This window comes from Nicotiana sylvestris, chromosome 8 (genome assembly GCF_000393655.2).
Source record: "Nicotiana sylvestris chromosome 8, ASM39365v2, whole genome shotgun sequence".
NCBI lineage: Eukaryota > Viridiplantae > Streptophyta > Magnoliopsida > Solanales > Solanaceae > Nicotiana > Nicotiana sylvestris.
In genome coordinates, this window is record NC_091064.1 from 189,935,214 (window position 1) to 190,007,302 (window position 72,089).

The 72,089-nt window shown below is 38.4% G+C and overlaps 3 protein-coding genes and 1 long non-coding RNA gene across 7 annotated transcripts in view; 1 reads left to right on the plus strand and 3 right to left on the minus strand.

The window, feature by feature from the left end:
- LOC138876152 (uncharacterized) overlaps positions 1-1,054 on the minus strand; it is a 1,455-nt gene extending 401 nt beyond the window's left edge. The window contains exons 1-2 of the mRNA XM_070155053.1: positions 754-1,054; positions 277-639 (exon numbers count right to left, since the gene is read on the minus strand). Of these exons, the coding sequence (XP_070011154.1) occupies positions 277-639; positions 754-1,054 (664 nt within the window). The remainder of the gene's footprint in view (positions 1-276; positions 640-753) is intronic.
- Positions 1,055-8,171: 7,117 nt separating this feature from the next.
- LOC104218965 (uncharacterized) lies at positions 8,172-13,438 on the plus strand. Of its 4 annotated transcripts, none has more exons than XR_011401630.1 (5): positions 8,172-8,337; positions 8,883-9,175; positions 9,284-9,367; positions 9,449-12,524; positions 12,625-13,438. It is a non-coding gene; the product is annotated as an uncharacterized lncRNA (long non-coding RNA). The 4 variants fall into 4 exon arrangements; XR_011401632.1 differs by having other exon boundaries at positions 12,628-13,438; XR_011401631.1 differs by having other exon boundaries at positions 8,184-8,337; positions 9,449-9,511; positions 12,352-13,438.
- Positions 13,439-19,950: 6,512 nt separating this feature from the next.
- On the minus strand, positions 19,951-26,951 carry LOC104230649 (uncharacterized). The gene is made up of 3 exons (XM_009783513.2): positions 26,333-26,951; positions 25,992-26,092; positions 19,951-20,740 (listed from the first exon to the last, which is right to left on the minus strand). The coding sequence occupies exons 1-3, from the start codon at positions 26,812-26,814 to the stop codon at positions 20,076-20,078; spliced, it is 1,248 nt and encodes a 415-aa protein (XP_009781815.1). The 5' UTR covers positions 26,815-26,951; the 3' UTR covers positions 19,951-20,075.
- A 34,173-nt stretch (positions 26,952-61,124) lies between these two features.
- Positions 61,125-64,006, minus strand: LOC104230650 (uncharacterized). Its single transcript, XM_070155054.1, has 3 exons — positions 63,829-64,006; positions 62,083-62,488; positions 61,125-61,575 (listed from the first exon to the last, which is right to left on the minus strand). The coding sequence occupies exons 1-3, from the start codon at positions 64,004-64,006 to the stop codon at positions 61,125-61,127; spliced, it is 1,035 nt and encodes a 344-aa protein (XP_070011155.1).
- Positions 64,007-72,089: the final 8,083 nt, after the last annotated feature.

Here is a 72,089-nt window from a genome sequence, read left to right on the forward strand (position 1 = left end):
TCATGTCGATCTTAGAGAACAACCTAGCACCCTACAACTGGTAGAACAAATCATCAATGCACGGCAACAGGTACTTGTTCTTGATGGTAGCCTTGTTCAACTGGCGATAATCAATGCTCATCCGCATGGTCCCATCCTTCTTCTTTACAAACAACACCGGTGCACCCCAAGGTGACACACTTGGTCTAACAAACCCCTTTTCTAACAACTCCTCAAGCAGCTCCTTCAACTCTTTTGTAGCCATACGGTACGGTGGAATAGATATAGGCTGGGTACCTGGAGCCAAATCAATACAGAGATCAATATCACAATCCGGTGGCATGCCAGGAAGATCAGAAGGAAACACATTGACGCACTCCCGAACTACTGTAACTGAATCAATCGTTAGAGACTCTACGGTGGTGTCCCGAACATAATCTAAATAAGCCAAACAGCACGTCTCAACCATATGTCGATCCTTCAGAAAAGAGATAACCCGACTAGATGTATTTACTAAGGAACCCTTCCACTCTAACCTTGGCAACTCTGGCATTGCTAATGTAACAATCTTGGCATGGCAATCTAGAACAACGTGATATGGGGATAACCAATCCATGCCTAGGATGACCTCAAAGTCGGTCATATCAAGCAACAAGAGATCTGCTCTAGTGTCAAAACCACAGAATGTGACCACACAGGACTGGTAGATCCGATCCACAACCATAGAATCGCCCACAGGAGTGGACACATAAATAGGAGTACCTAAGGACTCACGAGGAATATCCAGGAAATGAGCAAACAGAGATGACACATATGAATAGGTAGACCCTGGATCAAATAGTACAGAAGCACCCCTTCCGCAGACGGAAATAATACCTGTGATAATGGCATCTGAGGCCAATGCATCTGGCCTGGCCGGAATGGCATAGAATCTGGATGGAGCGTCGTCTGGCTGGCCTCCCCCTGACTGAGCAGTAGCTGGATGACCTCTCCCTGTCTGGCCTCCACCTCTAGGACGGCCTCTACCAGTCTGTCCCTCGCCTGTGGGAGGTTGGGCAACCAGTGCTGTAATCATGGGCTAATAACCCTGTTGTACTGCCTTGCCCCGAAGTCTGGGACAAAATATCTACATGTGACCTGGATCCCCACACTCATAACAACCCCGCGGTACCATAGACTACTGTCTTGAAGCCTTAGCCTGCTGACCTGAATACCCACTAGAAGAACCCTGAATGGCTGGTGGGTGACATTAACTCTCTAGCATAGCACTTAAGTAAGGCCTCACTGGAACACCTTGAGGAGGTGGTGGTGCTGCTCCTAAATATGGGGGCCTGCTGGGCTGACCCCTCCCGAAGTGACCTCTGCCCCTAGCTGGGGCACCTCTGAACTCTCCAAAAAATCGGGCCTTCTTGTCCTGTTGAATCTGCTCTCTACCCCTCTGGCGATAGCCCTCAACCCTGCGAGCAATCTTTACCACTAGCTGATACTCAGTACCCATATCCACCTCTCGGGAAATACTAGCTCGAATACGTGTAACCTTGCAACAAATCTCTGCATTCTCTCTACGTTTGTAGGGAGTATCATGAGTGCATGGCAAGACAACTCAAAGAATCTCGCCTCATAGTCGGTCACAGACATTTGACCCTACTCGAGTTGCTCGAACTAGCACCGCAACTCTTCCCTCTAAGAGGGCGGGATATACCTATCTAGGAAAAGCTGTGTGAACTGACCCCAAGTAATGGGAGAAGAACCCGCTGGCCTTCCAAGAACATAAGACTGCCACCATCTACGGTTCCTGCCCTCTAGTTGGAATGTAGTGAATCAACCCATGAGACTTCAATATCCTCATATTGTGTAGTCTGTCCTTGCACCTATCAATGAAGTCTTTGAGCATCCTCATGATGCGCACCTCCAAAGATGGGAGGGTGTATCCTAGTCCATCTGTCCAGTAGCTTCTGCGGATCGTCGTCCGCAGCAGGTCTGGGCTTGGGTACCACTGCAGCAACTGGCTAAGCCTCATCTATTGGTTATGCACCTGGAGTCTGATACACTACCATTGTATGATTAGGAGCTTGGGCGGTAAGGGTCTGTGCTCCCCCTCCCGCCTGAGATGTCGTTGGGTCCGCTGGAAATAAATCAACATGAGTCATGGTGTCCATGAACCGCAACATACGGCCCTTGACCTCCTAGAAACCCGATGTTGTCATGAAGTTTGTTGGGGTAGGCTCAGTTGTGGGCACCTCGCCATGCTCCTCTATGATAGAATCCCCCACAGGATCCGCCGGTGGTGCAACTGGGGTAGCTCTGGGACGCCCTCGTCCCCTTCCTCAGGCCGGTGCCCTCCCCCGACCTCTGTCTCGGCCTCTAGCAACGGAGGGAGCAGCTCCTCCTAGGTCTGGAACATCTATTGTGTGCGTCCCCACCATATGTGAGAGAATAGGAGAAAGGTATTTAATATACCATCAACTGCACGATAGGAGGTGAATAAAGAGTAGTTTACACTCTAAAGCCTCTCGAAAATAGATATAAACGTCTCCGTACTGATCCTCAAGACTCTATTAGGTTTTCCCATGACTTGTGAGACCTAAGTGAACATAGTGCTCAGATACTATGTAGTCATGACCCAATTTCATTACAGGTCGTGATGACGCCCAACACCGTTGTCAGGCAAGTCAACCAGAAAATATTAGTGAGTTCACATTTTACTTTACCAAAACAATTCCAGCATTTTCTAAATTTGAATTTAAAACAAATGATAATTAGCAACGTAAAATGATAATTATACAACCCAAAAGAATAGTCTACCAATGTGTGTGCCAAGACCTGGTGTCACAAGTATATGAGCATCTAGTACAATATACAAAGGAATACATATACCCTACTGTCTGAAATGGAATAGATAGTCAAAAACAAAAGAGAGACTCCATCATGTTATTGATCGGCATAGGAAGGGAGCAGCCCGCCATGGAATCTCGGCCAACTATCAAGAATGCGCACAAGACGGGTAGCCAGATGCACCTGACTCAGAAACTGTACAATTAAGTACAAAAGTGTAGTATAAGTACATAAACAATATGTACCCAGTAAGTATCTAGTCTAACCTCGAAGAAGTAGTGATGAGGGATCGACTTGACACTTACTTGGGTCAATAATATGATAATATGAGGTTCAATATTTCAGTTCACAATGTACATAGATAGAAACAAGTTCAAATAAGAAATAATACTGAAAACCTTCTCATCAATTAATAAGTTTAGGCAGTTCCTTCTTTTAAAGCGTGTAGTCTTACAAATAATAAATCATATGGATTATAAGAGGTCCCGGTTCCATTATCGCATAATTTTTCCGAGGACGTTCGGCCCAATCCAACATAAAAGTAAACTGTGCACTGCCGAGGGTCGAATAGCCCGAACCATATATATATATATATATATATATATATATATATATATATATATATATATATATATATATATATATATATATATACACACACAATTACCAATCCGTCGAGGCAAACGGCCCGCTCCCATAAGAGTAGTAGAAACAATCACCCCGCTCGCGGAATATATTTGCGACGCGGTTAAGTATAAACACAACTTAAATGCTTCTTTAATTCTTTTCAAATTAATTATTTACTTGGAACCCTTGAAATCATAACCTTCTCATCGAGGTTTCAATCAATGCAACTCCACAATTTATAATCGTATAACAATACCCACAAAGCATGGTGTAAGCCTAGAACTATCCGGACATAACATGAATAGTAGCCACGTACTGACTCTCGTTACTTCGTGCGTATGTGGCCCCCCACAATCAAATCACGAATTTATTAAGTTCACCTATGGGGAGATTTCCCTCTTGCAATGTTTGAAAAGAGACTTACCTCACTTCACGGCCTACTTTCCGGTCCAAGCTTAAGCCCAAACCCTCAATTTGGTGACAAACACTCTAAAACTATCCAAATAGCATAGAAACTAATCAATATAGGCTTAAAAGTTCATATCCCAACCATAGGGTGATTCCTCAATCCAAATTACAAGATTCCTAAAATTTGACCCCCGGGCCCACGTGCCCAGATTCCAGAAATTTTAGAAGAAAGTTGTTACCCATAGCCTAAGGATCAAGAATATATAATTTTTACTCCATTCCACAACAAATTTTGTTGTTAAATCTTGTTTTTATCAAAACCCTAGGTTTTTACTCAAATCTCATGATTTTCACTAATTTTTGTGTGTTAATCTACCCCAAACCCAAGTATTAAACTCACATTAAGTAGAAATAACTTACCTCACAATGCTAGGTTGAAATCCCCTCTTTGAAAGCTCCCAAATCGCCCAAGTGTAGAAGTGAAATGAAATAAATGGCCTAAGTCCCGTTTTTAGAAGCTGTGTCCAGGCTTCTGATGTCACATTTGCGACATCAGGCTCGCAAACGCGAAGTCGCAATTGCGACAAAATGTTCGCAAATGCGAACTGGCCCTCCCTCTGCCTTGATCGCAAATACGATAGAGGGGTCGCAAATGCGGACCTTGCTGGGTTCGTAAATGCGAAGAGAACGTCGCAAATGCGACCACTGCCCCCAGCCAGGCTCCATCGTAAATGCGATGCTTTCCTCGCAAATGCGAACATTTCCTCACATTTGCGAGAACTGTAACCTTGCCCAGAAATACCAGAAAACTGGGGTGTTTTTCACCCCCAACTCACGGCTGAAACTCACCCGAGCCCTCGGGGCTCCACTCCGACTACTCACACAAATCCAAAAATATTGTACAAACTTTCTTGAGCGATCAAATTGCTGAGATAACATCTAAAACCATGGATTTAATACCAAAACGCATGAAATCCTTAAGAACTTTTAAAATTCCTATTTTTACAACCAGGCGTCTGAATCACGTCAAATCAGTCTCATTTCTTGCCAAATTTCAAAGACAAGACTTAACTATTATATTGGACTTGTACCGGGCTCCAGAACCAACATACGGGCCCGATACCAACATGATCAAACATTATTCAATTTCTTTAAATCCTTAGAATTTCAATTTAATAATTTTTAACAAAAAATTCATTACTCGGGCTAGGGACCGGGCATACTCCTAGGTCTCATATTTTACTAAGGACCCTCCGGGACCGTCAAAACACAAGTCCGGGTCCGTTTACTAAAAATGTTGACCAAAGTCAAACTTGGTCTTTTAAGCAAATCTTAAGGAATTAAGCGTTCCGATTTCAATCCAAACTCTTCTAAATCCCGAACCAACCATCCCTACAAGTTGTAAATCAGTTAAAGCAAGTACAGGAAGTCTTATTTAGGGGAATGGGGTTCTAGAAAGCAAAACGACCAGTCGGATCGTTACAACGCCAACAATCCCATCCGAAAAAAGTTCAATTCCCCATTATTATTGGACATATAAATTCGGGCCTTACCCTATAAATACCCCTAAAAGTTAGTTTTTGAAGGGTTAGACATTAGTAGAAAGGAAAGAGACTATGGAATACTTTGGAAGCACGAATCACTCGAGTTTTCTCTCCGCTTTCCTTTAATTTGTAGTGTAATGCTTCTATATATTACTATGATTATTTACGTAGTTATGAGTAGCTAAACCCGTCATCTAGGGTTGATGGAACCAATTGTTGGATGAAGTCTTGATTGTGTTTTGATATAATTGGGCTATTATTACTCTTTAATTATTCAACTATATGTTTCTTGTGATTAATTGAAGGGCCCTTGAGTAATCGTGTCTAGTTATCTTAAGTTGCTTGAGAAAGATCACTTGATTTAGATTGTTGTTGAACAACGCCACTTTCGAGTAAGTTAAGAGATTAATTACTTGAATTTAAAAGTGAGATTAGAGATAACGAAGCTTTGGCGTGATATTTATGAGTTGTACAAATTGTCAACAAGAGTAGTTCGAGAGAATACTTCTAATAAATTATCGAAATTGATCGAGAGATAATTACGGTAAATAAGAACTCATCATCTTTAGAGAGTGTTACGACAAGATTATAGCTAACGTATCAAGAATTAATCTGACAATTGGTGAAATCATAAACCCTAGATCCTTTTATCCTTGAATTCAACTCCATTCTCGCTAATTGATAGTTTTTATTTGTCATTTGTAATTTCTGTTAATTCACAAATCAATTCTTGACTTCTGAAAGTTGTCTAAGCTTATCATTAGCGATACTAAAAAGTTGTAGCAAATAGGTTAGTTCCTTGTGGGATTCGATTCCAGATTATTGAACCGTATTATTTTTGCAGTGACCGCTTAGTCCTTTTTATATAACATAGTTGGGTGTGATCAAAAATCAAGAGTTTGAAATATATGATTCAAACAAGACACGTCGCATGTTCGTCACAACTACCACCAACCGTTATTATCCGCTCATTGAATTCGCCCATTTAGACAACCTCAACAAGCAGAGAGACTAATTGTATGGGCTAAAAAACTTCATGATTATATGTGAGCCTAATTGATATTAAGAATACCTTCGAAGGTCGCACGTGCCACTAGGTTAATTTCAAAGAAGGGCGAAAGCGAGGTCAAGGACCGAACGAAGGTCGAGGACGAATAGGACGATTACTCCCTTTAGCAGAGCAGCAACGTCTAGTTTTAGAAATAAGACTTCAAAGAGAATATTTCAATGAATATTCCTCTGATCTGTCTTATTAGGGGTTTTGTGACTCATGTGCCCTTATAGATAGAAAGATATGTAGATATAGAAGGAGATTGGACACTCATTGTAAAAGACTACACATTCGCATTCTCTGAAGATTCTTGCTTTACTATACACATACAAAATAGACCTTTTCTTCATATCTTTATCTAACTTTTCTCCCTTGGTCCAAGGAGAATTCCAATATTCAAAGGCTTATCAATCATTTATCATTGTCATAGAGAATATCAAATAATCTCATCCCTTCTCGGTTGACTCACTTACATTTATTTATATAAATGTCATTATTTATCATTTACTACTATTTAATGCTATCCTCTTTGCTCTTGGGCCGCTGAATCTCACTTTACAATTGCCATTTATTGTTATTTGAATAGTACTCGTGACATCTTGCTATGAAATTAATTAAATAATCTTTTGAATATTAATATTGGCTAAGATTAACTTTATTCTATTAAAAAATCTAATTGTTTAAACCTCGAACTAGATCTTTGGTCAAACAGAGGTGTTTGTTATTTTTATATACGGTTCAATTGGAAAAATATTTAGTCGATTTGATCAACTTTCGGCTTCCGCTCGAATTATTTGTTTTTTGATTTATTCAGAAAAATAAATAGAAAAAATACTACTAATTATGACAAATTGGCACAATGAGGGTTTTTATTCTGATGGGAGAGACGATATATATATATATATATATATATATATATATATATATATATATATATATATATATATATATACACATCAACATGAAGGGATGTAATTACCAAAGTCAATAAGAAAGGATTAAAGTTCTTAGTAAATTAATGTTATACTTATCTATCCTTATTGTGTAGTAACAAAGAGAGTAAAGCTACTCTCCATGTCATTTGATACTGCATGGGGTTTTATATAGGCAGGGCCGACTCTAATGTACATCCAAGTAAGGCCCCAAACCCTACGAATGAGATTTTACTGGGTTGTTGTAGGACTTTAAATTTCAATAAGCTTATATAAATTATTTTCTTATTTAAACTATGTAACAGAACTATGATACTTTGCATGCTAAATTTCCTAATGTTTATGTTAATTCTAAGAGAATATAATGAAATGACAATAAAGAAGAATCATGAACTTAACTACCAGTGATACTCCTGCTAATAAATATGGAGGAGTCATTGATTAACGCAAATTAAACTTACAAAGAAATAAAGAAAGCAGCAAGATATAATTTCAGGGTAATTTTATAACGTTAGCTACAAATTTAAAAAATCCTAGACATTATGGATGTGCTGTCTATTTGATGCAGCAAGCCAAAACAATTCAATAATGTCGCAGGTGCGGTTCTGCCTCTACCATTTTCTTACTCTAAGTGGCAACACTTTATTTATCTTATTTCTTGTATTCTAATATATAGAAGAGGCTTGGAAGCAGTTGGGCATTGTCTTGCCAGCTTGCCGACCAAGGCCCTTTTTGGTCATTTCATGTTGCACAAATTTAATACGTGCTGACTTTACAAGGCCCTGCACGTGAAATCTGCCTACAACTTGAGGTTGAGAAGGACAAGTGACCGCTTCAATTTCTATCTAATTGTTTACTCTGCTTTTCTCTTCACCTGTACTCTATTTTTTTCGTTGGTAGTAAACATCATCGAATACCTTTGTTTCTTTGTTCGATCTCTGACCCTCCGGCCATATTACTGGTACGTTTCTCTTTCACCCAGTGAATTATAGTTGTTTAGAATATGAATTTCTAATATTTAGTTAGCAAACTTATGAATATTATGTATTTTGAAGAAGATGAAATGTCGATCAAAGTCATTTATTTCGGTCATTTAGCAAATCTTTTGTAGTGATCTAATCGCACTGATTTCTATTGTAGAGTTAGATGGGATTATGAATTACTGTATTTTCAAAATTGTAAGATCTCAATTTACTTTCTTTTTTTCCATGTGTGTTTGAATTGAATCTGTAAGTAGCCTGAAAGGAACAGTGATTTAAGTTTGCATATTTTGCTCAAGTGATGGGTTTCATATACTGTAGGAATGTTCCAATATTTGATTCTACGTTGTCTGCCCTGGGTCTCTGCTTATATATTGTCTTTAGGGATATTTGTGTTCTTTTTTACTTTCTTCATTTTGCAATGCATTTTACAATACATTTCGCTCATTATTGATGGTCAGATTAATTGCTTTTTGATTTGTATTAGAGATGTCATGTTAAAAATGTATAAGTTATTCAAATACAGATGCCTATCGATAAAAAAGCCACGGCGTCAAGCTGTCTCTTCCAGAAGCGGAAGCGACATTACTCAGCAGAAAGAGCTTCTAAAATCAAGCTCAGGAGACATGATGTGTATGCAAATCAGTCAGCAGATAAAAAAGAAATGCTTTTAGCACAACGACGATCAAAAAATATTGAGTCGACAAGCCAAGGTCTCTTGGTTGAACATACTGAAGTAGCATCATCTTCTGAAGCCTGCTGAGTTACCTAGACAGAGAATACTAACAATAGAGGAATCATGTTGCCTTGATGAAAAAGGTTAGGAAAAGAAATATAACTCTTTTGTATATAGAATTTTGGATGTTGTTTTTGGGATTTTACCTACATATGTATTGTTAATGTTAACATGCGTTCAATTTTATGTAGCCGATAAATCTTGCGCGGACGGCACAACAGTTTGTTCTAACAAAGGAAAGAATATAATTAGCTCCCATTCTATATTCGAATATGGTTAGTAACTATTAAAATGCAGTTTCAATTTTAGTTCACTTGAAATATTTCGTATATCAATTATAATGATTTGCATATTAGGTTCCACATCAAATCCACTCGATGAACGGCGTGATCCCGAGGCATCCGTTGTCATAAAAAGAGGTTTGTCTTGGTACTCTTTTAACAATATTAGCCATATATCTTTTCTCAATACTTGTATGATATCCAACAACTTATATACACAGGTTGTAGATCAAAAATAATAGATTATTGGAATTTCAAACAGTTGCCCAGTAACGCAACCATTTTGAAAACTGTACCAAACTGTAAATATTTTAGAGCTAAAAGGTTTGAATATGAATTAGCAGGATTCTGTTGTAGCAATGGTTATGTCATATGAAATGCCCAATGAATTATTAAATCTCTACTTAGGCAATACTGAAGAATGTGAACATTTTCGTACCTACATTAGACTGTATAATAATATGTTTGCCTTCACTTCACTTGGGGTGAACTATGACAAAGTACTAGCAAAAAAACCCATGGAATTTACATATTTAGGGTACAGGGTCAAATGTATCACTTCATAAATGATTTGATTCCAACAAATTAACAACCTAGAAATTTACATATGTATTTTTACGATGAGAACACAGAAATATTGAATCAAATGACTTCCTCGGGTATACTTCGATAGTCGATCATTGAGAAGCTCATGGATATACTAAAGATAAATCCTTATTGTATCTTCTTGAAATCTTTGATACATATCCCGGAATTATCAAACTTTTACATTGCATTGAGATGTGGTTCTGGCTTAGATCATAGAGTATATAATCTGCCAACTGTGTCAGAAGTAGCAGCATTAGGGCTACAACAAGAAACGAACAACAATATTTCTTCACCGCATATCCGAATTTACACTCGCAGTAACAAAAGTCAAATAGTAAATTACTATTATGGTTGATATGATCCTTTGCAATATCCGATTTTACTTCCTTACGGTCAAAATGGGTGGCATTGTGGGATCCCAAAAATCTTACAGCCTAGGAATAAATTGAAAAAACGATCTTACTACGAGACTGAGCAGCTTCCAGGCCTTTGTAACATGTGTTCAATTGACGGACTACTTGATATGGAAGCTGATGTTTTGCAAAAAGGAATACGAAAAAGGAATAATATTTCTTGTCGTGAATACTATTGTTACAAACTGCAGATGAGAGACAATGAGGAAAACAGAGTTTTACATTCTGGCAGATTATTTCAACAATACTCGGTTGATGAATTCATAAAAGTAGAAACTCAGAGATTAGATTTTTCCTCATTTAACCAAGATTATTTCGGGTTGATGTATTACAAGGACTTCTAGATATCCTGAGACTTGGTGAAAGAGAAGCTTCTAAGATAGGAAAACAAAATATTTTTCCGACAAGTTTTACGGGAGGTCCGAGAGATATGCGCTAGCGTTATATGGATGCTATTGCATTAGTACAACATTTTGAAAAGCCTGATATATTTCTGACCATGACATGCAATCCCTCTTGGCATGAAATAAGGGAACATTTGCTCACAATGGATGAAACTCAAAATATGTCTGATTTAATTAGTCGAGTGTTCAGAGCAAAAGTAGAAGAGATGAATACAGATATATTAAAAAGAAACATATTTCAAAAAGTTGCAGCTTTTATGTACACTATAGAATTCCAAAAATGTGGTCTTTCACATGCTCATTTTCTTGTTATACTTACTGATGACTACAAGTTATTGACGCCCGAGGATTATGACAAATTTGTTATGCCTGATCCTGATATGAACTCTTACTTGCATAAGCTTGTTACTAAACACATGATGCATAGGCCTTGTGATCATTTGGATCTTACAAATTCATGTATGAAAAGAAATGAGTGCAAATTTAAGTACCCGAAGATTTTTGCTGATGAGACAACGAAAGGAAAGAACTCATACCCAATTTATAGAAGACGAAACACTGGTAAATCTGTGAAAGTTTGAAAACAATTTCTTGATAACTCATGGGTTGTTCCGTACAATCCTTATCTGCTCTGTAAATACAATTACCATATAAATGTAGAGGTTTGCTCAGATATTAAAGTTGTCAAATATATATACAAGTATATCTGTAAAGGACATGATAAGATTTCATTTGGCTTACATGAAGATAACACAAATTTACAGATAGATGAGATAAAAGAGTATCGATATGCTAGATGGGCGTCAGCTCCGGAAGCTCTGTGGCGCTTATTTGCCTAGAGTATCGATATGCCAGAAAGAAGACGTGTGATTAAATATTATCTATACTTCTATTTAAAGTGAAAGATTTTAAACCTAGCATGAACATTAGCTAACTACATCCTGGCTAAGAAAAAAAAAAGGCATACCTTGTTAATTGAAAGTTATAAAGAATATCATAATAAAAAAAAAAGTTATAAAGAATGTTATCAAGTTGACAATAAATATTTTATTACCTTTGCCTATTAGTTGAGCGTGAGCACATATAATGCAGTTGGATTTCAGATAGAAGTAGGGTTAGATTGAGGTAGATGGGCAGAAATATGATGATAACATCATGTCGAGACGATCATACATTTTATTAAAGCTAATAATGAAGTCATCTCGCCTAATTCGTAGTATTTTATTCAACGGTTACATATACTTATCTTTTTGTTCTTTTCGCTAAGTATGTATACTTCTCAGATCTTATTGCTACTATGAGCAAAATAAGTCTGGCAGGCAAATTAGTTACTTTGGCAGTGGAAATTATATGATAATCTGACTTACTGAGTACAATCCTACTCAGATTTCTATACCATAAATCAAATATGAATTTTATAGATGATTTGTACGTTTGTTGTTACTCCGCTCAAAAGTGATGTGTGATGTCTTACCATAAAGTCTTTGTCAACTGTGATGTTTTGTTTCCATCTGTATTTTTATTAGAGTATTTATGCTATTTGTCTAACATCGAGAGACTATTGCCGGTATAGCCATTGGATGCCTTCAGTAATGAAGGACAACAAAGGAGCTTCAGAGTGCTATCATCATGGTGAATGTAAAAAATATTGCTGAACCTATTATTACCGAGAAAATTCTACAATATAGATTGACTCTGCTGAATTTGAAAAACTAACTTTGGAGTCCTTAGCACCTCCTCTCCAAGGTTAGTGATTTCTTAATAGCCATTAATAAACTTAGTTATTGTGCTGCTTAAAATTTGGCATAACATACTGAAAATACTATTTCTTTCCTGCATGATTCAGTAGATGGATGAGCTCTTGATAATGATGCTATATTGTGCGATTACTCCCCTGAAGGAGCATGTTTTGCTTGTGTTAGGATATCAAGGTGACCCAAATGAAAGAGAGTGTGTGTGTGTGGTGAATTCTTAGGAATAAAGGTAAACTTCTCTGTAAGATCTTGTTACAAAACAATTCATGTGGGAGGTGAGAGAATGTTCCAGAATGGTCAGAAAGACGAATCTGGAAACAAAGTGGCCTATTTCACATGCTTCGCACCCCTCCAATCTTGTTTAACACAAGATAATATATTTAAAAAGACGTTTCAACTTATGCAATAGGTGTTACATATGCAAAGAGTATATCGCAGGAAACAACCAACCTGTTTTTGCACTATAAGATGGCTTCACAAGTTTGGGACATGTTTTAGAACTTATTTAATCTAAAGTGGACGACGCCAAACTCATAGAAGGAGTTATATGTTACGCTTCTACAACTTGAGGAGAAGAGAATAGTATGACAAAGACTATGCCTTCTTGCATTTGGTGTACAATATGGAAATTAAAGAGAGGAATCTTAAATGTTTTGAAGACAAAGCGAAACCCGTCAGCAAAATTTTATAAGTTTAGTTGTTTTTCTGTTGTCCTTTTGGTGCAAGGCAGAATGTTTAGAAAGTGGTGTAAATCTGATAGAATTTCATTAGCTCATTTCAGAGTAGCGAATCTGGAAATGTTTTGCTGTAGTTATATATTATTATACACCGGATGGTTACTGGGCACAACATTCAGAAATATATTAGCTGAATAACCCTGGTGTTTACCTTGGTGATGTTTATTGATGAACTTTTTACTTCCACAGAAGTAGATATGTAGAATATGTACTAAACTTTTCTTTTGCTGCTGACCTGTATTATAACAACTTTACTTTTGTTTGAGCCACCATTAATAAACTCATTGCTTCTAAAATATTCATACTTTCTAAGGACTTCGTACCTTGATATCAATGGTTTGCTACTATATCCTTAGCTACCTTGCTACTATTTTCTTTTGTAGGAATTTGTTAGCGATAGATAATCGATCGGCTTTCATTTGAATAATGAGTTGTTTATACAATAATAAGTTAATGTTATGAAATAAAAGCAATTTAGTAAAACATGAACAAGAAATAGAGATAGAGAGAATGAAGAGATTTTCTTCTTCAATTGTGTGTTTTCCTATCTATTACAAGACCTTTATATAGGCATAAAAAGTGAAGAAAATATGTCATGGAATATGTCATTGAACATACAAATTATGTCATTGAACATGTCATTAAGCATTTTAGATGAAGATTATGGAAGAAGAGTAGACATCCACCATAATGTGATATTCATCATAACACTCCCCCTTGGATGTCCATAGATAATGTGCCTTGTTAAAAACTCTCTAAAAAAATATTGGGATGTACATAGTTATTTATGATATGCATTGCTTGCTGCCTCATTAAAAACCTTACCAGGAAAACCCAGTGGGACAAAACCTTGGTTAAGGAAAAGAGTGCAGCGTATAGTTACTCCCCTGATGAAAAATCACTTAATATCTCGAAGACGACGCATTCCAATCTTATATATCAGCTTTTCAAATATTGAGGTTGGTAATGCCTTAGTGAACAGATCAGCCAAATTATCACTTGAACGAACTTGTTGTACATCTATTTCACCATTCTTCTGAAGATCATGAGTGAAAAAGAATTTTGGTGAAATGTGTTTTGTTCTATCTCCTTTGATATATCCTCCTTTCAATTGAGCTATGCATGCAGCATTGTCTTCATACAATATTGTTGGAATATTCTCTTTCGAAGAAAAACCACATGTTTGCTGAATGTGTTGAGTTATAGATCTTAACCAAACGCATTCTCGACTTGCTTCGTGAATGGCTATTATCTCTGCATGATTTGAAGAAGTAGCAACCATAGTTTGTTTTGTCGAACGCCATGATATGGCTGTACCTCCACTTGTAAATAAATAGCCTGTCTGAGATCGACCTTTGTGTGGATCAGACAAATATCCTGCATCTGCATAACCAATCAATGATGGCTTGGATTCGTTTGAATAAAATAAACCCATATCAATGGTCCCTTGGAGGTATCTGAATATATGTTTAATACCATTCCAGTGTCTTTGTGTTGGCGAAGTACTAAATCTTGCCAATAAACTTACTGAGAAAGCTATATCTGGTCGGGAATTATTGGCAAGATACATTAATGCCCCAATTGCACTAAGATATGGTACTTCGGCACCAAGAAGCTCTTCATCATTTTCATGAGGTCGGAATGGATCTTTCTTTATATCAAGTGATCTCACAACCATCGGGGTACTCAATGGATGTGCTTTATCCATATAGAATCGCTTTAAAATCTTTTCGGTGTATGTTGATTGATGGACAAATATTTCATCTTTCATATACTCAATTTGTAGACCAAGACAAAATTTTGTCTTTCCAAGATCTTTCATTTCAAATTCTTTCTTCAAACAATCTACTGTTTTTGGAAGCTCCCCAGGAGTTCCAATGATATTTAAATCATCAACATACACAGCGATTATAACAAATTCAGATCCAGACCTTTTTATAAAGACACAAGGACAAATTGGATCATTCTTGTACCCTTCTTTCAACAGGTATTCACTCAGGCGATTGTACCACATACGACCTGATTGTTTCAATCCGTATAAAGATTTCTGAAGCTTTATTGAACAAGTTTCTCGAAAACTTTTATATGCTTCTGGCACTTTAAATCCCTCAGGTACTTTCATAAAAATTTCGTTGTCTAATGATCCATACAAATAGGCTGTAACAACATCCATTAGATGCATATCAAGTTTTTCTTGCACTGCCATATTTATGAGATACCTGAAGGTGATAGCATCCACTACAGGAGAATAGGTTTCCATATAATCAATTCCAGGCCTTTGGGAAAACCCTTGTGCCACTAGTCGTGCTTTATATCTAACGACTTCATTTTTATCATTTCGTTTCCGCACAAAAACCCATTTATACCCTACTGGCTTTATGCCTTCAGGTGTTCGAACTATGGGTCCGAAGACTTCACGTTTTCCAAGTGAAGTTAACTCTGCCTGGATAGCGTCTTTCCATTTTGGCCAATCATTTCTCTGTCTACATTCATTGACAGATTTTGGTTCAAGATCCTCATCTTGTTGCATTATTTCAACAGCAACATTATAAGCAAAAATGTTATCGATAACAACATTATTTCGGTTCCATCTTTTCCCGGTTGAGACGTAACTTATTGATATCTCTTCATTTTCATTATTTTCAGGTACCTGGACCTCCCCTAAGGTCTTATCATTTGTTACGTCTTGGGGCTCTTCTTGAGCCACTACCTCCGTGTTATGTTCACTTTGATCATTTGCTCCTTTTCTTCTTCGAGGATTTTTATCTTTAGAACCGATTGGTCTACCACGTTTCAAGCATGGCTTAGACTCATTTGCTTTAATTAATTGTCCTGTCGGGATATCAACTCGAATTGGTGCATTAGCAGCTGGAATATGTGACTTGGTCACCCTTGGTAGGTCAGTGAATGCATCTGGCAATTGATTTGCAATATTTTGCAAATGAATAATCTTTTGAACCTCTTGTTCACATTGATTTGTTCGAGGATCTAAATGAGACAGTGATAATGCATTCCAATCTATATTCTTTTTCAGCTGCTTATTTTCTCCCCCTAATGTTGGATATACTGATTCATCAAAATGGCAATCAGAAAATCTTGCCGTAAATAAATCTCCAGTCATCGGCTCTAGATATTTTATAATTGAAGGAGATTCATATCCAACATATATCCCCAACCTTCTTTGAGGACCCATCTTTGTGCGTTGTGGTGGAGCAATTGGAACATATATCGCACAACCAAAGATCCTAAGATGGGAAATATTTGGCTCCTGACCAAAAGCCAATTGCAATGGGGAGACTTTATGATAACTTGTGGGCCTTATCCGCACAAGTGATGCTGCGTGCAAAATAGCATGACCCCATACTGAAATGGGAAGTTTTGTTCTCATAAGCATTGGTCTAGCAATTAATTGGAGGCGTTTGATCAATGATTCTGCTAGACCATTTTGTGTATGAACATGAGCAACCGGATGCTCAATTGTTATCCCAGTTGAAATACAATAATCATTAAAGGCTTGGGATGTAAACTCACCAGCATTATCAAGACGGATTGTCTTAATTGCATAATCTGGAAATTGTGCTCTTAGCTTTATTATTTGAGCCAACAATCTCGCAAATGCCATATTGCGAGTTGATAGTAAGCACACATGTGACCATCTTGTAGATGCATCTATCAAAACCATACAATATTTGAATAGTCCACATAGAGGGTGAATGAGCCCACATATATCACCTTGTATACGTTCCAGAAATGTAGGGGATTCCATCTTAACTTTAATAGTTGATGGTCTAATAATTAATTTTCCTTGAGAACATGCAGCACAAGAGAATTCCTTAAATTGAAGAATTTTCTGATTCTTCATTGCATGTCCATGTGAATTCTCAATTATTTTACGCATCATATTAGAACCAGGATGGCCCAACCGGTCATGCCAAATAATAAAATTATCTTGATTAGTAAACTTCTTGTTTACTACGACATGTGTTTCAATCCTGCTAATACTTGTGTAGTATAAGCCGGAGGAAAAAGCGGGTAACATTTCAAGCACATATTTCTTACCGGACGTTATTGTAGTAATATAAAGATACTCAATCTTTTCATCATTTGTAGTCTCAATATGATAGCCATTTTGGCGAATATCTTTGAAACTTAATAAGTTTCTTTGAGATTTACTACAATATAGTGCTTCATCAATAGCTAAATTTGTTCCTCCTGGTAGTAATAAATTGGCTCTTCCAGAACCTTCAATTAATCTTGTACTACCGGATATTGTATTAACATTCGCTTCTTTCATTACCAAATAAGAGAAATATCTCTTATCTTTTAAAATAATGTGTGTTGTAGCACTATCCAGAAGACATATATTATCTTTATTAATCTTGAGTTCAACTGAAAACTGTGGAATTTTCATATTCTTCATAAAAAAAAGACAAATAATACATCATAAGAAATATGAAAGACAAGCAAAAAAAACATTAAGAAATACATTAGAAATATAGAAACTAGCAACACATGATGCATTAGGAAAATACACTCAAGAAAAAATAAACTAGTTGCAAACATAAACATAACAACTTTTATAACTCCATTCCCCAGTAAGATGATTCATTCTTCAGTCAATATCCTCAAAGAAGTCTCCAACTTCTAAATGAGTAATATTTGTTAGGCCTTCAAAATCATCATCTTTATATGCAGGATGTGCCTTAGAATCATATTTATTTGAGGGACCTGCTTCATCATTATTATTTTGAAAGGTCAAGTGTGCCTCCACATTATTTTCTTTTTCTTGAGGGAGGCTTGATAAAGTTTGACAAAATGTTCTGGCGTACGACAAATGCGTGCCCAATGACCTCTCATACCACATCGGTGACACATACTAGCTTTACCTTTTGAATGATTAATTTGAGAACCCTTATTGTTCTCCAATTTATTTCCACCATAATGACGATAATTGTTTCGCCCCTGCCACGTCCACATTTACGACCATGTCCACGACCACGGTAATTATTTTGTTTTCTTTCAAACTTATCATATGTTGCTACAGCATTCACTTCCGGAAATGGAGCTGACCCAGTGGGACGAGCTTCATGATTTTTCATTAATAGAATATTATTCTGCTCAGCCACAAGTAGGCATGTGATTAACTCATAATATTTCTTAAAACCTTTTTCACGGTATTGTTGTTGTAGCACCACATTTGAAGCGTGAAAAGTAGAAAATGTTTTTTCCAATAAGTCATCATCTGTGATAGTGTCTCCACATAATTTTAATAGAGAACTTACTTTAAAGATAGCAGAATTATACTCACTTACAGTTTTAAAGTCTTGCAACCTTAAATGTATCCACTCATACCGAGCTTTCGGTAATACCGTAAGTTTTAGGTGGTCATATCGATCCTTCAAATTAATCCATAATTCAAGTGGATCTTTTACTGTTAAATATTCAGTTTTTAACCCTTCATGTAAATGATGGCGAAGGAAAATCATGGCTTTCGCTTTATCCTGATTTGATGCTTCATTTCCTTGTATAATCGTATTTCCAAGACCTTTAGCGTCGAGGTGAATTTCAGCATCAAGGACCCATGATAAATAGTTCTTCCCGGTGATGTCAAGTGCCACAAATTCAAGTTTTGATAAATTTGACATAGTGAAAACTATCATAAAAGATGAATAAGTTAGAGAAATAATTATAATAATAAACAATTAATGAAACAAATCGATTAAGGTAAAAGAAATGAAAATAAAGCTATATCATGTTAGCAATCTACTATTTCATTTTATTCATGCCATAAAATAGAAACTATATATTGTTTCATTTCACTTTATATTATTGATATATATATATATATATATATATATAATTTAACGTTTTATTAGTTGCAGTGACTAGAGAATGTATACACTACATACATATGCATACATTTTTTTTAATGGTATTGTGTCAGGTGTGAAAAACAACATGATAAACAAAAATATGAAAAAGGGAACAACAACATGAATGATGTAAATTATCAAAAATTGCAAAGAAAAATTTAGGTTGTAAGAATTAAGCATATGATATATGTACTGCCTGCCATAAATAAAATAATTATAATGATACATACCTCAATAAAATATGACTCAACTTAGCTGGAGTTAAGAATAAAATTAGAGCTTCGTGCTGATAACGTGTTATAAAATAAAAGCAATTTAGTAAAACATGAACAAGAAATAGTGATAGAGAGAATGAAGAGATTTTCTTCTTCAATTGTGTGTTTTCCTATCTATTACAAGGCCTTTATATATGCATAAAAAGTGAAGAAAATATGTCATGGAATATGTCATTGAACATACAAATTATGTCATTGAATATGTCATTAAGCATTTTAGATGAAAATTATGGAAGAAGAGTAGACATCTACCATAATGTGATATTCATCACAACAGTTAAGTCATTTTCTCTATAATCATGGGTTGGGCCCGGGCTTAGCCCAGGCTAAATCTCACTAGTATATATATACATGGAATGTCTGTCGAAACTTTGCAGGTAGCGTGCATCCCCTCGTGCCTCAATAGATCTGCCTTTGCTTTTGGTCGTTCTTTCTAGGATTTACTCCCATGTCCTAATAATTTACAAAGTAACATTCTTTTTGTTTATTTTTTAATAAAATGAATGGCACATTTTTATATACTTAAACCATAATAAGATAATTCATAATCACGAAACTAGGTAGTTAAGCAAATGATAAGACATACTATAACTCCATAGACAAGGACAAGAACTACACCTAACAAATAGCTCAAGTACAAATGTTAAAAACGTCAAACCTAAGATTCCAAAGCTTTGTATATCACGACAAAGCAAGGAAGAATTGCCCTTGGATTGAACACATATAACTCCTCGAGATTCGAGTAAATATCTGAATACCCAACTACAGAATCATAGAAATTTCCAGCAGCCGACGACCCAGAACCACCTCTCTCCTCCTCCGTCGCCGCCGCATCCTCCGCCACGCGCTTCATTCTCCCAGCTATCACCCGACAAACCAACATCGCCCTACGTCCGCCGTCTCCACCACCGAGGCAGTCATGGGCCCTACCACTACTGGCCGTTGTGCGAACCCCACAAACCTTATTATTATTTCCTTGGAATCCATGGCGGATGACCGTACAAACTCCACAGCCAGGCGTACATACCGAGCTGCACAAGTTAGATGTACCCTTCGCACCGAGCGAGCACGTGAGGGTTGTGCAGTAGAACCTTAACAACTCGTTACCGTCGGCAGCGCAGCGGGGGTTTTTCTTGACGTTAACGGTGGCGCGTAGCTTCACGGCGTCCCTATAATCTTCGAATTTGTGGATGGTGCGTTTGGTGTTGTGGACTTTGAGTATACGTTCGATCTTGCATATTGGGTTATCCTTTTTGAGCCAACTTGAGTTGAAGATTATTTCCACTATGTTCCTGCTTGAATCTTCAGGACCCAATTCTGATACTGAAAATGTAATACTTAAACCATTTTAAAATCTTGATTAAGTAGAATTAGAAGCATGCTAATTAATCACGGTCACTTGACGAAGATGAGACAAATTATAGTAATTTCTTTGAAAAGAAAAAATAATGGGATAGGCTTGGTGTTGTTATACTTAGGGTATCTCCAACCATTACCCCATTATAAGTTCCCAAAATGAACCATTCCCCCAAATTTTTTTATATTCTTCTCTTTCTTCTATATTATATTATTATCTTTCATTTCAATTTTATTTTTTAATTTTCATTAAACAAAATCTATCTTTTATTTTTATTAATTTATAATTTCCATTAAACAATTCCATAAAATTTTAAAAAATATAATTTGTAAGCAATTATTAGAGATTAACTAATAATTCAAATAAAAGTGAAATCATTGCGATATAAGATTAATTAAATACATATTACATAACGATAAAATTCATTCGAAATACTATATAAATATTCAACTTCAACCTCTAATAAAATTAACTTACAATTTTACATGAAAATAATAAATGCACGAAAATTAATTTATCAAAATTATACGTCAAAATTAAGATGTAAAATTAATATTATAAAGATATTACATAAAAATAATTAGGTATATATAAAGAAATAAGTTAAAAGATTAAATAATAAAATAATAATATAAAATACATGAATAGTAATGGGGGGAGATGAATAGTGTACCCTATATTTGAGGGAACACTATTCATCTCCCATTTTGGAGACAAAAATGAGGGAGGGTTGGAACTTCATTACCCCAAAAATTGCCCCCGTTATGGAGAAATGGGGTAAGGTTGGAGATGGCCTTAAGTTAGATGCGTTATTCAGCAATTTTTGGTATGGTTAAAGACTTGTACATCAATGTAGAAATAAATTTAAAAACATAAAGAACCTCTAATTTTTTTAAAACACATAATTTTTCTTAGAAAAGTAATTTATCAGGTAATATTAAAATAAATAGATACCAATAAAGTGGAATATATTTTGATGACTCATATTGTAGACTCTAATTAGTTTTGAGTATTGAATATATTTGTTCGATTGATTAGTCAGCTATAAGCTTCTTCAAAATAGTAGCTTTGGATGATTATGAGAAAATTTCATAAAAATAGCATGGTATAGTCAGTTTTCGGACTGGTCATTCAAAAATAGCCAGCGTTTACGAAGTCAATGAAAAATAACCACTATTTTGCTGCAATAGAGACCGATCCAGCATAATATACTGGAGTTCGGTCCACTTGTATATGAACTCCGGCATATTATGTTGAACCGGTATACTTTGCTGACTCCAGTATAATATACTGGAGACTGGAGCACCGGAGCTCCAAACTCCAGTATATTATACTGGACAATTATACTTGCTGGAACTCCAGTATATTACGCTGGAGTTCTAGTGTACTTATGCTGGAACTCCATCATATTATGTTGGAGTTCCAGCATACTTACTTATGCTGGAACTCTAGTATAATACACTGGCGTATTTTTCGGGTTTTGAACAGTATTTTCTTTCAAATTTATCTTTACATGAAAAGTGGCTAAATTTCGATTACTTTTGAAACTGAGCTATTTTTGAACGACCAGTTGTAAATCTGACTATTTTTGAATTTCTCCCAAATTTCACATTAGAACAACTCAGCTCCATACTTTTCAATTTTATAGCCCATATTTCAATTTATAACCAACTAGCCCAAAAATAATATGCTAAGATTCAACATCCAATTCAAATAGGTTCTCAAAATTACTATTTAATTTTTAAAAAAGATTCCTCAAACTTTTAAATTAATTTTCGAATCAGTAACTGTGACTCAAATATTAATTCAACAAACCAAATTCATTTGGGTAGTGAAAATTAGATTTTTAGCAAGCTTAAGTATGTGAGTTTAAATTCCGAATTTGATTTTGTGAGAAATTTTGAGTGGGTGTTATTTAGACCTGCTAGAAATAGTACAAGGAGGTTGTATATAAAATTTGAAGTCATTTAATGGAGATTTGGATTGGTTTTGAACGACAATTGCAACTGAAAATCGTGGAAGAAGTTCGTCTGCAGACAATTGTATAAAGGTTTATAAAAGTGTATAATAATGTATAAAGTGTGTTTCTACACTCATATACACTATTATACAAGATTATACATAATTATACAAAAAACTGACTTCGTCTTCTTCCTTGCGTTTTTTCTGAAATTTAACTCAAATCTTGCTCAAATCTACTCCAAATCACTTCAAATTTAAACTTTGAACTCCTTTTGATATTTTCAATCAATTGAAACAACACCCAATCCAAACAACTAACAAATTCAAAAAACCCATTTTCTAAAGCAAAACTTTGAATGATCTTCAATGGTGGACTTCTACTCTTTAATTTTCTTACATTGCTAGCAGGTGACACAAGAGGAGAAGCAGAAAATACACGGCCCTTGAAGCATATATAGAAGATGTGAGAAGAAGAGAAAGTGAAAGCAATGGTTGTGAGAACAAAGAATTAACTCCATAGCTTTTAGAAGCAATGATTGTAAAAACATAGATTTTGAATTTGCTAGTGCTTTCAAAATATGTACAATGTGGATAGGTGGGGTAAAACTTAAAAACATGAACCATTTTTTGTTATGATGTAAAATAATATGTATTTTCTTGTAATTCTTTCAAAAATTATAGGAACTCAAATACCAAAAAACGAATGACAGAAAAGAAAATAATCAAAAAGGAAAGGAAAAAAAAGGTTCATTATTATGTGGAGTTGGCTACGAAAATACTGATAATACCAAGACAAGTATCCCAGTTTCAAAAGAATCAATCCTTGTCGTGTGCATTATAATTTGGCTTAAAGCCTTAAACTTAAGGAGAACTATTTGCAAAATAGTCTCTCGTTCACTTTTATTTGTATTTTGCATACCCCTTAAGAAATAATAAATGAAGTATATAATTTACCATGATACCCATATTAATTGAGGCATATTTTTAATAGATTTGAGAAAACGATTTGAAATAATTAATTAATATTGTGGGTATAACATAAAAAAAATTATCTTCTTTTAATATACTAAAAGTGACAAATAAAAGTTAAAATCTATTTTTAAAATACTGGATAATTAAATGAACGGAGGGAGTATAAACAACATAGTAGGAGAGAAGTTTTATTTTGTGTCTCATACAACTGACACAAATTATATGAGACTCCTTTTTGTCTCACAAATTTATGAACCCCAATTTTACACTTTTGGGTCCACAAAATTGTGAGATAAAAAAGTTAACTCATATAATTGTGTCAGTCGTAGACACACAAAATAAAATTTTTCATAGCAGGAGGAGAGGAGTAACTTCGGGTTTCCAGCTGTCGGTGGGGCAGAATAGAGATGTATATGCAGGCTAATTAAATATTTCTTGATCCACCATTTACTGTATAGTTCTTTTCGATTTTATGAAGAGGTAGCTGTAAAATTGTACTGAATGGTCCTTACAAATCGAAGTGGCATAGTACAGTTACTGTACCATAAAGATAGGCAAAGATTAATGTGGTTGGTGTGTGTGTGGGAGGGGGGGGGGGGGTTCAGCCAATGCACCACAAAGATGTGTAAGTGAGTAGTTTATTTTTTCATTTTGATTCAAAATAAGTGTCCAGTTAGGTAATCAAGAAAAAATTCAATTTGTTTTTATTCTTTTACCCTTATGTGCATAATCCTAAAAAGTTTTCTCACTTTTCACTATAACTATGGAATCAATATTTGATAAGAGTAGTTTAGTCATACAAGGTATTATTATATAAAATTTAACATTTTCTTAATGAACGTGCTAAAAGGAAATTGGTCACTTATTATGAACTGAAGGGAGTATCACATAATGCCGTTTTGCCTCCCCTGGGCACTATAATCAAAACGTTTTGGTTTAACTCTCTATTGTGTGAGGAAGTGGCTAGAGAAACGATGAATATTGAGTGCCAAAATTAGTAATAATATTAGTTGAACAAATAATATAAAGTTAAAAATTAAAATAACGATAAACGAATGACTTTCGTCCTTAAGTCAAGTCATTTTCCCCTTTTGATAAAGTATCTCGATAACTAAATATCAGAAAATAAATTTCTTATGAAAAATATCTTTCTCAAAAATAATTCCGGTCATACCAAATACCCATAAAAGGAAAAAAAAATTGGCCAATAATACCCCAAGAAAGTTGGCCCTTAATTAAATAGAAAACGAATAGTATTTCCCCCGTTTCAATTTATATGAACATATTTGATTGGACACTAAATTTAAGAAAAATAAATAGGACTTTTGGAATTTGTGGTCATAAACATGTCAGAATATTTGTTTGGCAATAATATTTTTGAAACTTGTGGTGGTAAACATGCAAAGAGTATTTGTATGGTTATAAAAGCTTTTCGTTAAGGTTAAAGTTGAAAATTTAAGCTAAATAGTTTCGAAATTTAGAAAAGGAGTCATTCTTTTTGGAATGGATTAAAAAGAAAATAAGTTATCCTAAACTGGAACGGAGGAGTACTATGTAACATGGATAGAGAAGTTGATCAATGCTAAATAAATATAAAAAAGAATGAACGTGCATAGGAAGGAAACATAAAAATAAAACATACTCCATCCATTCACTTTTACTTGTCATGTATACTAAAAATAGATTTTTATTTTTACTTGTCACTTTACGCATATCAAGAGAAGATAATTTTTTTCCGATTATACCCACAGGATTTTTTACTCATTTCAAATAATTTTCTCAAATCCAATAAATATGCATCAATTAATATGAGTATCGTAGTAAATTACGCACTTCATTTATTATTTATTAAGGGGCGTGAAAAGTCAAAACATACCAAACAAAAGTGAATCGGGGAGTAAAATAGATCTGAATTTCGAACTATACACACAGGGAGTAAGTACTTTGTACAGTAAATGAAGAAAAAAAAATATTCCCTCCGTTTTATATTAGATAAGGTACTTTACTTTTTAGTCTGTTTAAAAACAAATGACATATTTCTAAATTTGGAAATAATTTAACTTTAAACTATTCATTTTAGTCATTTACCTTTAATGAGAAGCTTTTATAGCCACACAAATGTCATGGTCCCACAAATCTTTTACACTTAAGCTTTTAAGGCCACAAGTTTCAAAAATCTTTTTTTTTTTTCTTAAACTCCGTGTCTAGTCAAACTACTCTTCTAATATGAAAGAGAGGGATGAAACGGAGGGAGTAACAACTTAAAGGAAGAAAAAGAATTACCAGCATGCCTTACTGCTTGATGATGTTCCAAGCTCTCAATTTTTGGAAAAACTTCGCCGCATTCAGGGCAGGCATATATAGTTGACCTTGGGACTGGGTACCTATAATTGCATTTTAATTTGTTAATATGCAAATTGTAAAAAACAGTATTCATATATATAAACATATATACTCATCCCAATTTTCCAATTTCAAGAGTCAAACAATGAAAAAGATAATGACAAAATGAAAACTTAAAGATTATACGTCCTACATTGAGGTCAAACTAAAAACGTTTAATTCTCGAAATTCAAATTGCATCACATAAATTGAGACGGAGGGAGTGTATGCTGACTAGCTACCTGCTGGGATCAACTATCATGTGACACTCATTACATCCAGAGAGCTTCCTGAGTTGCATGCCTCTGGAAGAAGTAGTACTAGCATTTGATCTAGTAGAGCTACCAAAAAATCTCGAGGATGTTGACCCATGAGAAGTTTTCTTGCTAAGGAGCCGAGTTTCTTGGCCTAACATGCTGCTTTGATCTTCTAAAGAATTATTATCATCAGCTCTATGAACCACTCTTGTGTTGTTGCCATGATGAAGTACAACATTATTAAAGCTACATATAGAACTACAAGAACCCAACTTTGAATAATAAACTGCTGCAGTAGGGTTCTTAGATGAGTCATGATCTGTTGAGTTTTCGATCTGCCTGCAACTCAATAAGTTCTTGAATTGATCCCATGAAGATGGTTGCTTCTGTTTTTGTTGCTTTTTTCTCCGTTTAGATGGTTGTTTTTGAGTGTCTGACGCTTCTGGTAAGAAAGTGAAGAGTGCCATTAAAAGTAGAGCTAGAAAATGGAAAGAGGAAGAGAGAGAGGGGACTTTGAATTACTTTGAGATTTGAGAGGGTATTGTTTGATTGTTTCTTTCTTTATTAATGGAGAGGGATCCAAGACGGGTAAATAAGGAGGTACGTTGGGGTTCTTTACACTTTTATTTCTCTACTTTATATAATATTCCATTTGCATCTTAGCATAATAATGATGCAATTGTTTTTTGTCTCCTGTACTCTTCCTTGATTAATGGAGTTATACAATTATTAACTTTGACTTGCCCTTAGTCTCAACCTTGCGTTTGATTTGTCTTTTGGGTAGATCAAATCAAGTGATGGATCGATATCAAGTACTAGCAAAGACTACACTATACATGAAAGAAATCATCGTTAGAAGTGTGTGGGGTAAAATATGCCGTGCTACGTGGCCACTCAAAAGAGGGACACATGGAACCTAAGACCGGGATAATCAGAATTGAAGGCAATTATTCCGTCTGTCACCGGAAAGAATAACGCTCATAAAGATGCAATAAATAATAACGTTCATAAAGATGCAATAAATACTCTTTGCCCGGTAGCATTCAATGGAGAATATTCTACATCATTAGGTACGTTGCCCGTTACAAAGAATTTGGCATTTATTTTCACCGTTACATTTTCATTAATGACCCTTATAATTGACATTAAAGGGCACGATCCTAGGACCTTTTTCCCAAGACCTAGCTATAAATAGTGAGCTTTGTTATGATTGTAACGAGGGAATTTCTGGCAAAACTAACACCACAATCTACAAAAAGCTCTATACAATTTTATCTTCTTATTTTCTGTCCTTATTATTGTCCTTATTATTGTTGCACCCGGAGGCTTCATTACCAGAATCTTTATTTATGTTATTTCGTCTTTCTATCAAGGCTAAGTCTTATAAATTTCTTCAATCATTTTATTATTTTATGATCAAATAAATTCACCTGCCTAGAAACTACGTATAAATTCAACTGAGTTTTACGTATAAATAGTTTGGCTCCACTGTGGGGCCTAGACCATTGTGTAATTAGGTTGATCCTTGCCTCTTTTACTAACATGTTTTGATTATTTGTCTTAGAAAAATCATAAGAAATGGCAAATAATGGTGTTAACAACACACAATCCCGAGGTTCGAGGGGATCAACCTCATTTCGAGGATTCGATCAGTGACACCCACAACAAGGAGAATGACTCCATGCCGGTGCATGACAAGCGATATCCTCGATATGTTCGGAAGACAACTCCCGATGATGCTGAATAGGAACAGTCGTTGATGCGGTAAGGGTCCTATAAGAACTACAGGTGATCATTCTAGGCCACCTAACGCGACATGATAAGGTTATGATGGAGTTGAAGCAAGCAATGTCGGGGACTTCGAATAATACGAATAGACGAGAGTCGGTTCCTCATGGCGCTCCTGCGAATCAAACAACGCCAGAGGGTCGACAACAACACACCGAGGGGCGAAGTTGGCTCTGATGGGGCTGGGGGGAGCAGATCTGGTCCCAATAACGAAAATGATCCCTTCAAGAGTGAACTCCTACGATTTATGAGGGAAGTGAATGCCCGCATGGACCAAATCCCGAGCGCACCATCGGTGCTTAAAGGACCGGACTCAAAGAAGTATACTCAGTTGCCATAGAAACCGAGCGCGGCACCAAAATTAATTCCGAAGCGGTTTAAAATGCCCAATGTACCAAAGAATGATGGAACTTCAGACCCTTAAGAGCATATAACCACCTACACGACGGCGGTAAAGGGAAATCATCTAGCTCCTCACGAGATTGAATATGTCTTGCTGAAGAAATTTGGAGAGACTCTCACTAGGGGAGCCTTGACGTGGTATTCACTGTTACCCGAGCATTCCATAGATTCCTTTGAGATGCTCACGGATTCATTTATTAAGGTTCATGTTGGGGCCATAAAGGTGCAGGCCCGAAAGGCCGACATATTTAGAATTGCACAAGGAAAATCCGAGTTGCTACGACAATTTGTTACCCGGTACCAAAAGGAGAGGATGTTGCTCCCGGCTGTTCCCGACAAATGGGTGGCTGAAGCATTCACCAAGGGACTGAATCCGAGAAGTTCTGACGCTTACTGTAAACTGGAAAAAAGTTTTCTTGAGTTCCAAGCAACTACTTGGGCGGACGTACACAACCTATATGAGTCAAAGATAAGGATCGAAGATGATCAGGTTGGTTTTTCGTCGTCAACGAAGGGACATGAGAAGAATAAAGGCAAATTAAAAGACGACTTCGACACAAATAGACGATCTTCGAGGGGCCAATTTTGCCATACGAACGGATAGAAAGTCATAGTAGAGGTTTCTGGTCAGCAGATAGATTCACTACCGATAAAAGGTTTGATTGCGGTCGGAATAATAGATCGTTATAGGACAAGGAAATGCTAGGTACACGGGATCCTTCCTACCCCAGGCTATCAGAATAAAATTTCAATGTTAGCGTAATAGAATTGGTATCCGCTATGAGAAACATCAAAGAAGCACGGTTTTCGAAGCTGGTGAGATCTAATTTCAGCTAGACGGATCCCAACCTGAGGTGTGAATACCACGGGACAGATGGACACAGGACTATGGACTTCTGACATCTCCCGGAAGAAGTGGCGACGTTGTTAAAGAATGGTCATCTCAGAGAATTCTTAAGTGCCGGGCTAAAAACTATTATGGTCGTAACCAGGATAATGCGGAACCCTCGAAAGCAGGGGAAGATTCCCCCCTCCCAGTCAGACGATCAATATGATCTTCCGGGGAAACGAGATCAACGGGATCACCTTCTCGGCAACAAAAAGATGAAAGTATCAATAACCTATAGCAAGAAGCTCTGGGATAGAAGCATCATAGTCTTATCAGGTGCCAAGGTATTTCCAGGTTCCAGAAGAGATGGACGCAACGAAATCCACAGTGGAAGAGCTCGAGCAAGTTGCATTGTTCAAAGAGTTCTTCTAAAGGAAATTCCACTTGGGGACACGACTACAGCCCGAGCTCAGGTCTGGCTTTATTGAATTTCTTAAATCTAATGCCGATTGTTTTGCATGGTCGCATGTGAATATGACAGGTATCCCGACGGAGGTATCCGTACACAATTTAAGTATGGATCCTAACGTACCTCCGGTAAGACAAAAGAAACGCCCTATTGCGGAAGCTAGGAATAAATCCGTCAAAGAAGAGGTAACTCGCTTACTTAATATCGGTTCAATCCGAGAGGTAAAATATCCAGCCTGGTTAGCTAATGTAGTAGTAGTTCCTAAGAAGAACAACAAATTTTGCATTGTGTAGATTATAAGGACTTGAATAAGGCATGCCCGAAAGACACGTTCCCATTACGAAACTTCAATCAAATGATCGATGCGATGGCCGGGCATGAGTTAGTGAGTTTCCTCGATGCCTATTTGGGGTACAACCAAATTAAGATAAACCTTGAGGATCTGGAAAAGACTTCGTTCATAATGAATTTTGGCACATATTGCTATAATATAATGCCCTTCGGATTGAAGAACGCCGGAGCCACTTATTAGTGGCTCGTGAACAAGATGTTTGAAAACCAAATAGGAAAAACTATAGATGTTTATATTGACGATATGCTCAATAATTCTATGAATGTAGGTGATCACCTTAAGAATCTTCAAAAAACTTTTGATATTCTAAGGAAGCATAATATGAAGCTTAACCCCAAGAAATACGCGTTCAGGGTCCGCTCCGGCAAATTCCTGGGATTTTTGATATCACAAAGGGGGATTGAGGTAAACCCCAATAAGACCAAGGCCATAGAAGACATATCGGACCAACAGTCAAGCGTGAAGGAAGTGCAAAGGCTCACGAGGAGATTGGTAGCTTTGAGCAGGTTCATTTCTCGATCATCAGAAAAATGTCACCGTTTCTTCATACGGTGCAAAAAGAAAAACAACTTCGAATGGACCCTGGAGTGCCAGCAGGCTTTGAGATATTTTAAAAGATACTTGTCAAGCCCTCCGTTACTTTCCAAACCAGAGGAAGTTAAAACATTGTTAGTCTACCTCGCAGTTGTAGACATGTGATTTTTGACCCTCCCCAAAATTTTTCATTTTAGCGTAAAATATTTAACTTAGGCCTAATATAGCTATTTCAACTCTTTTACTTTTATTTTATTACAAGAAAACGAAAATTACAAAAAATACGTTCATTAATGTTTTGTTAGTCCTTTCTTAACCTTGAAAAATACCAAAAAATAGTTTATTTTAACAGTCAGTCTTATTTTAATAATTATTTTATTTAAGTAGGACTAATTAATAAATGAGGTCGTATTTTAGCCCCGTTCACGGAGAAAGAATAAAACTTTGGCTCGAGCAACCCATTTTTAGGCTTAATTTTGGACCTAACCCATAATTTTCAAGCCCATAATTCCTAGGCCCATACTCATAACCTAATTCCTACCCATATATAATAGTACCTAATGCCTAAATAGTGACCTACACCTAGAAAATCTGAAAAACCATCAGCGCCGCAAGACAGAAATACACGACCCCCTCAAGCGTATCTCCTTCATATTCTTCATGGAGATTGAACCAAAAGCCCTAAAACAAAAAGAACCCTAGAGGTCTTCTTCTTCATGAGAAACGAAAACTAGCAGCCCTTAAGAAAAAAGCTTCAGCCATTGAACAAAAGAGACCAACGACCCACCCCCTGACTTCGTCGTCTCCTTCACACCCCCAACGTCTTCTTCTTCAGCCATTAGAGACACCAAACACACAGTTGCTGTCGCGGGCCTCTGTTCACCGCGAAGCTACCATCTCCGGCGAAGCTTCACCTCACAAACAACTAGCCAACACTAACAAAATAGTCACATCATTTCCCCTTCCAGTCCAGATCGAGCACGTATACATAGGGAGGGAACCGGAGCGAAAATGAACTAAGTTTCTCATCTCTAATACACATAGAGGAAATGGATGAACAAAAATAATGGCGGGATTCACACTCCTTGCCGTGGGTCTAGCTTGTGCGTTCGCTAGTAGCGAGATGGAGTTTTGTCTGAGCTGAGGTTGTTGAGTTCATCGCTGTTCGTTGAGGTTCGATTTGCGATCGTTGTTTTCTGTTTCCGGTTTAAGGTCTGAACTTCGATTCTTTCATTTACATGTTCTGTTTCTGTTATTTACGATGCTTTGCTTATGAAGTCTTCGCTATTGTTAATTGCTATCTCCCTTTTATTTCATATACATGGTCTTGATGACATGAATTTAGAGTTGCTGGTATGAATACTTTGAAAAAGTATGTTCTGTTTAGCTTCTTGTTAAGGTTTTCTCAGAAATGCATCTAATGCAATCTTGATAGGCTTTGTTTACTGTTTCGTAAATACTACATTCATCTTAATTGTGGTGAGCTACTTTCATTAGTCTGTTTATTCACTCCAATATCCCGAGTTCTTTGTTTAAGTGTTATATTAGGGGTTAGGGATCCTGTTGTGTATATTTATGAGATAGATAGATTTGGGTCGAGCTAATGCGAAATGGCATAAATGAGAATTTCAGAAGATTGATAGAACATCGTAGTTGCCTGTTTTAAAATTAATTTCTTAAAATCCGGGTGCGCATTTATATGACTTAAATCCAAATCTCAATAACGTTAGATAAAATGTGTTGCGGACTGCGGGTGCATTTATGTGATGTGGTTCAAGACGCATTTTATGTGACGTTGAATCTTTCTAAAAATATTTAAATAAAAGCGGTTTAAAAGATAAAAATGCACATAGGTTTCAAAGATGTTTTAAAATCAAGTGAATAGGCCAATTATAACAGTTGAGCGACCGTGCTAGAACCACGGAACTCGAGAATGCCTAATACCTTCTCTCGGGTTAATAGAATTCCTTACCGAATTTCTGTGTTCGCGGACTGTAATACAGAGTCAATCTTTTCCTTGATTTGGGATTTGAACCGGTGACTTGGGACACCATAAAATTATCCCGAGTGGCGACTCTGAATTTTTAATAAAATAATCCTGTTTCAATTGTCACTTAAATTGGAAAAAACTCCTATATACTCCCTTCTCGGGGGTGTAGGTAAAAAAGAGGTGTGACAGCTCTGGCGACTCTACTGGGGATAAGAACCCAGAACTTTGGGTTTAGGGTTCAGAATTCGAGCTTAAGTGAATTGTTATAGTTGGCTTTATTTATTATCTGATTTTGTTTGGGTCTAATGTTCTAAATGTTGCTTTTACCGCTTTGATATTATTTGAACTGTATATAAACTGCTACGAAACCCTTCTCTTCTCATCTTCGGGGATGTGCACGCTGGTCGTGACTCTCTATTCTATTAGTGTCATACCTTGAAATAAGAAAGAGGCTCGGACAAGTTACTAAGCCGGATGGCCTTTTGGTTCCCGGTACGTAGCACCCTCCTCGGCTCGAGTTGTCCGCTTGGGTACACAAGTCTAGAACAAATACCCAGGTTTTGAACCTAGAATAACTCAGCCTCATGCTGGATCCCTAGTAGGAACGTTTGTTTGCATCATGTGCATTTGACTTTGGAGACTCAACATAGGGGTTGAGTCTGTCTAGGACAAGTGTACCTGAAATGAAAAGACCATCCTGATGCATCCTACTTGCTACTTGTGCATTCATTTGCTTCGGATTTGCATGTTGACCGGCTTATAGGGAAAAGTTGAGAAAAGGAAAGTCAATGTGAGGACTGAGAGAGATAATTGTCTGTTTTTGAAAAACCAATGTCCAAAATATACTGAAACTCTGCCGAAATTTTGAAAAAAATGAAAAGAAATTTTTTGTATTTTTTTTAAGAAAAAAAGAATAAAAAAAGAGTTGGTTTTTGTCAAAATTGACCGAACTACGCCAGTTTGCTTCTCACCGGATGTGGGATACGTAGGCAACCCCCATCGGGTCCAATTTCCCTTTTTGCAAAAATAGCCCAAAAAGAACAAAAAATTTATTTTATTTTAAATAAGCAGGGTGATGCCATTTTTGTCTAAAATAGCCGAATGTCCCCAAAAGGACGCCGGAAGGCTGTTTTAGCAAGAACAACCACCTTTGGTCTCTTTTTTGAATCTGGTTAGCAAGCACAACCTTAAAATCTTCTCCCCGGAAGTGCTGAAAGGTCGTATTTGTAAAGTCGGGTTTTATTTTTGAAATGACAATTTGAAAAAATATTAACTTTCTTGAGTCAAATGCGTCATGATTTTGCTTAATCACCCTAATAAATGTGCAGAATGAGCACGAGTCAAAATTTTCCAATAACAATCATGAACAAGATCCCTTTGGAGCTGTGTATGTGGTGGGAAGATCTGGGTAAATCAGGGCAAGATAAGGTCAATCTTTAGTTGGGAGGTCTCACCAGGTTGTTGAAGATCAGGCCTAGAGGAGACATCATAAAGGCGTTGGTTAAATTCTGGGACTCGGCCCACAACGTGTTTCATTTCTCAGATTTTGAACTCACCCCAACTTTGTAAGAAATAGCCGGATATATTGGGAGCACTGAGGTTCCTATGAGATACAAATATCTGATTGCTCCAAGAGTCGTCGCTATGCACAGGTTCCTAGATTCCTTAAAGATAAGCATGGGGTCCACAACCCAGATTTGGCAGCTGGGTTTTCCACTCCGCAGTTTATATACCAGTGATACGGACATATATGAGGGTTTAATAATCCAGAAAGCAAAATTTGTAGCAAAGGGAATCGCCTCAAATGGAAGAACACAGCTGCTTTGCTTTTATGGTGGTATTCTTGGGTCTTCTGGTGTTTCCTAGGAAGATGGAAATATCGATATACAGATAGCTGGGGTCGTCAGCACTTTGCTTACTCAGGCCAAAAGCACCCTCGCACCCATGATAGTGTCTGAAATCTTCCGTGCTCTCACAGCCTGCAAAGCCGGAGGAGACTTTTTTGAAGGGTGCAACTTGTTGCTACAGATGTGGATGATTGAACATCTATATCATCGTCCTCAATACATGAGCTATGGGTCGACAGAGAAAAACTGCATAGAGGAATTTTATACAAGGGTCGACGGGTTTAGCCTGCCAGAAGGGGTCATAGAATGGATATCACATCTCTGTTCCATCATTGCAGAACAAATAGAATGGACGTTCGGGTGGCTTCCTATAGATGAAATCATATACATGCCATCTACCGGACCTCACTTCCTCCTGATGGGTCTCAGAAGTATCCATCCTTATGCCCCATACCGGGTTTTGAGATAGTTGGGGAGATGTCAAATAGTTCCAAAAGATGAAGACCTTAGTGCTCAGGTAGTTGAGATTGGTCCTGATGGTCAGTTTCATGAAGCAGCAGTCCGCCAGATTTGGAGCAAGTGTTAGTACCTGACGGCAAATACCTGTGTGCACGATCTATCCAAAGGTGAAGTTTCACCAGGGTACCTTGCTTGGTATAAAAAGGAAACTGAGTTTGGAAGGCCGGCCAAAAGACCCCATCTTCAAGAATTTGTCGAGGCGTCACAAGCGCAATGGGATTGGTTGGCCAAAGAAAATAAATATAGGGATACAATAAGCAAGCTGGAAAAGCAAGTCAAGGACATTCAATTTAAGAATGGTTTGCAAGCCGCCACAGATGAGGGTGAGAAGAAAAAGCTAGCCAAGGAGAATGAAGCCCTTCGAGCCCAGATTCGGGAAATGAAAATGACAGCTGAAAATCCCGCCAGAAGTGCAAAAGATGAAAAACTTATAAAGAACCTTAGGTAGAAGGTGAGTGAGTATGGTTTCGATTTGAACAAGGCAGAGGGAGAATTAGCAAGGGCTCGAACAAAGTTGGCTAAAAATGCAAAGGAACGAGCGCGCTTGGTTAAACAGTTAAAAGAGAAATATGACAATGAGATTGTGGGGTTGAAGAGAAGGGTCATCATCGTTGAGAACAAAATGATCAAGCAGACAAAAGACTTTAAGGCAGAAAGAGAACACTGTTATGCAGCGATGACACAGTTAGAAAGAGATCTGCAACAACTTCAAGAATAGAATCATATAGCTGAACAAATTTTGGAAGCTAGGGCCCAACAGATGGGGCATTTGTTGCAAGAAAAGGGCGTCATAAGAGAAAGGGTCAGAAGGATCGCCGACTACATCACAATGAAATGCAGTAAGTGTGAGGACATGACTAGATCCATGTTCTTCGCCATTGTGATGACCTTTATCCATCAGATAATGGAAGATCTCTACCATCTCCAAGGGAATTTGGCACGTAGGCCCGCGGCAGGACCGAATGATGTCCTATGTGCCCCAAGAACAGTTGAGGCATTGGTGTATTCATGATTTTTGTTGGAGTATGTGAGTCTGTTTTCGAGTCTTTATTTTCGTTTTTTTAGAGTTTGTCAATTCCTTTTTCTTGAGTCTATTAGTTTTTATGATTAAAATCGGTAGGATGGGTCGTTGTAGTCAAAACGTTTATTCTATGAAAAAAAATTGAAAATCCCAAAATATTTTATTATTTACTTTTACACTCATCCCCCAGAACTACGCTTGGTCTAATTCATGCGGGGTCACGATACATAGGCAATTTCCACAGGATTCGATCATAACCAAAAAAAAGATAAGAAAAAAGAAAAAGAAAAAAAAGAGAAAAAAAAGAGAGAAGAAAAGAAAAAGAGAGAGAAAGCAAGAAACTGTGGGAAGGAAACAATGGCAAAGCAAGACGGAGAAATAAGAGAATAAAAGGCAACGAGAAATCAAGCAAAGAAAGGCATGAGTGAAAAAAAAGAGAGAGATAGGAAGAAGTTGCAAATGGAAATTAGGGAAAGCCAGGATGACGCAAGCAACAGATCAAATGCATAATAGAAATGGTTAACTGCTTAGGTGCATTGCATCCCCAATATGCGGTTTTCTATCTGTTAAATGCCCTAACGCTAACATGATGACTCCATTTTGTTCCTTTTGATATCTTCATAGCAAAAATGTGGTTGGTTTGTGGTTCTCGAAGTAGTAACTCCTCTCCACAACATAAGGTCAAAAGGCAATGGTGGACAACAACAAAATTGGGTTGGTTGATACCAGTACTCGAAAGTAGTTGGTTGAACAGAACAACGGTTTGGTTGATGAGGTAAGGATGTTAAGACAACACATGACAGACATATATCAGGCCTGGATGACTAGGAAGGCACCACCCCCGCCACCACCTAGCCTCTTAGATGTTGCCTTTACCCAAACTCTGGTCATAGTGCTGGATGATCCCCCATACTCTCCAAATCCACCCGTTTATCACAGCTTTCCCAACCGTACTAGTAGCTCCATCACTCATCCTCCAATTACCTCTCCCCAAAATTTCCCTCCTGTCATATCCACTATTCCCAACAATGAATATCCACTCAAAGCTCATGATTCTCAATACTACCCCGTAGAGGATGCCTACAAGGTTCCTGACTCATACAAGAAGACATCTCGGGATGAGCTTCATGCTGAACATGAAAAAGTCACGAGAAAAGAAGGGCGAGATGAGATATCCAAGAAGCTGAAAAGCATAGAACAGTCCTTAAAGAACATGCAAGGGATGGGAGACCAGGTTAGCATATCTTACAAAGAGTTATGTATGTTCACTGACGTTTGCCTGCCTGCAGGGTTTAAAGTGCCAAATTTTAACTTGTACGATGGATGTGGAGATCCGGTAGCCCATTTGAGGGATTATTGCAGTGAAATGAGAGGTGTTGGGGAGAAAGATGATTTGTTGATGGTGTATTTAAGTGAGAGCTTAACTGGGGCAGCTTTGGAATGGTATAATCGTCAAGATGTCGGTAAATTGGGCGGCATGGCTCAAGATTTTGTGCGATGCTTTCAGTACAATATAGACATTGTCTCGGACTGCTCCTCCCTATCTCCGATGGAAAAGAAACCCAAGGAATGTTTTAGGGATTTTTGGCTCAGATGGAACGAACAAGTTGCTCGGGATAGTCCTCTCATTGATAGAAAAGATGTTGCTGAGCCCCGCCGATGACAGGGTCCAATGGTCGTTCTTGATAAACGCTTTCATCCTCGATGTCGACCTTGTGGATATCCTTGTAACCTTCCCCACTGCTACTTCTCTCCACAGAAACCCCAAAATCGCACATCACTTCCCCAATACCCCATCCACAATGCACCACCATATGCTCCACATCCCCGAGGCCCGCAATGTCCGCACCACTTCCACAAATGTCTGACCCGCCCTCTCAAGCATATCAACCACCTGCCGCAAAAGGTTCCAACCGAGGCTAGAATATAAAATGAAAAGACTACTGAAAAAAGAAAATTCTTTCACCCCTATTGGAGAATCGTATGCCAGTCTATTCCAAAGATTGAAGCAATTGGACATGTTGAAGCCGATTCAGATAAAAAGACCAAACCCTCTTCCAAAGAAGTTTGATTTTTCTCAAAGGCGCGCATATTGCTCAGATACCCCGGGGCAAGACATAGAAAAGTGTTGGCATCTGAAAGGAGCAGTCTAGAAACTTATTGACGCATGTGACATTACCGTGCAAAATCCAAATGCAGCCAATACCATCCAAAATCCATTACCTGAGACGCATATGGAAGACATGATTTGTGTGGAAAAGGAATATGAGGACTATTCTGAGATCCTCGGAGGGCTAGTTGCCGCAAAGCTTTCAGCGCTATCACTCTTGGTTCCGAAAGTTGATCATAATAACGAGCCGGCCAAAGGGACCCAAAAGCAATTTGCTAAAGACAATGAGAGGAAGACTTGTGAAGGTTCTAGCAATGTTGATGTTGAACTCAGTGGCTAAGATGCAGAGCTTGGTAATTGGAAAGACGCTCCTCTTTTGGCTAGTTGGGGTGGAGTCTTGGCGGTTTATTTTGTTGTCATTTCTATTGTCTGGGTTATTTTTATGGTTGTAATTCGAATATTGTCTTATGACTCAAACCCTTCTATACTTTTATTTTGCCTAGTTCGTTTAGTCACAGTAGCTCGTTTAGTATTGTCTAGGTTTGTTCCAGGGTTGTAACCCCAGTTTAGTTTGCTTGTTTTGTTGTTCAAACCCTTTCACCATCTATCTAATGTAATTTTCTGTTTTTTGTTATTTCTAGTCGTTTTTGTTTAGTTCTCTTTTCTTTTTATAGTCCTTTTCCCGTTGACTCTAGTGACATGACATGCACGCGTAACTCTCAGCCTGGTTTTAAAAAGTTAGTTTAATCGTGAAGCAATTTGGGAGATGATATGGACATTTGAGGGAAATAAGTGAAGGGATTTTGAGATCACAAAGCCCGAATTGTGTGAAACTAGGGCAGATAGAACATAAAGAAGTACTATTGAAATGTATCCGTCCACATCAAGCTGAAGTAAAAGGCAAGTTCGCCCCAAATTGGCAGGGACCGTTCATCGTAACGAGAGTGTTATCTAATGGTGCTTTGTATTTAACAGATATAGAAGGCAAGTGTGTCGAAATGGCTATCAATTCTGATGCAGTCAAAAGATATTATGTATGATTTCTTTGGTTAAATTGTCTTTGTCTGTACTTGGCATGTTTTGAAGATTGAAATGATGAAGGCATTTTGTTCTGCTATCTAAATACTTTATCATTTGTTACCCTTTTGAGCATTATTTATTTCCTTTCATACCCCTCTTTTGGAATTAATAGTAAAATTCAGAAACGCAAGCGCGAAAGATAAGTAAAGGAAAAATAGAAAAGGAAAAAAGAAGAAAAAGAAGAAGAGAAAAAAAAAACAAAAAAAAAATAGCAAAAAGAGAAAAAGGAAGAAGAAAAGAAGAAAAAGAAAAAGAGAGAGAGAGAAAAGTACAAAAATGAAGCAATTCCTATGTCATGAACTACGTTCGACCTGATTCCTTTTAAGGATACGTAGGCATCCTCACGGTTCGGTTCCATCAAAATAAAATCCAAAAGCCCCGAGGAAAAGAAACTGGGGTAGAAGTTGTGGTCATTGTAAGAGATTTGATTCCAAAAATTGTAATTTTGAGCCCTTTTAAGCTGTTTTTGAGCCTTTATCCTTTCTTTCTAACCCCATCCAAAAGCCCGCATTACGGTCCAAAGAAAGATCTTCCGATCAATCTTTGAGTAGTTCCAAGTCAAGCGCGTTAGAGGTATGATTCACATCAGGGGCAACACTCTGTTCTGCACAAGAAAAACAAAAATGAGAGAGTCTGATTGGTGAAAACCTTCACAGGCACCATAAGGCAACTGTAAGTTGAGAAAAAGAACAAAATGAGAGAGGCTTGATGGTGAAAACCCTTTGGGCACTACAAGTCAAATAAGGATCGTGAATCAGATTAGATAATTGGAGCATTGAAGCCCAATTTCACGGTTTAGGGGTATAACAAAAGTTGAACTTCAGACTTATTTGACAGATTAGGCCACTTAATCAACATGTGTATGTCATGGTCATTAGAGTTGGTATCCACATCTGATAGGTTTCTACTTTGTAGTTTTCTTGTTAGGAATCATCTCTTTCCTTTGTCCTTTACTCTATTCCTTTTGTCTTGTTTACTTCCTCTTCCTGAGTTGTTTGGTCAGAACAAGTGAGAAATGACTTCAAAATCTGCCACCAGCTTTCCAATTGCACCAAATGAGGTCTGGCTAGCACATCAAAGTGTCATAAGTCAGGAAAGAACAACAAGCGCACTGAGTTGGTAACAATCAACATGCTTTGGGATCCATGTGAAATATAAAGGTTTGGTACATATCAATTCATGAACAATGCAACAGATGGAGGGTGCTAAGTGAATGGATCAAAGGTATTTTCGGTGAAACACAAAGGTTTGGTAAATGTCAGGTCATGAGCATTGCAACAGATAGAGGGTATTGGGTCTGAATGGAGAAGAGGTACTTTCTGTGATAAGGATGACAGAGAAAGTGGCTAGTCAATAAAAAAGCAAGGTCTTCGAAATGGAAATCAAGTTATCATGGGAAGTGAAGGAGCAATCGCCCTCGAAGTTAAAGCCACAAACCAACCACCATATTTTTAAACTGATAAGATTTTTCTTTGATTGAAACAGGGGCAGAAAATTTTATTTGTTTAGGAGAAACCCTCCATAAGGAAAGGCAAGCACCAGTTAGGTTTGACCGTAAATTCTCAAGACCCTCCTGGAAAATGGGACCTAGTTTAAAAATCAAAACAATCATGAGTAGTAAAACCTGGCATAAATGTACCCCAAAGGAAAATAAGTTGGTTTTAAAGTTTGCATGTTTAAGATAGGATTCGATTCGAAGTTTTTAGGACCCTCCTGGATAATGGGACTTAGCTTTAAGACTTCCATTAGATAACAAGATTTAGCATAAGCTCTGTTGTAGGGTAGTGTAATTCAGCGGTAAAAATTGTCACCCTAAGATAATACTTGATTTTTGACTTTCAGGACCCTCCTGGATAATGTGGTGTAGTTTTAAGACTCTCTTAGATAACAAGATTTAGCGGAAATCATACCTTTAGAAGATATAATTTAGATTTAAAACCATTATTTAACTAGGAGTTGTCAGGACCCTCCTGGATAATGGGATCTAGCTTTCAAATTCTTAAAATATTTGGTAACATGATTCAGTTAACACTCACATATGTGCCCAGCTACCAAACTGGGTCAGAAAATTTTCTTTGTTTTGTCTATTTTGTTGAAATCAAGCGCCCACCTGGAGAGCAAGGGAATATAGTTCAAGTTCAGCAGTTAGGTGCCTACCTGGAGAGCACAGGAATACAGTTTAAGTTTTGGCAATCAGGCGCCCACCTGGAGAGAACGGGAATACAATTAAAGTTTTGGAAATCAGGTGCCCACCTAGAGAGCACGGGAATACAATTCAAGTTTTGGCAATCAGGCGCCCACTTGGAGAGCACGAGAATATAGTTCAAGTTTTGGCAATCAGGCGCCCACTTGGAGAGCACGGAAATACAGTTAACGTTTTGGCAATCAGGCGCCTACCTGGAGAGCATGAGAATACAGTTAAAATTTTGGCAATCAGGCGCCCACCTGGAAGCAAGGGAATACAGTTCAAGTTTTGGCAATTAGGCGCCCACCTAGAGAGCACGAAAATACAGTTTAAGTTGTGGCAATTAGGCGCCCACCTGGAGAGCACGGGAATATAGTTCAAGTTTCGGTAATCAGGAGCCCACCTGGAGAACAAAGCAATTCAAGCGTCGTTAATCAGGAGCGCACTTGGAGAACAAAGCAATTCAAGCGTCGGTAATCAGGAGCCCACCTGGAGAACAAAGCAGTTCAAGTGTCGGTAATCAGGATCCCACCTGGAGAACAAAGCAATTCAAGCGTCGGTAATCAGGAGCCCACCTGGAGAACAAAGCAATTCAAGTGTCGGTAATCAGGAGCCCACCTAGAGAACAATGCAATTCAAGCGTCGGTAATCAGGAGCCCACCTGAAGAACAAAACAATTCAACTGTTGGTAATCAGGAGCCCACCTAAAGAACGAAGGGAAGCAGCAATGTTCAGAGGAAGATGGTTCAAGTTCAGCAATCGGACGTCCACCCGGAGAATAAGGAAAAACAGTTCGAGCTTCAAGGAAAAACAGGGCAAGTATTGGCAATCAGGCGCCTACCTAGAGAATAAGAAAATTCACTTCAGAATGTAATTCAAGTCAGCAACGAAAGAAGCTCGCGGCAAGAATGCGAGTCAACAGTCCGAGGTGATCAACAGAAGATAGTCACAATAAAAAAAGAAGAGAAAGACAAGAAGTTAACTCAAATGCAGAAGTTGATGAAAGATGTGGGTTGCTCAAGACATGGCCAAGGTCACAAGCACTGCATACCTGGTCTTGATCCGAAAAGATGAAGAAGGATGAACTAGCACCTGCAACTGCAAGCGTCAAGGTTCAAATCTAAAGTCTGCATGAAGAACCACTCAAGATTCAAGATCAAGTTTCAGAAGACTTATAGATAGGAATCTTGTAACTCGTAGTTGATAGGCTTAGCTAGTCTTTTTCATGTTTTGATTTTTGATGTAATAACAGGACCTCGGACCGGAACCTCGGCGGAACGTCACCTCGACTGGCTCTCCACCTCAGTATACTCCATCACCTCACTCACCTCTGAACTACACGTGGCCTGATTCCTTTATAGCCAAGGATATGTAGGCAACTCAGATACCAGGGCTCGGTCACATTCCTCTTTTCTCTTAGTTTTAGTCTCTCCAAATAAGGGTCGGGTCAAAAAACTTGTCTAGTCGTTCTTTGTCTGAAAAATACTTCATACTTCCAGTCAAAAAGGGGCAGCTGTAGGCATGTGATTTTTGACCATCCCCAAGATTTTTTTATATTTTAGCATGTAAATATTTAATTTAGGCCTAATAGCGTTATTTCAACTAATTTTGACTTTTTTACTTTATTTTCTCACAAAACAAAAAACGAAAATTACAAAAAAAAATAGTTTCATTAAGGTTTTGTAGTCATTTTTAATCTTGAAAAAATACAAAAAAATAGTTTTGTTTTAACGGACAGTCTTATTTTAATAATTACTTTTACTTAAGTAGGGTTAATTAATATTTTTGGTAATATTTCTATATGGATAGATTTTTAATTAATTAAACTAATTTTAAGGAAAGCTAGTCATAAAAGCCCATAATTCCCAAGCCCATAATTTCTAGGCACATACCCCTTAACCTAGAAAACCCTATAAATACCTAGACCCCTAGAGCTCTGACTCGAGCTTCAGCCGTTTCCTATCATAAACTCCCTCCCCACCCTCTGACTCGAGCTTCTTAGAATTTTCATTTAAAAAGAAGCACACACCCATCACACAATCGGGGGAGTTTTCCTTCCTTAACCAAAATTGCAGCCACAACTTCCATAGAAAACACTCAAAAACCTCAAAAAAAGAAGAAGAAAGAACTTAAAAACTGAGCTGAATACAATTCGAAAATAGTCAAATCTCAGCCATTAAAATGTCCAAACCCAGTTGAGTATATACAAGGTTCGTCGAGCTCCGGTAAGTTTGAGATCGAGGTTTCGTCACGATTTTGGTTGACAATAGGCTTTTTGGTTCTTGAATACTTGAAAGATTGTTGTATGGTACCAATTTCTGAGTTTTGCTCACTGGTTTATTTTATATCAAATGAGCTTTGTTATTCCAGGTTCTAATTCTTTTCCTCGTTCTGTTACACTATTGAAGCATGAATGAATGAAGTGATCCTTATGCATAAGTTGTTTAGTTTTCTTTTGATGGTGTTCTGTAATTATTTAGTATTCTATTTTAATTTGTTTATTCATTTACAACTAGCTTAACTATGTTTTAATTGAATAAGTATGAAGATGTCAATTATGGTAATGGAAAGCAATTAGGCGTGGATTTCCTTAAGATCAAACAAATAAAAAGAAAAGAAAAGAAAAAGTTACGGTGATTTGGGCTTAGAATGATACCAAGTTTGAACAAATTCAGCAACCTTTTTTCTTTCATTGTGCCGTGCAAATATTGCTTGAGTATACCAAGTAGCTGAAACACGCTTGCCTACAATGCTTATCCATAATTAATAGCCTTCTCAACAATTTCAAATTAGCTTTAGGAAAATAATTAATGGGCATCGTAGCTTACTTTAGGCGCGCTATTTTAAAAATTACCTTCCTAAACTCGGGTGTGCATTTATGTGACCCAAATCCAAATCTCAACAATGTTAGATAAAATATGTCGGGGACCGCGGGTACATTTATGTGACGTGGCTCAAGACGTATTTTAAAATAACGTTGAAATCTTCCTAAAAAAATATTAAATAAAAGCGGTTATAAAGTTAAAGTTGTACCATAGGCTAAAACATGTATTAGAATCAGATAATAGGCCAATTATAACAGTTGAGCGACCGTGCTAGAATCACGGAATTCGGGAATGCCTAACACCTTCTCCCGAGTTAACATAATTTCTTACCCGGATTTCTGTGTTCGCGGACTGTAAAATAGAGTCAATCTTTTCCTCGATTTGGGATTTGAACCAATGACTTGGGATACTATAAAATTATCCCAAGTGGCGACTCTGAATTTAATAAATAAATAATTCTATTTCGATTGTCACTTTAAGTTGGAAAAACTCCCTTATATACTCCCTTCCGGGGGTGTAGGAAAATGGAGGTGTGACATAACTCACACTTCGAGAACTTAGCATATAACCGACTATCCCTCAAGGTCTGAAGAACCACTCTAAGATTCTTCTCGTGCTCCTCCCGGCTGCGGGAATAAATCAAAATATCATCAATGAAGACTATCACGAACGAATCCAAGTAAGGCCTGAACAATTGGTTCATCAGATCCATTAAAGCTGCTCGGGCATTTGTCAACCCGAATGACATCACCAAGAGCTTATAGTGCCCGTACCGAGTGCGAAAAGCTGTCTTAGGGACATCAGATGCCCTGATCCTCAACTGATGGTAGCCAGATCTCAAGTCAATCTTCGAAAATACCTTGGCACCCTGAAGCTGATCAAACAAATCATCAATCCTCGGTAATAGATACTTATTCTTGATTGTAACCTTGTTCAACTGCCGGTAATCAATACACATTCTCATTGACCCATCCTTCTTCTTAACAAACAACATCGGCGTACCCCAAGGCGAGACACTCGGCCTAATGAAACCCTTCTCAAGCAAGTCTTGCAACTGCTCCTTCAACCTTTTCAACTCAGGCGGGGCCATATGATATAGCAGGATAGAAATGGGCTGAGTGCCCGGAGCCAAATCAATGCAAAAGTCAATATCCTTGTCGGGTGGCATACCCGGAAGGTTTGAAGGGAAAACCTCTGGAAACTTATGAACAACGGGCACAGAATCAATAGAAGAAACCTCAGCACTAGAATCACGAACATATGCCAAATAGGCTAAACACCCCTTCTCGACTATACGCCGAGCCTTCACATAAGAGATAACACTACGGGTAGAATGACTAGGAGTTCCTCTCCAATCTAAACAAGGTAAACCCGTAAGGCTAAGGTCACATTCTTGGCATGACAGTCCAAGATAGCGTGGTAAGGTGATAACCAGTCCATCCCCAATATGACATCGAAATCAACCATGTCCAAAAGAAGCAAATCTACGCGAGTCTCAAGACCCCCAATCACAACTATACATGAACGATGGAGTCAATCTACCACAATAGAATCACCCACCGGTGTAGACACATAAACATGGGTACTCAAAGAATTACTAGGCATGACCAGATACAGTGTAAAATAAGATGACACATACGAGTACGTAGACCCTGGATTGAATAACACTGAAGCATCTCTATCACAAACCAGAACTGTACCTGTAATAACTACATCTGAAGCCTTAGCCTCGGGCCTGGCTGGAAGAGCATAACATCGAGGCTGGGCCCACCACCCTGGACTACATCTCTGGGATGGCCTGCAGCTAGCTAGCCTCCACCTCTAGCACCTCTACCTCCACCTTTAGCACCTCTACCCCCACCTCTAGCTGGCTGGGTGGGATGTGGAACACCTGGTTCCTGAACCATAGCATGGGAACCCTGCTGCTACGATTGAGTACCCACCAATCTTGGACAAGCCCTCCGGATATGACCATACTCACCACACTCAAAGCATCCACCTGAGTGCTGTGGCTGAGGAAACTGAGACTGACCCTGGCGACCTGAATGACCACCCTAAAAACTCTGGAGCAGCGATGCACTAATAGGAGTTGGTAGTGCACACTGTAGGGATGCTGATCCGAATACTACATGTGAGAACCACGGCCACCTGAAGCACCATGAGAAACCTGAAGTGCTGACTGAAAGGGCCTAGGAGGATGGCCTCTACCATACGAATCCCTGCCTCCAGATGAGGCACCACTGAATCTACCTGAATGACGGGGCCTCTTGTCCGACCCATGACTACCTCCCTGCGACAGAACCATCTCCACTCTCCTGGACATATTGGCTGCCTCCTGGAAAGTTATCTCACACCTAGTCTCCCTAGCCATTTGAAGACGAATCGGCTGAATAAGTCCATCAATGAACCTCATTACCCTCTCTCTCTCGGTGGGAAGTATGACAAGAGCATGACGAGATAGGTCGATGAATCTGGTCTCATACTGGGTAACAGTCATGGAACCCTGTTGGATACGCTCAAACTGCCTCCGATAGGACTCTCTCTGAGTGATGGGGAGAAACTTCTCCATAAATAGCTGAGTAAACTACTCCCAAATAAAAGCTGGCGATCCGGTTGGTCTAGCCAAATAGAAATCCCTTCACCAAATCTTGGAAGATCCAGATAAGAGAAAAGTGGCAAAATTGACCCCATTGGTCTCAACTATCCCCATGTTCCTGAGAACCTCATAACAGCTATCTAGATAATCCTGGGGATCCTTGGTAGATACACCGCTAAAAGTAGTAGTAAAGAGTTTGGTAAACCTATCCAACCTCCACAAGGCATCGGTAGACATAACTGCTCTATCACCGGTCTGAGCTACCACACCCGGCTGAACCGCTGGATTTGGAACTGGGGAACTACCTGCTCCAGGGTATGAGTAGTAGGAGTCTGGGCTCCTCCTCCAACCTGAGAGATGGCTGGTGATATAGGAAGCAAGCCTGCCCGTGTGACACTCTCCATAAGGCCCACTAGACGGACTAGAGCATCCTGAAGTACTAGGGTAGCAATAAACCCCTCTAGGACCTGAGCTGAGCCTACCAGAACTACTAGGGCCGGAACCTCATCATCAAAGTCAACCTGAGGCTCCACTGCGGGTACTGATGCCCTATGCTGAGCTCTGCCCCAACCTCAGCCTCTAGCACGACCTCGTCCTCGCCCTCTACCCCTCGTGGGAGATGCTGCTGGGGGCTCGGGCTGCTGGTCAGTGGATGAGGAAGCGCATGTTCTCTCCATCTGCGAAAGAACAGAGTAAAAATTCAATTAGCTTTGAGAAACCAAATCGCACGACAGGAAAGAATAAATATGAGGTTTTTCCTAACTCTGTAGCCTCTAGGAGATAAATACAGACGTCTTCGTACCTATCCCTCAGAGTCTACTAAGCTTGCCCATGAATTGTGAGACCTATGTAACCTAGAGCTCTGATACAACTTGTCACGACCCGGATTTTCCACTCTTGGGAGTCGTGATGGCGCATACTCGTAGAAGCTAGGCAAGCTGCGACATATAGAAATTCTAACTCTTTCATTTTAATCCTTTTTATGATTTTGAATTAATAGGTAATTAACATTTAAATATTGACGATAAATAGAACAAGCGATAGACTTAAATAGCTAAAAATAACCAAGCTAGTACTACAATGCCCATATACTCCCCTACCCAAAATCTGGTGTCACAATATTCACGGACGGTCTATGAGTACTACATACAAATGTCTGAAACAAATACAATCTATCTCGAAATCTAATGAAAACAGAGTACATAACAAGGTAGAAGAGAACACCGGGCCTGCAGACGCCTGAGGACTACCTCGGGATCTCTGGTTGGACTGAAGGTAGGCTCCCCAAGTGCTACTGTCCAAAAGCTGCACCAGAATCTGCACATAGTGTAGAGTGTAGCATCAGCACAACCAACCCCATGTGCTGGTAAGTGCCCGACCTAACCCTGGCGAGGTAGTGACGAGGCTAGGACCAGACTCCAGATAAACTTGTGCAGTTATATAATATACAACAAAAGATAAATAGAAATAAACAATTAACATGGGAGGGGTACATGCTACGGGGGAAATATTTAATCTAGTAGAAACTTAAGAGAAATATGAGAGAACAATTCAAGATTTACAACAAAAACCATAATAACACTGTTGCGGCGCGCAACCCGATTCCTATCATTTAACACTGTTGTGGCGTGAAACCTGATCCAATATAACATTATTGCGGCGTGCAACCCGATCCAATATAACATTGTGGCGTGCAACCCAATCCAATATAACATTGTTGCGGTGTGCAACCCGATCCAATATAACATTGTTGCGGCGTGCAACCCGACCCAATATAAAATTGTTGCGGCGTGCAACCCGATTTAGCTATAGTATTATTGCGGCATGCAAACTGATCCATATATTTATATACCTTTAACAACAACCATACCAAGATTCCCAACAAGGGATCAACAATAAACTACACTATCCCGGTAAGGGATTCGACAGTAAAAGTAAATATGTCCTGGCAAGGAAGAAACAACTATAACCAATCTTAACCCAACTTCTACTCATCTCAGCTAACACCAATACCCAATCATAAGTAATTTCCACAAAAACAAACTTAATCCTTGCTCAATATCGAGAATCATCAATTAAAGCATCTTTAGTACTATTTGAGAACACAAAATAAATTGCAATTTAAGACTCACGGTCATTCTCGACACTAACGTATAGATACTCGTCACCATGCCTATACGTCGTACTCAACAAGAAGCAAATAGCAAATAGGACACAACTCCTAATCCCTCAAGCTAAGGTTAGACCAAACACTTACCTCGAACTTCCACGTCCAACTCAAGCCTCAAACACCACTTTTCCTTTCGAATTCAGCTCCAAATCAATTGTATCTAGACATAATCGACTTAATAACATCAATAAACACTAAACAATCCAACTTCAATGCTTAATTATAGCTGTCCCATCATTCTTCCCAAAAAGTCAAAAATCGACCCCGGGCCCGCTGGTCAAAACATGAGGTTCAGACCAAAATCCGATCACCCATTCACACACGAGCCCGAATATATAATTTATTTTGAAATACGACCCCAAAACGAGGTCAAATTCCCAAATAATCAAAAAGCCCAACTCTACCCAAATCTCTAATTTTCTACCCTTAATCACATGATTTAGGCTTAGAAATCTAATGGGTGTTAATGGAAATTGAAGAAAATGAGTCTAAGATTACATACCTATGAATTGGTGGTGAAATCCCCTTTCAAAAATTGCCCAATTTGGAGTTGAAGAGAAGAAGTTATGAAATTTTGGCTAAATCCCGTTTTTTTGGTTCTGTTTTAAAATCACTGGACAGGACTTCATCGCGTTTGCGATAGGCCTTTCGTGTTCGCGATGAAGCTAGCTTAAGTGACATTCGCGTTCTCGTTAAACGACTCGCGTTCGCGGAGCTTCAGCTCCTAGAGCCTTCGCGTTCGCGTCCAGGTGGTCGCGTTCGCGTAGGGTATAGTACCCCTCCCCCTGCCCAGGTTATAAGCCTTTGTGTTCGCAATACCAGGCCCGCGTTCGCGAAAGGAAGACCCCCCAATGCTTCGTGTTCGCGACCTGGTTCTCGCGTTCGTGTAGAAGGAATTTTCCTTCAGCATGAATAGCTCATCGCGTTCGCGGGGGTCCTCCCGCGAACGCGAAGAAGAAAATATCAGCACACCAGAACTGAAAAACTTGCAATTTTTTGAGTTCCAAAAACCTTCCAAAACACATCCGAAACTCACCCGAGCCCTCGGGGCTCCAAACTAAACATACGTACTAACTCAAAAATATCATATGGACTTATCCGTGCGATCAAATCACCAAAATAACATCATTAACATCGAATTAAACCTCAAAATCAATGGATTATTTCAAAACTTCTTAAAGCATCAAATTTTGAATTTAAGGTCCGAATCACGTCAAACGGATTCCGTTTCTTACCAAACTTCACAGAATTATCTTAAATCACGTATAAGACCTGTACCGGGCGCCGGAACCAAAATACAGGCCCGATACCAACATGTTCTAATCAAAATTCATTTCCAAATCCTTTAAACAGTTTCAGAAAATAATTTTCTTTAAAAATTTATTTCTCGGGCTTGGGACCTCGGAATTTGATTCCGGGCATACGCCCACGTCCCATATTTTCATACGGACCCTCCAGGACTGTCAAATCACGGGTCCAGATCCGTTTATCCAAAACATTGACCGAAGTCAAATTAATTACTTTTATAATCAAAATTTATCATTTTTCATAGATTTTCACATATAATCTTTTCGGCTATGCGCCCGGACTACGCACACAAATCGAGGTGATGCTAAAAGAGGTTTTTAAAGCCTCAGAATGTAGAATGCCTTTTAAAAATGAGTGATGACCTTTTAGGTCATCACAAGCACGAGCAACATTTGAGAGTAGTGCTTCAGAACTTGCGAGAGCAGAAGCTATATGCTAAGTTCTCCAAATGTGAGTTTTGTCTAGAGTCAATGGCATTCTTGGGGCATATTTTGTCAGGAAAGGGTATTAAGGTGGATCCCAAGAATATTGAGGCAGTTCAGAGCTGTCCACGTCCTACTTCAGTGACCGATATCAGGAGTTTCCTGGGATTAGCAAGCTATTACCGTCGATTCGTGCAGGGATTTTCATCTATTGCATCACCTCTAACTAGATTGACCCAGAAGGCTGCTCCTTTTCGTTGATCCGATGATTGTGAGGCGAGCTTTCAGAAGCTTAAGACAGCTTTGACTGCAACACCAGTCCTAGTGTTACCTTCCGGTTTGGGGATGCATACTATGTATTGTGACACTTCACGCATTGGCTTGGGTTGTGTATTGATGCAGGAGGGGCAAGTTATTGCATATGTTTCGCGTCAGCTGAAGATTCATGAGAAGAATTATCCTGTGCACGATTTAGAGTTGGCCGCGATTGTTCATGCTCTTAAGATATGGAGGCATTATCTGTATGGGGTGTCATGTGAGGTGTATACTGATCATCATATCTTACAACATTTGTTCAAGCAGAGAGATCTCAATTTGAGGTAGCGTAGATGGCTTGAGTTACTGAAGAATTATGATATCACCATTCTTTATCATCCTGGCAAGGCAAATATGGCCGCGGATGCCTTAAGCAGGAAAGTAGAGAGTATGGATAGCTTGGCATTCATTCTAGCAGAGGAGAGGCCACTAGCTTTGGACATTCAGTCCTTGGCTAACAGACTTGTGAGGTTGGATATTTTAGAGCCCAACCGAGTCCTTACGTGTGTGGTTGCTCAGTCTTTATTATTGGGGTAGATCAAGGCCCGACAGTTCGATGATCCACATTTGGCAGTTTTTAGAGAGACAGTCTATAGGGTAGTGCCAAAGAGGTTTCTATTGGCAAGGATGGTGTTTTGTGACTCCAGGGTCGCCTATGTGTTCCTAATGTTGATGGCCTGAGGGAGAGGATCCTAGAGGAGGCACACAGTTCACGATATTCCATTCATCCGTGTGCTACAAAGATGTATCGTAACTTGAGGCAACATTATTGGTGGCGACGGATGAAGAAAGACATAGTGGAGTATGTGGCTAGGTGTTTGAATTGCCAGCAGGTTAAGTATGAACACTAGAGGCCAGGTGGCCTACTTTAGCAGATGCCTATACCTGAGTTGAAATGGGAGCGCATTATGAATTTCATAGTTGGGTTGCCCCAGACCTTGCGAAAGTTTGATGCAGTGTGGGTCATTGTTGATAGGTTGACCAAGTCGGCACACTTTATTTCGGTTGTGACTACTTAAACTCCAGAGAGGTTGGCTCATATTTACATTCGAGAGATAGTCTGGTTGCACGGGGTGCCTGTTTCCATCATATCTGATAGAGGCCCTCAGTTCACTTCCCATTTTTGGAGAGCCGTTCAGAGTGAGTTGGGGGCCCATGTGGAGCTCAACACAATATTTCATCCTCAGATCGACGGACAGTTGGAGCGAACAGTTCAGATTTTGAAGGACATGCTTAGAGCATGTGTGATTGACTTTGGAGGACAATGGGATTAGTTCTTGCCTTTGGCCAAGTTTGCTTACAACAATAGTTACCAATCCAGCATCGAGATAGCCCTATTTGAGGCTTTATACGGTCGGCGATGCCGTTCTCCTATCGGGTGGTTTGATCCCGGAGAGGCTAAGTTGTATGGTACAGATTTGGTAAGAGATGCCTTAGAGAAGGAAAGTTGATTCAGGAAACACTTCACATAGATCAGTCCAGACAAAAGAGTTACACGGATCAGAAGGCGCGTGATGTATCATTCATGGTCGGCGAGAAGATCCTCTTGAAAGTCTCGCTGATGACAGGTATCATGAGATTCGGGAAGAAGGGCAAGTTGAGCCCAGAGTTTATTGGCCCATTTGAGGTGTTCAGGCGAGTTGGGGAGGTTGCTTATGAGCTTGCCTTACCTACCAGCTTATCGGGAGTTCACCTAGTTTTTCATGTGTCTATGCTTCGTAGGTATCACGCCGACTTGTCTCATGTTTAGACTTTAGTACTGTTCAGCTGGATGAGAGTCTGGGTTATGAGGAGGAGCCAATTGCTATTATTGATAGGCAGGATCACCAGTTGATATCCAAGAGGATTTCCACGATAAAGGTCTAGTGGAGGGGCCAACCAGTTGAGGAGGCGACCTGGGAGTCCGAGGAGGACATGCGGAGCAATATCCCCATCTTTTCCCTAGCTCAGGTAATTTTCTATGTCCGTTCGAGGACGAAAGTTTGTTTAAGAGGTGGAGAATGTAACGACCCTACTGGTTGTTTTGCTTTGTAGAACCCTGTTCCCCTAAATAAGACTTCCCGTACTTGCTTTAACTGATTTACGACTTGCGGGGATGGTTGGTTTGGGATTTGGAAGAGTTTGGATTGAAATCGGAACACTTGATTCCTTAAGATTTGCTTAAAAGACTAAGTTTGACTTTGGTCAACATTTTTAGTAAACGGACCCGGACTTATATTTTGACGGTCCTGGAGGGTCCGTAGTAAAATATGGGACCTGGGCGTATGCCCGTAATTGAATTCCAATGTCCCTAGCCCGAGTAATGAACTTTTTGTTAAAAATTGTTAAACTGAAATTCTAAGGATTTAAAGAAATTGAATAATGTTTGATCATGTTGGTATTAAGCCCATATGTTGGTTTCGGAGCCCGATACAGGTCCAATATAACATTTAAGTCTTGTCTGTGAAATTTGGTGAGAAACGAGACTGATTTGACATGATTCGGATGTCCGGTTGTAAAAATCAGAATTTTAAAAGTTCTTAAGGATTTCATGCATTTTGGTGTTAAATCCATGGTTTTAGATGTTATCTCAGTGATTTGATCGCTCAAGAAAGTTTGTACAATGTTGTTGGACTTGTGTGAGTAGTCGGAGTGGAGCCCCGAGGGCTCAGGTGAGTTTCAGACGTGGGTTGGGGATGAAAAACACCCCAGTTTTCTTGTATTTCTAGGCAAGGTTGAAGGTCTCGCAAATGCGAGGAAATGTTCGCATTTGCGAACTCGCATTTGCGAGGAAAGCATCACATTGGCGATGGAGCCTAGCTGGGAGCAGTGGTCGCATTTGCGACATTCTCTTCGCGTTTGCAAACCCAGTAGGGTCCGCATTTGCAACCCCTCTATCGCATTTGCGATCAAGGTAGAGGAAGGGCCATTTCGCATTTGCGAATGTTTTGTCGCAATTGCGACTTCGCATTTGCGAGCCGGATGTCGCAAATGTGACATCATAAGGCCTGGACACAGCTTTTAAAAACGGGACTTAGGCCATTTATTTCATTTCACTTCTACACTTGGGCGATTTGGGAGCTTTCAAAGAGGGGATTTCAACCTAGCATTGTGAGGTAAGTTATTTCTACTTAGTGTGAGTTTAATACTTGGGTTTTGGGTAGATTAACACACAAAAATTAGTGAAAATCATGAGATTTGAGTAAAAACCTAAGGTTTTGATAAAAATAAGATTTAACCACGAAATTTATTATGGAATGGAGCAATCATATATTCTTGATCCTTAGGCTATGGGTAACAGCTTTCTTCAAAATATTTCGGAATCCGGGCACGTGGGCCCGAGTTCGAATTTTAGGAATCTTGCAATTTGGATTGGGGAATCACCCTAATGGTTGGGATATGAACTTTTAAGCCTATATTGATTAGTTTCTATGCTATTTGGATAGTTTTGGATTGTTTGGCACCAAAATAAGGGTTTGGGCTTAAGTTTGGACCGGAAAGTAAGCCGTGAAGCGAGTTAAGTCTCTTTTCTAACCTTGTTAGAGGGAAATATCCCCATAGGTGAACTTAATGAATACGTGATTTTATTGTGGGGGGCCACGTACGCACGAAGTGTCGAGAGTCCGTACGAGGCTACTATTCCTATTATGTCCAGGTAGTTCTAGGCTTACACCATGATTTATGGGTATTGTTATACGATTATAAATTGTAGAGTTCATTAATTGAACCTCGATTAAAAGGTTATGATTTCAGGGTTCCAAGTAAATAATTAATTTGAAAAGAATTAAAGAAGCATTTAAGTTGTATTTATACTTAACCGCGTCACAAATATATTCCGCGAGCGGGGTGATTGTTTCCACTACTCTCATGGGAGTGGGAGCGGGCCGTTCGCCTCGACAGATTGGTAATTGTATATTATATGGTTCGGGCCGTTCGACCCTCGGTAGTACACAATTTACTTTTATGTTGGATCAGGTCGAACGTCCTCGGCGGAAATTGTGTGATAATGGAACCGGGACCTCTTATAATCCGTATGATTTATTGTTTGAAAGACTACACGTTTTAAAAGAAGGAAATGCCTAGACTTATTAATTGATGAGAAGGTTTTCAATATTATTTCTTATTTGAACTTGTTTCTATCTATGTACATTATGAACTGAAATATTGAACCTCATATTATCATATTATTGACCCTAGTAAGTGTCAAGTCGACCCCTCGTCACTACTTCTTCGAGGTTAGACTAGATACTTACTGGGTACATATTATTTATGTACTCATACTATGCTTATGTACTTAATTGAACAGGTTCTGAGGCAGGTGCATCTGGCTACCCGTCTGGTGCGCATTCTTGATAGTTGGCCGAGATTCCACGGTGAGCTGCTCCCTTCCTATGCCATTCAGCAACATGATAGAGTCTCTCTTTTGTTTTTTACGGTCTATTCCATTTCAAACAGTAGGGTAGATGTATTCTTTTGTATATTCTACTAGATGCCCATATACTTGTGACAACAGGTCTTGGCACACACATTGGTAGACTATTCTTTTGGGTTGTATAATTATCATTTTACGTTGCTAGTTATCACATGTTTTAAATTCAAATTTAGAAAATGCTGGAATTGTTTTGGTAAAGTAAAATGTGAACTCACTAATATTTTCTGGATCACTTGCTTGGCAACGGTGTTGGGCGCCATCACGACATGTAATGAAATTGGGTCGTGACAGGTGCCTTGCATTGCCTGTAGCACTGTCATTTCGGTGCAAGACACTGCCTATGGCGCTGACGACGGTGCCCTGGACAATGCCTAACACTGTCTATGGCACTGTTGTTACTGCACAAGGCACTTTCTGGGGAGCCGTGGTTTCGTTGCCTTGTACTTCTTCTTTTATTTCTCCATTTTGCAACTCTGAGGTACCATTTCATGCAATGTTTCTCCAATTCATATCCAAGCATTTCTACACATGAAATAAGCTCTATTAAGCGCAATTGTCGTACAAATTAGCATCGAAACAACAAGCAAGTGGGATAAATAATGTCAAAATATATGGAATTATCTCACGACATCAACATATCAAACTTAAATGTTGCTTTCCCTCAAGTCAACCAACTAAACACTTCCTCATCACTGACCCAACAAGCACATTTCCAACGCACTACACCTATGGCCATGGTTGATAGCAGCACTTAAGCTTTAGCATATGCTGTCAAAATACACTTCCCACACTTATTCCCAATTTTAAAACATCCAATACAGGAGCAACATGATTATAGCAATCCTAGTCTCGAAAAACTAACTTAATGTCACAATGCACCCGAGGCTTGAATACTTAATCTACATATATGTCTAATAACGTTACCTATTCTTTGTGAAACCATGTGCCCTCATAACAAACAAAGTATAAGATGTCCACATAACCAAATCACATATTCGAATATAGTTTCAGGACTCACACATATGAAAAAAAATTACTCACTCTCTCAAAGAAGTTACATGCACGCAAAAGGTATCATATGCTTGCCCATTATGTAAATCTCTACTAATGTAAGCCCGCTCGGTCTGAAATCAACTAAGAGTTTATTATGGTTGTTATGTGGGCTAAGGGACTGGAAGGATATATTTAGGATATAGTGGCTAACCCTCCTAAACACTTTAACACATCACGTATTCAAATATTTTTAGCGCAATTCCTTCAATCATCACAAGATAGTTCACCCCAAAATATTCGTCCTTCTTTTTTACACGCTACTTCATATCACATCCAGTAGTAAAAATAAGCAACCTTTATTTATTTATTTATTCTTCTCTTTTTTTTTTTCATTTTCCCCCTCCCCCCTTTTTTTGTACTTTTTCCTTGCCGCTAGTGGATTGTTATTTAAAGCAAAAGTGCACATTTCTTCCTTTTATTGGTTCCACTCAAAAGCTACCCCAAGTTTCCTCATTACTTCTTTCTAGCGCTCTCTTTGCAATTCTAGTGCTTTACGAGATTTAAGGATCAAAACGATTCAATTAAGAATAAAGAGGGATATTCTTGTAATGCGAGTGCCAAAAGAAAGGCTAATAGGCTCAAAAGGGTAACTATGGATGGTTTTATTTGTAATAGTCAACCAACTTAAAAATATCAAAGAAAGCCTAACATCACTTTTCAAACCGAGCAACACCTAAGATTTTGCTTCAATTCACATTCCGGACAAGTTCTAGACTCAAATGCAATAACATGGACTATACAAAGAACTCACTTCACACATGGCACATGACTCTCTAAGGACGATTTCATTCGGACTCTCAACAAAACAAGTATTTACAAAGCCAAGAGATATATTAAGCATAAAACACAAAGTGAAAGCAAGTCAAACAAACGACATAAGAGTCATAACACATGCTATTCATTTTTACCAAGGCATTATCATATATTTAAAATCAAAGGAAGGTGAAACACATGCCAGAACCTAAGTATGCAACTATCAAACAAGTCAAAATGTGTGAATCACATCATTTCTTGTCCTTTATTTCCTACATACTACTCTAAAAATTTAAAAATAAAAAAATTAAATCTACTACCCATTTCAGGTTACATCCCATAGAAAAGAACCGAGGAACGAAGAAAAACCACGGGGGATTATTATTACCTGAGGAAAAAAAATATTTTTGTATTTTTCCATTTTCTAATTTTTTTGTATTTTTTGTTTAGAATTTAATCTCGCAAGAAAACTGTCTATGAGATCGTCAGGAAAAGTTCATTTTCTTTCTTTTGTTTTTTTCGTAAATAAAACAAAAAGACCAAAAAGAATAAAAAATAAAAAATACTGCACTACTCAATACTATTCTAGAGTATCCTAAAATAATAAAACAAGAAGCTAACAATAAAGAAAATAAGAAGCTAGAATTTTAAAATATAAGATGCTAAAAATTAAAAATATAAGAAGCTAATATGGTTACTAATCTATTCCTATTATGTACTATGAGAGTTAGCCACTCCAAACTTAAATCTTGCAGTGTCCCCAATACATAATTAAAGTAAAAAGGGTGAATAAGAACTCCCTGATCAATTCTCGAGACGATGGCCCTCATCGAAGAAGGCCCGGTCAGCCTCCTCCCAATCATCAACATCATTACCCAGATCCTCACTGGTGGCATCAACTGCTCCTTGTCACCTTGTACCGAATGCTCTGGAGTGTTGATATCTTATTCTGGTGGCACCCCCTGATCTGCAGCTAAAACAACCAATCACTGTGCCGGTAGGTTAAGCGGGAACCGCTCAGTCAACTGAGTCCTCTCCTCTGAAGTAGCAGGCCTACCCCCAATCCTTAACTGCAAATCCATCACCCCATACAAGTGAGCCAGGATGATCTCATCGCGAGCCTGATGCTCTGTTGTAGTTAATATCGTACCATCTTTCTCATCTAGCCCACTGATAATAGTAATGTCAGTAGTTTGAGATGTGAGTGGAAGCAATATGTCAAATTGGGGGTCCTCATCTACCTGCTCTTTACGCAAGTATTGTGTAAACAGATTCTCAAAGAATATTCTAGTAAGCGTGCCCTTTCTAGATTGTGCCGTCTGACTACGTATCAACTGGCCCACATTCACTTGCCATCCTTTTATTAAGAAATACACTATACATACTCTTTCTCAAACAACAGCAGAATCATGCTCACACAGAAGTAGTCTCGCGTTCACTAAGCGCAACCACACCTTAGCAATTTTCGTAAACTTCACTTTAGGTAAAGAAGTATGGTTTTTGTATCTCTTGTCCCATTTCCACACTAGATTCGAATTAACACCACAAGTGTGTGCTTAATATCTCTGTAAGTAGGCCGGTCAATAAAGTCACACAACAGACAACATAGGTTATCAGGGGCATCCAAAAATATACATAATGCAGTCGCCGAAATATCAATCAACCTCCCACGAATAAGTACCAATTGATCCTTATCCTTAATGTTCCACCGAGCATAGAATTCGTGTGCCAAGATAAAGTTTGCTTCTCCAATATTTTTAAATACAAAATCCAATCCTAGTTTATGTACTTTTCCCAAATTTGAGGGTAACGGGACTTCAATATGTGCTCATCAACTGCAAAATCAGGGAGATATGAGTTTGGGGTGACACTTCCTATAAAAGTCTCTCCCAAATGGGGGCACACTCTTGATGCCATACTCACGAGTCGCTCTTTGTTAAGGTTGTGCCCCGGTAGAAGCAGAAGCCACTTTCTTTCCTTTACCACTGTGACTACCAGACGTAGCCTCGATTCTGGTCCTTTTCTTTGGTGGTGGGCCTAACGAGGTAGCTTTTGCCTTTGGTGGTGCCTTGGCCTTAGCCGGTGCCTTAGAACTAGCTGTTGGACGGACCATATTGCACGTACCTGTCAACCAAACCAATTTTCAATGCAAGGAAACAACAATTATCACAAAAATAGGTCGGAGGGACCCCACACTTAAGGCTCTAAGATATGGTAATCCCTTTAAACCATAGGCTACTCAGACTTCGCCTTCATCAAGGAAGTGTATTATCATCGAAATTTCGGCACTACGCATAGCCCGTATGTCATTGCAAGCATACTTTATCAATCAACCCCAGATCGTAGAGTCACCCCACACTTAGGTTTTCATATAATCATGCTCACCTGACATAAGACAATAAAACCTAGAGACTCGGGCTCTAATTGGGACTAAAATCGCCAATGAGGCAATTTATCGAACACCTTGTATGCAATATTTGTGTGTGAGTTTCTTTGTGGGTGAAGGATTGCTTCTCCCTCCCAAATCGGCTTGGTAATCGAGTGTGAAACACTCATTACAACAATCACAAGATATCCTATGGGGTATTTGGGGTTTGGAAATTTTTAGCACAATTACACCATTGGTGTACCTTGTAGAGCATCCACAACTAGAATTTACAAGAAAAAGAGTGAATATAAGAGTGAGAAAGAGAAAAATCATACGTGTTACTTAAGCGAGAGAGGGCGAGGTAGTAAGGTGGGGTGGTGCGTTGAGGACTTTGGATTTCCTTGCACTTTGTAAACGGGATAGTAGGGCTGGGGAATTTTAGATTCTAATGTGTGTTGTATTGTTTGGGGTGAGGTCGTGTGAATGAGGGGTGTAATTAATTAAGGAGGACTTTAGGTACAATGAGGGGTGTATGTGGTGATGTTGGATTATTTTAATTGGTTTGGGGGGAGGGGGTTTAACCGAGAAGATAGAAAAGAGTTGAATTATTTACCTGGGCTTGGCGCGAGGTGCTGTGGGCGGTGACAATTGAATGCTGAGGGCCGCATTAGGGGCACTAACCTTAGCACATTGGAAAACGTGAGGCACTGTGGGAGGCACTGAAAATTCAGCATGGGGCAGGGTCTGGGGCGTCGTAAGTTCATTGCCTCGCTAGGTAACGTGAGGCTTTCAAAATTTACCATTTGGGCTTTGCCTCACGATGGCTCAATGTTTTCTTGTTCGTTTTACATCCTTTTAGCTTTTTTAGGACACCCGAGCACATCTTCCTTCCACGTAGCTCCACAACCTATCAAAAAACTTTAAATTCACACCAAACTCACTTGTTAGTCCGCCTCAATATTAAACAAAAACTAAAACTAAAACAAAACTAACTCTACGCTATGAATTAGGTCGCCTCCCAATAAGCGCCTTAGTTAACATCATGGCATGACGAATACACCACGACCATGGTTTACCTATCAGGAATCGCCTGATTTAACGTCTCGCCATGACACTTGCTTTTAGGTTACACTTCGCTCACATATTGGGGCTCTTCCAAGTACATCACATCTTTCTGCTCTTTCTCTTCAATCATTCCAAGGTAGTGTTTCAACCTTTGCCCATTCACTTTAAACCTATTCTTCATCTTCAGATTCAGATTCAATCTTTACCGCTCCACTAGGGAACACCTACACAACTCTAAATGGTCCTGACCATCTTGATTTTAGCTTACCCAGAAATAATCTCTGTCTCGAGTTGTATAACAACACTAGATCTCCAGGTTTGAAGTTCCTATCTGAAATGTGCTTATCATGCATCATCTTCATCCTTTATTTGTACAATCTTGTACTCTCGAATGCTTGGATCTGGAATTCCTCGAGTTCATGTAACTTTGTAACTCTACTTGTGCCTGCTGTTTCCATATCCAAATTCAACGGGCGCAATGCCCTTAAGGCTTTATGCTCCAGATCTACCGGAAGATGGCATGATTTTCCAAACACCAACTTGTACGGAGACATACTAATTGGAGTTTTAAATGATGTGCGGTAAGCCCATAATGCATTATCCAACTTCTTTGCCCAATCAGTCCGAGTCACATTCACTGTCTTAGTTAGGACACTTTTGATTTCCATGTTGGACACTTCCACTTTCCCCCTTGTTTGTGGGTGGTAAGTTGTGGCAACCTTATGGCGAACTCTATACTTTTCTAACAGCCTTGCGAACGCTCTATTGCAAAAATGGGTTCCACCATCACTGATTATAGCTTTTAGAGTTCCAAACCTATGAAAATATTTTTTCTTAGAAATTCTATCACTCCTTTGGCATCATTTGTTGGAAGAGTCACTGCCTTAACCTATTTGGAGACATAGTCAACTGCTACCAGTATGTACTTATTACCATACGAGCTAACAAATGGTCCCATAAAATCAATTCCCCACACGTCAAATACTTCCACCTCTTGAATTGTTGTCATCGGTATCTCGTGACAATGAGATATGTTGCTGGTCCTTTGGCACTCATAAAAACATTTCACCCAGGCATGGGAATCCTTGAATAAAGTCGGCCAATACAGACCCGACTCCAACACCTTTGCAGCTGTTCGAATTCCTCCAAAGTGCCCACCATATGGTAAAGCGTGGCAAGCCTGCAAAACAGAAGATTGATCTTTCTCGGGGATACACCTCTAGATCATGTTATCCACACATATTTTAAAAAGTAAAGGTTCATCCTAGCAATAAGACCGACAATTACAAAAGAACTTTTTATTTTGAATCAATATCCGCATACCAAGGCATCTCCTCCATTGCCACTGCTAGTAATTGTTCATCCGGGAATGTCTCTGTTATATCTTCAACCTCTACTTTCTTTTCAACTCCCTCCGACATTGAAAGGTGATTTGCCAATTGTTTCTCCATTCCTTTCATATCGAGGATCTCCGAATCGAATTCTTGTAGCAAAAGAACCCAACGGATCAAGCGTGGCTTTGACTTCTTCTTTGCTTTCAAGTACCTAAGTGCTGCATGGTCAGTATAAACAATTACTTTTGAACCAATCAAATAAGACCTAAATTTGTTGAATGCAAACACCACAACCAACATCTCTTTCTCAGTCACAGTATAATTTAGTTGTGCACCGCTTAGTGTTCTGCTTGCATAGATAGGGTGCACAATTTTGTTCTTTCGCTGCCCCAGAACTGCTCATATAGCATAGACACTCGCATCACACATGTGCTTAAATGACTGCTCCCAGTCGGATGCAACGATGATTGGTACGGTCAACAGGCTCTTCTTCTGCTCCTCAAATGCTAACCCGCAATCATCAAAAAATACAAAGGGGTGATCCTTTTCAAGCAATTTACAAAATGGATTAGCAATTTTAGAGAAATCCTTTATAAATCGACTATAGAAATCAGCGTGCCCAAGCAAACTTCTTACTGCCTTGACCGAAGTGGGCAGTGAAAACTTCTCAATCACGTCAACCATAGCATGATTGACCTCAATATCCTTACTTGACACTCAATGTCCCAAAACTATAACTTCTTGTAGCATAAAATGGTACTTCTCCCAGTTTAGCACCATTTTTGTCTCCACACAACTTTTTAACACTCTTCTCAAATTGTGAAGATAGTCTTCAAATGAATTTCCCACCACCAAGAAATCATCCATAAAGATTTCCATAATATCTTCAACTATATTAGTGAAAATTGCTAACATACACCTCTAAAAGGTGGCCGATGCATTGCATAGGCCAAACGACATTCTCTAAAAGGCAAAGATGCCATACGAACAAGTAAATGAAGTTTGTCTCTATCCTTAGGGGCTATTGTGATATGATTGTACCCCGAATATTCATCCAAATAGTAGAATTGAGACCTCCCTGCCAATCTATACAACATTTGGTCAATGAATGGCAGGGGAAAGTGGTCTTTCCGGGTGGCAGTGTTCAGTTTTCTGTAATCCATGCAAATTCGCCAACCTGTGACTATACGAGTAGAGATCAACTTATTATTCTCATTTTGTACAATAGTCATACCACCTTTCTTCAGAGCACATTACCCTCGGCTACCCAATCGCTATCCGAGATCGGAAAAATGATGCCCACATCTAGCCACTTAATCACTTCCTTATTCACCACTTAATCATGTTTGGGTTCAGCCTTCTTTGATGTTCTCTGGGAGGTTTGTACCCCTCTTCCAAGAGAATATTGTGCATGCAAAAGGTCGGGCTAATACCCTTTATATCTGCCATGGTCCAACCAATAGTAGTCTTATATTCATATAACACATGTAGGAGTTGTTCTACCTGCACAACTAAAAAACCGGATGAGATAATAACAGGTAAAGTAGAGTTAGGCCCTAAGAAAGAATACTTGAGGTGAGCTGGAAGCGGTTTCAGGTCTAACTGTGGTGGCTCCTCTATTGATGGCTTCGCATGTGATGTTTCTCTTTCTTCTAAGTGCAGTGTCTCGAACTGGGGTGCCTTTTCTAAAACCCTTGATCTTTGAGAGCTATGACCCACTATGCCAACTCTTCACCATCCACATCTTCCAAATTCATCAAGCAAGCTTCTAACGTGTCTTTGACATTAAGGGTCTCATCCTTCTCTTGTGGTATTATATCAACCACCTCCAGTAGCGAACAATTTGCAAATTCGACGGGCCTCCTCATAGATTGTTGAATAATGAATATTATTTCTTCATGATTCAACTTCATTTACAACTCTCCAGTCTCACAATCAATCAATGCTCTCCCAGTGGCTAAGAACGGCCTCCCTAAAATTATTGGTATTTCTTCGTCAACTTGACAGTCAAGAATAACGAAACCAGCAGGAAATAGAAACTTCCCCACTTGCACATCATCCACAATTCCTATTGGACTTTTCACTGTACGATCAGCCAGTTGCAACAACATTGAGGTCGGTCTAGCTCTGCCTATGCCTAATCTTTTGTAGATTGCCAAGGGCATCAAGTTGATACTGGCTCCCAAGTCACACAATGCTTTTGCAAAAGTATAACTTCCAATTGTACATGGGATAGTGAAACTACTGGGATCAGACAATTTTTAAGCCATAGGTCTTGTCACTACCGCACTACAAGTTTGAGTCAGAGTTATAGAGATGGGTCCTGGAAGTCATATTTTCGAGACATCAATTCCTTTATCATTTTCGCATAGCCTGACATTTCCCTCAAAGCATCCATCAGCGGAATATTCAGTTGAATTTTCTGAGCAGTTCCATCAATTCCCTGTATTGATCATCTTTCTTTTACTTTGCTAACCTGACGAGCTTGAAACACACACTTAAATACGCTCGCTAGTCGAATATAGTATAATATAATATCGTATCCACAGGGATTGGAGTTAAACAGTATTATCGTAGTTTGTAGCTAGACTGCTATCCAAGATGATCAATAATTGAGGTTTATATGATTAAAACTTAAATTAACTACGATTCTAAACTATTGACTAGTTTAGAATGCATGTTTGGTGCAAAATGCATTTCTTCATGTGGTATTTAACTCTAAATAATTCACTTATAATGTTCAAGTGAATCTCTCAAATTCACTCGGTTATTAGTTCAATTATTTAGTAGGAACTCCTCTCTCATTTAAGTCTCAACCTTACAACATGAACAAACTTTAAGTGCGTGAATATATGCAAGAATTCATAGTGGATTAATCTTTAGGAGAATTTCTTTCAGTTATTCTCCTAACATAGTTTAATCAACAATTCAACTAGCCTCTTTTGATTATTAAGAAGAATTAATGACTTCAATCAGCTAAATATAAAGCAATAATATCACATGTTATGCCTCTCTTGATTACATTAACAAGTGGATAAAGATGCAACAATTAAAACATCCAAAATGATTCAATACATAAAACTAGAGTTAATTATCCACAAACAAATATCAATACACCAAATCCATCAAACCTTAAAGAGAACTACTCCATAGACATGGAGTAATTCATCACAATTAAGTGTAAAGTAAAGAAAAACATAAAACCCTTGTCTTGAGTTGGGATTGATTGATTGATTCCTTGCGCTCTTCCTTCTCTAACTTCTCTTTAGCCTCCTTAGGTCTAGATTATGTCAAAAGTCCTCAAAATATCATTTTTCATTTATATATACCAAGTAGGGTCGGGCCCAAACAATTAAACCTTCTCCTATGCGAAAAAGGACACTTTTCCCGGACAAGACGTGCGCGGCCGCACACCTGGAAGGGTGCCCGTGCACTTTTCACCCTTTCTGCCCCATAGGTGCGGTTAATACGCGGCCGCGCACTTGCCGTGCACCGTTAACCTTGTTCTGTTGGGAATTTGAAACAACGTAAAACATGAAAGTTGTAGCCCTTTGAATTAGCTTTCAAAAATCTATTGTGGAGTCTAAATGGAGTTCTGAGCAAAACTCTATGTATATTTTACTAGAGAGTGCGCATATGCCTGTTCGATTCTTTGTTGGTTCTAAACTATCATCCGTTGATCCCCGAACACAATCTCGGCTCAATTACGTTGGCTTTTAATCAGACTTCAAAGCTCTAAATAACTTAAATTCATTCCATAACATCTACATAGCTCGGAATCACTTCTACAAGGCATAAAACACATAATTAGTGCAAAACACTAGCGATTAAAGCTCAAACTCAACTAAAGTGCAGTAACTTGGAATGTAATAATCGACTAAAACATGTGATTATAGCCTACCATCAACACCCCACACTTAAACAATTGCTCGTCCTCAAGCAATCAAACCACACTTTATATAGACACAACCTTACTAAGCAACTCTCCTAACTCATTACACCAAGAATGTTTAAAATAGACTAAGCATAATAGTGTAACATCTTCACCTCAAGATTTGAATCACAAGTACCACGTATTATTCACAACTCGTTCACTTACTCTAACATAGAGGTAAATGACATTACTTTTCCTTCATGAATCATTTGCCCACATACAACAAAAGAGAGTAATTCCACACACAATAAAAATAAGAGCAGTCAGGAACTCAAGATAGAAAGAATTCACTCATTCTCAGAAACAACATTTATATGCCACAAAAGATGAACCATAGGCTTGCCCGCAGTGTACTACTCTACTAATTGAGCTTATTCAGTCAAAGACCAAGTAGGACTTTTAACTGGTTGTAATGTAGGCTGCGAGATGGGTAGTATACATTTGGATATAAGAGTGACTACATCTCCCTAAGCACTTTAATACATATACTTTAATAATTGAAACCCCGCACTTATGTCAAACCATAACTCCACCTTCACATCAACATACATAAACTCCCAAATATTTAAGCACCATTACATAAGAGTTTCCACTTATCAATGAATCTCCTTCACAACAATACAATTTTTTTTTGTTCAATTCAAGTGGCTCTTAATTTTTCAAAAAAGTGCACATTTCTCCTTATTTCATTAATTTCACTCAAAAGCCAAACCAACCACCCCGCACTTCAACTTTTACAAAGTTCATAGCAGTTTTAAGTGCTCATGAGAAGTACAAGGTTCAAATAGATTGTCAATTCAAACAATTGGGTAAGGCTTGTAATGTGGTTGCCAAAGAAATATGATTATAGTCTCAAAGGGATTAACCAAGATACACAACAATTAGGTGGGTACAACACATATATCTGGCTCAACAAAGAAACACCTATATCACTTCCAAGACTGACTAAACTGCTATTTCGCTTTGCAAACACACGGGACAAGTTCTAGACATCAAATGCAATGCACAAAATAATAAAAAATCTCACACCCACATGGCACATAACTCACTCAAGATCGGACTATCAAGACACTCTAGTCAAAGCAGTTAAGCAAAGTTAATATCATACAAATTAAGGTACTTATCCAAGAGTCAAAAAGTGAGCCTAAGCGTCACAACTAAAGTACTTACTATTCTCAAGGCATAACAAAGTCAAGAAGTATTGCTTCCCATTCAAACCATAGCACAAGGTTTTCTACTCCTAAAAAAATAAAAATTAACTACAGCCGGTTGAAACAAAATCCTTGAAAAAAAACCGCAGCACAAAGAAAAACCAATTCTTTCGACTTATATCCCTTAAGAAACCCGTTGAATGATATCCATCATCGGGAAAAGTCAAAAAATTTATGTTTTTTTTTTCAATTTTTTTTGTTTCCAAGTACTACAAGTAACAAAACTAAAACTAAAGCTAACGTACATATAACATACAAATATATCCCCCACCCCACACTTTAAATTGTAGCATGTCTTCATGACACACAATTAAAAAGCATAATGTAAAGGAAACTTCCCTGAATTTTCTTCTTTTCTGAGAACTTATGAACTCCACCCCTAATTTTGAATTCATTCATCATTTTCGCTCCTTGAGATTCTATATGGAGCTCATTAAGGCCAATTCTTCTGATGATACCTGCAAGACCCGCCCTTTTCTTTCTTTCTTGTCCTCATCTTGAGTGGTGAATTGCTCGTTCATGATCATTCTCAACTTATTCCTGCATTCTTTTGTAGGATCAATCCATACATATTCTTATAAATCCCCAAAAATAAAATTCACATAATCAAGGTTAGAATAAGAAAACAAGGACGAATCAACCACAACCTTATTTTCGATCATCTCAATTGAATCAAAGTCTTCCTGTACAATGGAAATCTCCCTCTGTAGACGCTCATCCTCTTGGGTAGGCTTATTCTTGCAGGGTGTCTACTCTATATATTCCCCATCACAACGCGATGAGCTTTCTGAAAGTGTAACTATTTGACTCACTTGCATTGTTAGGTTGTTAATGGCTTTATCATCTTGTGTAAATCTTTTTACCGGCTTATTTATGAGCTTATACACAAGCTCTTCCAAACTATCATTCTGCCTTTGAGGTGGTTGTCTCACTTCACTTTTATCCCAGTTATAATAAGGGTATTCATCCTAACCAGAGTCAAGATTGTGCCTCTATGAATCCTCATACCTGTACAGACTAGAAATAGGGTGAGACTGTTCAAAATACGATCCATAGAAAGAATAAATACATGCTTGACAGTCAACCCATAGATGATTTCCACCGGATTTAAAACACATAGCAGACCACTGGTAATATTCAACTGCTAGCTCTTCAACTTTTTCTTAGGCTAGTTGTACACCATCTTCATGGCATTTAGAGTTCAATACCTACAGTATCTTCTCCAACTTTTTAGGTACTACAAAACAAATCTTGAAAAGAAGTTAACTAATAAAGAAAATAAAATAGAAAAGGAAAAAGAAATGAAAAAAAAAACTAAAACCTAATTCCTGAACTAGCACTACAAAATATCTCAAACACTATTGATTGCCAATCCCCGACAACTGTGCCAAAATTTGACGAGCTTGAAACACATACTTAAATATGCTCGCTAGTTGAATATAGTATAATATAATATCATATCCACAAGGATTGGAGCTAAACAATATTATCGTAGTTTGTAGCTAGATTGCTATCCAAGATGATCAAGAATTGAGGTTTATATGATTAAAACTTAATTAACTAAGATTATAAACTATTTACTAGTGACAAACAACACAAGTAGTAAGCAAAGGAAGATATCAATATGGAGAAGATAGGGTTGATAGGATAGGTGCAAGATGCATGTTTGGGATTTAACTCTAGATAATTCGCTTCAAATGTTCAAGTGAGTCTCTCGAGTTCACTTGGTTATTAGTTCAATTATTTAGTAGAAACTCCTCTCTCGATTAAGTCTCAACCTCCCAACATGAACCAAGTTTAAGTGCGTGAAGATATGCAAGAATTCGTAGTGGTTTGATCTTTAGGAGAACCTCTTTCAATTGTCCTCCTAACATAGTTTAATCAACAATTCAACTAGACTCTTTTGATTACTAAGAAGAACTAATGACTTCAAGAAACAAAATATAAAGTAACAATATCACAAGTTATGCCTCTCTCGATTACATTAACAAGTGAATAAAGTTGCAACAGTTAAAAAATTCAAAATGATTCAATACATAAAACTAGAGTTAATTATCCACAAACAAATATCAATACACAAAATCCATCAAACCCTAAAGAGAACTACTCTATAAACACGGAGTAATTCATCACAATTAAGTGTAAAGTAAAGAAAAACATAAAACAATCCAAACCCTTGTCTTGATTTGGGATTGAATGATAGATTCCTTATGCTCTTCCTTCTCCAATTTCTCCTTAGCCTCCTTTGGTCTAAATTATGTCAAAGGTCCTCCAAATACCATTTTCCATGTATATATACCATGTAGGGTCGGGCCCAAATAATTACACCTTCTCCCACACTAAAAAGAACACTTTTCCTGGATAGGACGTGCACAGCCGTGCATCTAGAAGGGTGCCCACACACTTTTCACCCTATTTTGTTAAGAATTTGAAGAAACGTGAAAAAGTAAAGTTGTAGACCTTTAAATTAACTTTCGAACATTATATTGTGAAGCCCAAATGAAGTTCTGAGTTAAAAGATATGTGTATTTTACTAGAGAGTGCGCAATATGCCTGCTCAATTCTTCGTTCGTCCTAAACTATCATATGTTGATCCCCAAACACGATCCCGTATTAATTATTTAGGCTTTTACCCAGGCTTCAAATCTTCAAATCACTTGAATTCATTCCATAACATCTACATAGCTCAAAATCACTCCTACGAGGCATAAATCACACAATTAGTGCAAAACACTAGCAATTAAAGCTCCAACTCAACTAAAGTGCAGTAAATTAGAATGTAATAATCGACTAAAATATGATATTATAGCCTACCATCACAACCTTTGAGGGAATAGTGTAGGAATTAGCTTCTGACCACTGCTTGGTATCTTTTCTTCATTAGAAGTCTTTTCCACCACCTGTTCCCGGAGTTGTTCAATTTACTTTTCTTTGCCTTTGTGAACTTGTGCTTGTTCAATTATAACCTCTATGAGCTCCTTCGACTCGTTGATCTCGAATGTCACTGGAGTAATTTGCACTGCGTCTCTACTAGATTGAGCAACTTCTTGCTCTCTGTCTAAATCCCTTCCATTCCTACGACTTTCTGCCATTAGCTAATTTGGGTTTTGCTCCTTTGGATTGATGCTTGTGTCTGCACGCAATGTTCCTTATGGGCGATTGTTCAAAGCCATAGACAACTTGCCTAATTGAGTTCCAATGCCTTTAATAGCTGAATCATGTGCGACTAATTTTTCTTGCATCCTTCCATTTGTCCTAATGATTTGTTGTAGCATGCCCTTGATTTCTATCATATTACTGTCATCCTATCTGGTCACCTACTGTTGATGAGGCGGTTGGTAAGCTAAATTTTGTTGGTACTGCTGATTGTAGCCTGCTGCCTTTGATAGGGCACGACTTGGCCTTGTGGTTGTGCTCCCCTAGGATTGGTATTGTACTGTTGTTGGGTTGGTCTGTACTGTTGATTTTGAGGTCCCCATTGTTGTCTACCTTGCCTCTCACCCCCAAAATTATTGACTTAATTCATGTCTTCACTGAAGCCATGGTTATTATTCTCTCCACTCCACGAGCAAACATATGACTGATTTATGCAGGGAGTGCATAAACATCCATTTGTTGTGTAAACAAGGTGAACATGTTTTGTGCTCATCTCATCAAGTTTCATGGTCAACAAGCTCATTTGGGTCATGAGAGTGGCTATGTTTTCTACATGTATTGTTTGGTTCAAGAGCATTAGAATGCTCTATTTGAGTGAGTGTTGTATCCCTCTTCATCCAACCTGAATTTTGAGCTATCTTGTCAAGAAAAATCTTACACTCTGTGAATGATTTGCTCAAGAATGCACCCCCGACTGAAGCATCTATATTGGCCTTCAGACTGTCAGCCAAACCCATATAAAATCTCTGTCCTAGGATCTGATGTGGGATGCCATGGTGTGGACACTTCACCAACATGCCCTTAAACCTCTCCCAGGGTTCGTGCAAAGTTTCAGTCGGTTTCTGCCTGAACTGCAATATCTCATCAATTTGCCTTGCAGTCTTGTTGGGTTGATAGAATTTGTTTAAGCACTGCTTTACTAGTTCCTCCCAAGTAGTAATGAAATTTATTGAAAATGAATTTAGCCAAGTTTGAGCCTCCCCAGTCACTAAGAAAGGAAACAGTGACAATATGATTGCTTTGGGTGTCACATTCGATTGTCTTTGTGTAACACAAATTGATAGGAAATTCTTCAGAAATTATTGTGCGTCTTCGATGTAAGACCCGGAGACCAACCCTTTGTTCTGCATCAAGTGCAGCATTGTTGGTAATATGAAATAGTATGATTGCAGCCGCAAGAAAATCTTCTGCGACCACACAAAACTTTTGCGTACCGCAATTCGAGAAAGCTCTGGACTTGGATTTTTTGTCATCTCTATGATCTTGGATCCTAGCCCAACTTTTGCAGCCGCACAATTCATGTGCGGTCCCAATTTTCTCCAATGTTTGCTGAGTTTTCCTTCTTTGATTGTGCCCACAGATGGAATTCCGCGGACAGCACATTGTAAACTTTTGTGCCTTTTATTGCCTTGTGTTGGGACTACTCCTTTTTGAGTTGGATTTCATCTCGGGAGTTCAATTTTCAATATTCCTACAATTTTGCACATTTCATTAGTTTCGGGAATAAGATGCTTTTAGACTAAAAAAAAAGCTAAAAGGTGCTAATAAGTAGTCAATATCCCCACTTATCAACATCTCCAAACTTAGAGTCTTTGCTTGTCCTCAAGCAAACAAAATAGTTCCTACCTCCACAAGTTAAGAGTCATTTCAACTAGTTAAAGGTGAGTCATTCACACATCAGTTGGGACTAACAAT

Excerpts from the sequence above, each read along its gene's own strand:
- LOC104230649 (XM_009783513.2), bottom strand. The coding sequence starts at position 26,814 with ATGGCACTCTTCACTTTCTTACCAGAAGCGTCAGACACTCAAAAACAA. Across the intron at positions 26,093-26,332 it reads ATGATAGTTGATCCCAGCAG|GTACCCAGTCCCAAGGTCAA; the intron begins GTAGCTAGTCAG and ends ATGCAATTATAG. Across the intron at positions 20,741-25,991 it reads TCAAGCAGTAAGGCATGCTG|TATCAGAATTGGGTCCTGAA; the intron begins GTAATTCTTTTT and ends TTACATTTTCAG.
- LOC104230650 (XM_070155054.1), bottom strand. The coding sequence starts at position 64,006 with ATGAAGTTGAATCATGAAGAAATAATATTCATTATTCAACAATCTATG. Across the intron at positions 62,489-63,828 it reads GAATTTGGAAGATGTGGATG|TTCTGGGGCAGCGAAAGAAC; the intron begins GTGAAGAGTTGG and ends CTATATGAGCAG. Across the intron at positions 61,576-62,082 it reads GCAATGGAGGAGATGCCTTG|GTTTGGAACTCTAAAAGCTA; the intron begins GTATGCGGATAT and ends ATATTTTCATAG.